The sequence below is a fragment of the Lycium barbarum genome, chromosome 6 (assembly GCF_019175385.1).
Source record: "Lycium barbarum isolate Lr01 chromosome 6, ASM1917538v2, whole genome shotgun sequence".
NCBI lineage: Eukaryota > Viridiplantae > Streptophyta > Magnoliopsida > Solanales > Solanaceae > Lycium > Lycium barbarum.
In genome coordinates, this window is record NC_083342.1 from 10,022,081 (window position 1) to 10,094,169 (window position 72,089).

Sequence of the window (72,089 nt, forward strand, 5' to 3'; positions counted from 1 at the left end):
GACTCCACGTTCCCACGTGGTGATATCATATGTCGGTTTATGAAATGCTCTCCCTACTTATCATGTTTTTACTTATGTTATATATATATATACAAATGCACTCATACTCATGTTCATGTCTAGGTTTTCAGTTTCAGTTCTTATCATGTTATTCCATGTCCCATGTTGTTTCTTTCGGTTGCTTTACATACCAGTACATTCAATGTGCTGACGTCCCCTTTTATTGCCCGGGGGCCTGCATTTCACGATGCAGGTACGGATTTACAGGACGACACTTCTGCTCATTAGGATTTGCACGTACCAGCTTATTGGTGAGCCCCATCTCATTCGGGGTTTAGACATTGTATTTCTTTATTTAGTGTTGAATCTAAAGGTATGCTGGGGCCTTGTCCCAGTAAGTATGTTTTCCAGTCAGACTCATGATAGAGGTTTCATAGACTAGACAAGTCAGTTATGTCATGTCGGACATTTGGAGTCGTATAGCCATTTTGGCTCACTCATGTTTAAACAAGTACTTTATTAAGTATTATGACTTACTACGTTTTATAAAGGCTCATCATGCATTCACGTTATATTCCGCTTATGTTATGTATCATGATGATTCAGCAGGCCATGTGGTTCGCTCGGTCACATGCAGTCAGGCACCGAGTGCCGTGTTACGTCCAGGCCATGGTTCGGGGCGTGACAAAATCTAACACTAAAAATATTCTGACTTGATACAAGTGAAATGATCATCAGTAGGGGTGGGCGTTAGGACCATCGGATTGGATATGAAATTTTCGGTTTTCGGATTGAAGAAATTACAATCCAAATCCAATCCAAATAATTTCGGATTGGATTGGATATTTTAAGTTCGGTTTCGGATTATTCAGTTTGAATATTTCGGATTTTCGGATTTGACTCTTGAGACTTAAGGAAAACTTATTATGAAAACGGAATTCATGTGTTAGTTTCACAGAGGTAAATCTAAATCTTAATTGCTCAGTAAAAAAAAGCCTTCCCGTTCAAATTAGGATTAACAAATCCAAGTCATGTCCAACATAATAAATTCATACCAAACAAAAGCATTCTGGAAAAGTGGAAATGAACAAAATAAAATCTATTGAAATGAACAAAATAAATTCTAAGTAGTCATCTGAAAAAATAACAACGAACTCTGCCGTGGTCACACTAACGTGAGACTTTTGAGACATGAGAAGTAAGAAAACTCTATATTATATTTGATTTAGTAGAGAATTGTATATTTGACTTAATAGTTTAATAGGTAGGGCCTTAGGTACTAATCCATTGGACCTTTAGAAACTAGACTTATTAGTACTGGGCACATATGATATAGGTAGGGCAAAATATAAGATATAAAAATTTCGGATTTTCGGATATCTAAAAATCCGTAGTACTAAATCCATATCCAATCCGAAATCCATAAATTTTAAAAATAAAATCCGAAATCCAATCCATAATCCAAATATCCAAACCAAATATTTAAAAAATTCGGATTTCGATTTGGATTTCGGGTTGGCCCAAACTGTGTCCACCCCTAATCATCAGGAGAGAAGGATCGACTGAAAACCTCTGTTATCCTTGCTTTGCGTGCAGCTTCTTTTTCCTTGCGGATTTTCTGTCTTCAAGTGCTTTCCTGTTGAAAATCTTCACAACTAGTTAGAATGCGCAGCATCATAAAATAACCCAACACCTGTATGCTTTTTCAGCAGATCTGTAGTAAATAAACAAGAATAGCCAGCGGGAATGAAAAGAACCCTTGAAGAAGGTAAAAACGTTGAAGAACCAGTGAATTTACTGCAAACAAATAAGAATAATAGTCAAATGCTTAGAGTTTAGTGTAAGTAAGCAGGAAGTACTATTGCTGGAAACATCAGAAGCCGTTGAAGAAGCTGGTGCTGTTTCAAATACGCGGATTTCATGTCCAAACTTTTCTTTTGCAGCTGCAAGCTTCACCTGAGTTTACCCAATAAAACAGAAAAGTTAGAATCCATACCCAAAAAGAGTATTTCCATGCTAAAGTAACAGACAAAGTCTTCCTTGGTTTTAGCTTTTGAGGGATTAACTGAAGAAGTAAAGCCGAAAGTACTTTTTTTTTTTTTTTGATAAGTTAAAGCCGAAAGTACTTATACAAGGTAAAGGGAACATGTAACTTTACTACCAAACGTTAAAACCGATTTTGGCAGCTTTTATATAGGATTTGCTTATTATTCTTACATTTACAGCTGCAAGTTTGATATACTATGTATATGTTTCAGTGTCGACAGTGCTTCTGTAAGTTCAATAATTTTAAAGAAGTGTTGATCCATGCTCTTCACCCTAAGCAGTGTATTATTTTATTTAAAATTCAAAATTGTTTTCCTACTACCTGAAAGGAAGCCTTGGATTAACGGTATTGTTGTCTCCATATGACCTATAGGCCACGGGTTCAAGCCGTGGAATCAAACAGATGGTAGGCCACCTACATTACCCTGCGTGAACACGGGATCCTTCATGCACCGGGCTACCCGTTTTTTCTTACTAGCTACAAATCAAGCTATTACAAATGTCTTAAAAGCAAGTACTTAAACGTTTTATTTCTGGGAGTTTTATGGCCTACACACATCTCTACCGTCTTTTGATTGCTAAGGAGTCAAATCACAAGCCGAGTATATGAGCCTTCTTTTTTGGAAGCTCGTGGACTCTCTTTGGGTGCTCTCAGTTATTGAAGCGTAAGAACATTTCCCACAATGAACCTATCTCCTTAATTCATTTGTTCTAATACTATGATTGCACGAGCCTTCAAGAAGAGGGAATAAAGCACCAGTAATTCAGGAAACCACTTCTTTACCGCACTTGAATTGTCAAAGTGCAATATTACTCATCCTCCCGGACAAAGACTTTCTACTCTTCCATTTAAGAAATTCTACTCAAAACTATGTTTTAGACCCTACCCCTGTTAGAAGTACCAATTGAAGATGTGCACGAGATTGTTGAAGATGTAAGGGTAATTCTTCCCGTTCTTTTTTCTTCAACAGTGGTGTTCGAGCCAGCTTGCGCACATCTCGACTATTTCACTAGGTACCTGCTACCTCTCATTAGCACATGTATCGGATAATTTGGCCCACTAAGGCTTAGGCAGCTCGAAAAAAATCACCTAGTTTTTTTGTCTCTGCTTGGATTTGAACCTAATACCTCATGATTCTCTAATAACCTCGTTGAGGCTACACTCTTGGGTCGCAACTTCCCCAGCTCCTCTAAAAGAAAACTTGGAATCATGAAATAGATATTTGCAACAAAACTATCAATTCGCAATTTAAATAAAATAAAGAAGTAACAATTCAGAATAGTGTGATAATTATTGTAAAGCTGAAGAATGAGACTAAATACATAAAAGCCAAAAGGAAGCATGAGATACAGATTACACAATAACGACACCTCACTCCCCAACTTAAGTTGTGGTCGGGTATATAAATCCTCATTGACCATGTTGCTCCGTTTAAGCTCATCTCAAGCCACTATTACAGAAAATAAAAATATAAATAGAAACACTAGGAGTTCTCTATATTTTCTAGTAGTATATAAATCTCTGACATGACTAGAAGACTCCTATAAAGCATAGCACCTAAAAGAAACGTACTAACATGACTAAAACACATTCCCAACTAATTGATATTTGCCTATATAGATCTTTTACTTCCATTATATCCTATTTTTCGCCAAGTTTGCATGGAACACAAGCATATAGGCCTTTCAAGATACAAATTAACAGGTGAAAATACATGAACCATCTTATATGCTAGACTCTTTCAGCAGACAAAATTTCAAACATAATTTTTTATATTCATCAACTAATATTTGATCTCCAAGATTAGTTTTCATATTATTATAAGCATATATTTCGAGCAAGCATATTGCTTATTACAGGGCTTCTTATTGCAACCCAATTAATCATTTCACTTAGAAGTCCTTCAATTATTTATCCCTCTCCTAACAATCACATTGTTTCAGTCCTTTTCTTCATAACCAGGATAGGGGATTTTTTTTTTTTTTTTAGCAAAGCCACCAGAAAGGTGGAAATTTATTGATAAAGAAAATATGTACATACCAATCCAAAAGTGATTGATCAAATAAATAAATAAAACAACAGAAAGGAAAATCGACAAGTGGAAAATGGAAATACAGATTTTAGTTTAAAACAGACTATTAACAACTATTAATTCAAGGGCCTTGCTATCACACCTTCAAAGTCTCACAGGTGGCATGTTTCAAATCAGTTGAATCACTCTTCAGGCCACTTAAATATAGTTGTGATCTTCTGTACAAACCAGCATCTGTATGGAAGCAAAAACCACTCTCAACTTTGTACCATTGTCAAAAGAGCATGAATCCTAGCCTGGACATGTGTAGCTTCCATATCAAGAAATGACACCTTAATATAGTTCCTGTATCTGTCCATGCTAGTTCATACAACATTTGAATATCACTCTTCTACATATCTTGCTCATCAGCCTGGTGATCCTTCAAAACCTGTACTTTTCTTTCAAAGTTCAAATTGTCCCTAGCTTAATCCTTTGCATGAAAACCAGGTCTCTATGATACTTGATCCATAATTAGTGCAGTCTGCTACTTAGATCATGAGTATCACACCATTTATACTAAGGAATGAGCATGCCAAGCACACTAATACCACCTTAATACAGATGCTGCAAATACTCACAATCAATTGGCAAACTGTACTTAGTAATAGCTACAGTTCTATTGTCAAAGACTAATCTGGTGCTTTGTCTTGAAGGGTTCTTATTCTCAACTTTGGAATTCCTCTATTCTCCATATTCAAAATCCTCTTAGCTTGACTTGACAATTCCTGAAAATTATGAAACTGAACTGAACCTGCAAAAACAAAAACCAAGTTAGTTAAAAAATCTGCAAGCCTATTTCCTTCTCTATGTATATGCTCCACAAATACTATTTGATCATCCATCATCCTCTTGATATCATCCACCAACATTGAAATTCTCCAAGGGATCTTCCATTCAGCATTTAAAATCTTCTTCATGGTCATGGAATCAGTCTCTATGATCAATGGAAAAGGCTGCTTTTCCACACAGTACCTCAGTCCCAGTCTAATAGCCTCAGCCTTAGCCACAATATTTGTTCCATCTGTCAAAGTTCTAGCAGCTGCATACACCAAATCTCCCTCTTCATTTCTGATACAAAAAGCAGCAGAACTTGGTCTTGGATTTCCTTTAGCAGCTCCATCAGTATTACACTTGTAAACTCCAAATGCAGGTTTCCTCCATTTAATAATTCTGCATATAACAGTAGGCTTATATCCTTCAAAGACCTAAACAATCTGATGCCATATAGTTGGAATATTCAGCCCAGGAAATTGAACTTTACATAACATATGAATGTTTATATTTATGTCATATAGCACTCTATTCAGATTCATAGTACCACCATAAAGCCTATTGTTTCTCCACTTCCATATTTGCCACACAATAAAAGCAGGCATTGCTTTGTATATGGTCTTCATTTTGAAATGGCATTTTTCATCCCACCAACTTCTTATGGCATGTTTGACCTGAACACAATTCATGCTTAATCCATCCCCCATATTAAAGTATCTTCATACCTTTGTAGCCAAATCTCCACACAGAAATAGATGGTTTATAGTTTCTATCTAAGCATTCTGACAGCAGCAACACTTTGAAACTAATGGAATGCCAATACTTGTCACGCCCGAACCATGGCCTGGACGTAACACGGCACTCGGTGCCTGATTGCACGTGACCGAGCGAACCACATGACTTGCTGAATCATCATGATACATAACATAAGCGGACTATAACGTGAATGCATGATGAGCCTTTATAAAACGTAGTAAGTCATAATACTTAATAAAAATACTTGTTTAAACATGAGTGCGGAAATAACATGAATGAGCCAAAATGGCTATACGACTCCAAATGTCTGACATGACATAACTGACTTGTCTAGTCTATGAAACCTCTATCATGAGTCTGACTGGAAAACATTCTTACTGGGACAAGGCTCCCAGCATACGTTATATGCATAACTAATCATAAAAAAAAGTTAACTAAACCCCGAATGAGATGGGGCTCACCAATAAGCTGATACTAATGCTATCCTACTGAGCAGGTGTGTCGTCCTGTATATCAGTACCTGCATCGTGAAATGCAGGCACCCGGGCAATAAAAAGGGGACGTCAGCACATTGATGTGGCGTGATTTTACGCCACAATCGATGCTTTTTAACTATAAGTTTTACTTGTTTTTAAGCAAGTCTATGTCATTTTACGTAGTTTTTGTCATGTTTCAGGTAATACGAGGTCCCTGGAGCCAAAGTGTGGAAAACAAGCAAAAATGTTGCAAAACTGGAAATAACTGGAGGTTCTGGAAATTACTGGCGAAATATTGTTCTGCGCGATCGCGCAGAGTACCCACGCGATCGCGCCCACGCGGGAATTGAAATCCACGCGTTCGCGCTGGAATGAAACGCGACCGCGCCTACGCGCGACATTAATTCCACGCGATCGCGCAGGATCGACGTGCGATCGCGATGAAGGGAGCAGGGGAGATTGACGTCATCTACGCGATCGCGCAGACACATGGCGCGATCGCGATGAAGGATTTTTCGGCATTTTCGACCAGAATTCGGATTTTGACGATGTCTTCCATTCCAGTTCATATAAATAGAAAACTAGGGCAAAATATTACAGATCTTTGGCAGCTCCCACAAGTTGGAGGCTAGGGTTCCTACAAAAATGTTCTCTCTTCTTTTTAATCCTTGTTGATGGAAATCTCTTGGTGACAATTAAGATTGATACTCTTGTTGTGCTTATTTATTCATTTGCATTGTTCTTAATCAAGTAAGTTTTTGCTATTTTAATTATTCTTGTTCATGAATGTTTTCAAGGGATTAGCTAACCTTTGAACTCGCCCATTTACTTTGTTTGAAACTCGGAAGAGGAAAAACGGAGTTGGGATAGGATAATTAACATGAATTTGGGGCGTTAACCCTCATCTAATGGAAGTTGACCTAGGAATAGGCAATACCACTTGTAGCCATATTCGGGTGTTCTTAATGCTCCTAATTGCTTGAGGGATCTTCAATTGGGTAGTCTAGTTAATCTTCGGAAGAAGTTAATTTAGAGTCATTATCCGAGGCTAAATAACATAAACTTGCTATTATTTACAATTCGTGAAATAGATTGGATCGTTACTTGAGAAGTAGTTTCCCTCCTTCCATTCTTGTTGCCATTGATCAATTTACTTGCTTTCTAGATTAGAATTTATATTTCCGTATTTTATCAAAACCTTATAAAAAACCACCATTGATGCGTTCGGGCATAGCTATTGTTAGTGATAATTCCTAATCTGCTTAAATCACCTACATATTGTTCTCTGTGGGATTCGACCCCGACTCATAGTTGGGTAAATTATATTTGCATACGACCGTGTCCATTCTAATTAATAGGGTGGATTTGGACGTTATCACACATTGAATGTACTGGTATGTAAAACAACTGAAAGAAATAACATGGGACATGGAATAACATGATAAGAACTGAAACTGAAAACATGAACATGAGCATATATATATATATATATATATATCATAAGTAAAACATGATAAGTAGGGAGAGCAATAACTTATAACCGATCCATGGTCTGGTGCTTGCGTCCCGCCAGCGGAACACTCAGTCCTTGCCAGGGAACATGAGATTTGATAAAATATGAAAGGATCCAGTCATTATGAGAGATCGTTCGGCACATGGGTGGAGTGATCCTCATCCTACGGTGGCTACATAGTTTCAGGCTATCTGAAGCCCTCCTCGGTAATTAATGCAACTCCCAAAACATGAACATGTAAAATAGTGGCACTTGTTGCCCATGGTATATCATGAATCAATACTTGCTTGTACATGATTTTCATGAATCATAACTTGCTTGTATACTTTCATAAGATAACTTGTCATAGTCTTGCAAAACATGTTTTTGGTTCATGAGTAATAACAATAGTTCGTAATCATATATATATATACTTGTCTTGAAAATATACTTGTAACTTGCTGGATGAAATCATAAAGTTTCATATAAACATAATGAGAACACATGAGGAAGAATTCATGATTCATGGATTAAGCTAGGATTCCTAATAACCGTAATGGAAGATTAGAAATACAATAACGAATATAGATACAAAATTCATGTACATAATTACATAAATACGGGCTACCAGTACGTCGGCCAACCCAATTATAAAAAGGGTCAAACCCCCCATTTTTCATCATAGAAATGTCCCAAAAATTGTAGAAAATTCAGCAGAAAAAGGGGTCCTAAATCCCACTTAAAATTGAGGATTTTGAATGAAATTTCAAGTTACGAAGTACTAATCGAAGTCCGGGCAACGTATAGTCACGAATATAATTTCGTTTGGAGTTAGAGGAGCATGGGAACAAGAAAACGTTAAAGATTTTGCTACTTTCATAAAAACAAGGTATGAATCTTCAAATCTCTCTTTTTATCAAGTTTGATTAAGGAATAATTGCAAGAATTAAGTTATAGTTGTTGTGTTGATGTTGTTGATTTATGGATTGAGGGTTGAAGAGAAATTTGGATGAAAATACATATATTTATCTTGTAGGATGTTGGGGATGTTATTATTGATGTTGTTAGTATTAATTTCAACTTCTTTACGGAAATAAAGATTTTTAAATAGTCGTATTACAAGTGGGTTAGTTAAGAAATTTAGGAAAACATCGTGTGGGATGTTTTAGGAAGTATATTGGTATGGAAATGATTGTATTGATGCTGATATTGTTATTGTTGTGTTGGTTGTTGAATTGAGAATTCGGGCTGGGCATATAAACAGGGGAGATGTTGCCCAAATTTCGACAGAATCTAAAAGGATTTTAATTAAAGTTTCTAGACGAGTGTATGATGATGATTCTGATGATATTATGAATGGTTATATATGTAGATTACGAGGCTATGAATAATTCTTGAGAGAGGTGCAAGACGGGAAGTAAGTTAGAAGTCGAGAATTTTCTTCCAGGTATGTTAAGGCTACTCCCCTTCTTTCTAAAGGCATGATCTTTCCGTTATAAATCTCTGTGTCGTATCCCTAATATCATTGTTCCCGCAAATGCTAGAAGCCTGTGAATTTCGTGATCCTTATGAGGTTATCGAATTTCCAAAAGCATGATTCTTTTCCTACCAAACTACGTATGGATTCCATAAAAAATTTCATTTCCAAGAATGTTAGGAATTTATGACTCTTAAAGTTTTATGATGGCAAAGATGAATAATTTCTTTTATGATGACCATGACGATGATTATGAGGGATTAATTTATCCAAGATCCCAAGGCATACAGATTTTATGTTATTATGAGATAATTTGTATTCACAGAGATTTCCATGAACATGAGCTTTATATTATTATGATGACTATCATAAGAACAATTTTATGTTCAAAGGTTCCAAGTTTATGATTTCAATGACGATATGAGAATATTGAGCTATCTTTTGACCTTTCTTAATTTTACTCATTGTGGTTGATCTCACCTTATAATAACTTTTCCTTCAAGGTGAGACAAAGCGACGATGATTATTCCATAACACAATCGGAGGTTACCGACCTTACGTCACTCCGATGTATTTATAGCTTTTACTTGGCTCTCATGCATGCTTTATATATATGTATGTATTTTCTCACACCGCGCCGCGCTATAGTCGGCCGGGCAGGCACGTAGATGTGCACACCACTGCAGTGGGCATGTTATGATATTGCCCCGGACACGGGAGGCCTGGACGCAGGCTAATGATGATATCACCGAGCCTTAATGGCCGGGCATGATATTATATATGACACCGCACCTTAATGGCCGGGCATGTTACTATATATATGTATAAAAATGTTTTTTTTTAAAGGTTAAGCATGCATGACATCCGCCCTACGAGGCACTCAGATGTACAGGTTACCTCTCTTATTCCTTGTTACTTTCATGTTTATGTTATGTTGTTATTCATGCCTTACATACTCAGTACATTATTCGTACTGACGTCCCTTCCGGTGGACGCTGCGTTTCATGCCACGCAGGTGTATACAGATGAATAAAGGATATTGCTAGATGATGTTCCAGCGGGATTGGCGAGCTCCATTTCTTTTCGGAGTGTTGCCGAGTCAGAGTATGTGCGTTATGGTATATTGATTTATGTTAGAGACTTTGCAGACAGAGTCACGTATATAGTATGTCATTCTTGTAAGCGGCTATTTAAGCCGATGTATCATTATGCATTATGTTACAAATTTCATATGATTACAGATTTTGCCTGATTTGATAAGGATGAAAAGAATGTTTTTGTTAACAGCTTTCACTATGCATTTCAGTTCATTACTTAAGGACTATGAGTATAACGAGATCCAGCGGGTTCGCTCGGCTCTAAGTAAGGGTCGGGTGTCCATCACGCCCTATCGGGATTGGGGTGTGATAGAAACGTGCGGCATGAATACATAAGGGACATGACATGAATACTAAAGGTATTTACCTTGAAGTCTATCTGCTTGCTCTTCAAACAAGTGAGGATATCTGGATTTCATGTCTTCTTCGGCTTCCCATGTAGCCTCTTCAACCTTCTGACTCCTCCACAAGACCATTACTGAGGTTACTTCCTTAGTTCTCAACTTGCGAACTTGACGATCAAGAATGGCTACGGGGATCTCCTCATAAGTCAACCCATCCGTAACTGTTATAGTATCAGCAGGAACAACCAACGATGGGTCTCCTACTCACTTTGTCAACATGGATACATGAAACACTGGGTGAACAGCAGCCAACTCTTGTGGCAACTAAAGTTCATAAGCTACTAGATTGACCTTTCGTGAAATTCTGTAAGGTCCAATATATCTGGGACTTAGCTTCCCTTTCTTGCCAAATCTCATAACACCTTTCATAGGTGAGACTTTAAGGAACACCCAATCATCAACTGAAAATTCTAAGTCCCTTCGCCTCACATCTGTATAAGACTTCTGGAGACTCTGAGCCGTTTTCAAACACTCCTGTATTAACTTGACTTTCTCCATAGCCTGATAAACCAAATCTTGTCCTAACAACTCTGCTTCACCAACTTCGAACCAACCAATTGGTGATCTGCACCTTCGCCCATACAGAGCTTCAAATGGTGTCATCCCAATACTAGCATGATAACTGTTATTATAAGAAAACTCAATGAGAGGCAAGTGATCATCCCAATTACCTTAGAAATCCAATATGGATGCTCTCAACATATCCTCCAGAGTCTGAATAGTATGCTCTGCCTGGCCATCTGTTTGTGGATGAAAAGATGTGTTGAGGTTCACCTTGGTACCCAATTCTTTCTGAAAGGATTTCTAGAAGTTTGTCGTGAATTGAGCACCACGATCTGAAATAAGGGACACTGGGGTACCATGCAATCTAACAATTTCATTAACATACAGCTTGGCATAATCTTCTGCTGAATCTGTGGTCTTGACTGGTAAAACATGCGCCGACTTAGTAAGCCGGTCAACAATCACCCAAATAGAGTCATGTCTCCTAGATGAACGAGGTAAACCTGATACAAAACCATATTGATCATTTCCCATTTTCAGACAGGAATATCAATATTCTGAGCCAAGCCACCAAGCCTCTGGTGTTCGGCTTTCACCTGCTGACAATTCGGGCACTTAGCTACAAAATCTGCCACATTCTTCTTCATATCGTTCCACCAGTAAATCTCCTTGAGATCATGATACATCTTAGTGGAACCTGGGTGAATGGAATACCTGGAAATGTGAGCTTCTGACATGATTCTCTGTCACGCCCCGAACCATGGCCTGGACGTAACACGGCACTCGGTGCCTGACTACATGTGACCGAGCGAACCACATGACTTGCTGAATCATCATGATGCATAACATAAGCGGAATATAATGTGAATACATGATGAGCCTTTATAAAACATAATAAGTCATAATACTTAATAAAGTACTTGTTTAAACATGAGTGAGCCAAAATGGCTATGCGACTTCGATTATCTGACATGACATAACTGTCTGTTCTAGTCTATGAAACCTCTATCATGAGTCTGACTGAAAAACATACTTACTGGGACAAGGCCCCCAGCATACCTTTAGATGCATAATTAATCATAAAATAAAAGTTGACTAAACCCCGAACGAGATGGGGCTTACCAATAAGCTGATACTAATGCTGTCCTACTGAGCAGATGTGTCGTCCTGTATATTAGTACCTGCATCGTGAAATGCAGGTCCCCGGGCAATAAAAAGGGGACGTCAGCACATTGAATGTACTGGTATGTAAAGCAACCGGAAGAAACAACATGGAACATGGAATAACATAGTAAGAACTGAAACTAAAAACTTGGACATGAACATGAGCATGAGCATGAGTACAAAATCATGAAATTTAAAACTGAAACTGAGTACTGGAAGCATGAGATAGTCTGTAGTAATCTGTAATAATCTGTAATAATCTGTAATACCGACATAAACCACCACGGGGAGGAGCGTGGAGTCTGATCTCTGCCCGATCAGCTAAGCCATCTCGTACCTTGCCGGGGCACGAGACATGAACATAACATGAATGGATCCAAATCCCTCAATGGGGAACATATGAAGGAATCGTCCTACTAGGCGGAGCGATTCTTATCCTACGTTGGCATACGTAGTTTCAGGCTATCTGAGCCTTCTCGGTATTATTACAACTCCCGAACATGAAAATAAGATAGTTGGCTAAGAAGCCCATGACTTTCGTGAATTAACTTGTACTTGTCTTGAAATCATGATTTCACGAAAGGACTTGTAAACATATTTTCATGAAATAACTTGTAAACTTGATCATGAGAAATACCATAATGCATAATCATACGTTTGTAGTTGACTTGAAAACATGCTTGTAATTTGTAAAATAACATTTTACAATTTCATATAAACATCATGAGAACACATGAGGAAGAATTCATGATTCATGGATTAAGCTAGGATTCCTAATGTCCGAAATGGAGGTTTAGGAACACAATAACGAACATATATACGGAATTCATGTACATACATACATACATAATTACGGGCTACCAATACATTGGGTTTAATGCCCTAGGAGTTGAACCTCATAGAATTTACTAAACAGATCATGGGGAAGAACATAGAAGTTCCCACATGTGGATGGAAGTTCTACATACCTTAACCTTCCGCTTTTGGGCGTATCACAATGTCCTTCACCCCCTTCAACTTCAATCTATAGCATACAAGTCATAGGGATTCTATATTAGCAACAATATCCATGTTTTGTTCATCTAAGCATTTTATCAAACACTTAGTGGGCATGAAGCTCTATAACCCCCATTAATGGTGTTTTCTTCACCAAATCCCCATTCTTTTACTTCTAACAATTTCTACAATCTCTATTAGGTGTAATTAACATCATTCTTCACCACCCATATGAATACAGCAATCCCAAACCAACAATCCAACAATTCTAGCATAGTCCATATAATTCTCTTCAACAAACCCAATTATTATACTCCCAAGAATTCATCAATTCATAACTATAATTGATTAGGGAGTAGAAATATTACCTTTTGGGTAGTCACCACGAAATCAACACCCCCAAGTCCGATCTTGGGCTTAAAATGACGACAACGACTTGTACTACACTTTTTCCTTCACGAGCTTTGGGATTCGGGGCCTTAAACTTGTTTGATTTTCTACTTTCTCTCTCTAATTTCCCTTCTCTCTCACTTCCTCTCTCTAAAATCTGAGTTTTGGAGGGAAAATGGGCTGTTAGGGTAATATTTTCTTTATATACCAAGGGGAAAATGGGTTGACCCAACTTGAAAACGGGTTGGGACCTATCTGTCTTAAAACGTCCATATCTCCTTATCCCGACGTCTCCTGTGAACCCACAACCTATGGTTGGACAGTGTTTTCAATTATCTACAACTTTCGTTCTTTGCGTTTTCCCAAATTCCCAAGTTATGATAGGGTTATGGCCTCCCGAAGTCAGGTGACCCGAAACGTATATACGGACCAAGATACGGTCACTGTTACGGTCCCGTAACACGAGATACGGACCGTAACTTGGTACCGTATCTTGGTGAAAATTTCCAGTGAGTTTCTGGAAATTTTCGGGACGTTACGGTCCACTGTTACGGACCGTAACACGAGATACGGCCCGTAACGTCACCGTTACGCTGGCAGTATTTCCGGCGAACAGGCTTCAGTAAAATGGGTATAACTCTTTGCACAGATGTCCGTGTGACCCCCGTAAGATACCGTTGGAAAGATATTGCAAAGGGATACAACTTTCATCAAGGAAGTTTTCTCAAATTCCCAACGGATTTTCATGAAATTTGACTGGAAGGCAGACGTATCAAAAACTTAGCCGATTCTATAGGATTTCAAGTGCCTTACTATTAGCCATATTGAGACGATCATATCTCCTTGCTCCGATCTCTGATTGGCTTGATCCTTATATCGTTAGAAAGGTATTTCTACATACTACAACTTCATTGATAGTACCTTCCAAAATTCCAAACCGATCAAGGAGTTATCGCTGCCCGAAATAGGTCTATCAACCATTTTCGCAAAACGTTCAAACCTTCCATGTTTCCACTAGAACTCTAATGATATGAGCTTAAACTCAGTCCCAAAATGTGGGGTGTTACAATATCTCCCCCTTGGGATCATTCGTCCTCGAATGATGGGTCATGGTTAAGAATATGGCTAGACATGGCTTGATTACATGAACGTGAAGGAAACATGTCATGAAACATGGAGACTGAACTAACATGACATGGTTACATGGAAACGTGAATACTGAGACATGAACATGGGCACTGGATAGCTGACATGAGCGTGGAACATGAGACATAGCATGACATGGGGCATGAAAACTGACATGACATAGTTTCTTGAAAACATCAGTGCCCAAACATGAGACATGAATAGCGAATACAAGAACTCGAACGTGAAACGTGAGGCAGGAATACATAAGGGACATTATAACTCTTCTCCAAATGTCATTAAGCCATCATTATGTCGATACTCGTAATCCTTGCCCGACACACAACATATACCTTTCTTTCCTTAACAACTTTCGTCTCCTACCTCAAATGTCTTTGAAATCTCATTTAGAATCATTAAATATTACTCCTTACTCATCAACATGTCGTATACGTCATACCCTTCGTGGGTCTATTCGCGGTATGCTAACGGAGAAATTTCCTAGGTGTAACATTCTCCCCCTCTGTTGGAACATACATCCTCAAATGATAACATTCGGGATTCTAAAAAAATTTCGCCAGAGTTTCCCCTGTAATATGGTACTACCAACCTGTCACAACAGCCCATAATATCATTGCCTCACAGGGCGACATCACAATAGTACTATACAGTGGCCACACACGACCAAAAGCATGAAAAGAAAGCTTACATACCTCATAATCTTGGTGCTTCATCATAAATCTCTTCTGTCTCACATTTGTGTAAAATTTCTAGAAATTCTGCGTCATTTTCAAACGCTTTTGTATCAACTTGACTTTCTCTATAACTTGGTAAGCCAAATCTGATCTTAACAACTCTGCTTCACCCACTTCGAATCACCCAATTGGTGATCTACACCTTTGCCTAAAAGGGTTTTCAACAGTGTTATCCCAATACTAGCATGGTAGTTATTTTTGTAAGTAAACTCAATAAGAGGCAGGTGGTCATCCCAATTACCATTGAAATCAAGGACACATGGTTACTGAACTGAATGAATACATGACTACTAAACTGCTGAGATACTAAATTGAATGTCTATTGAACTGACTGAAGACTGGCTGACTGAATACTGAGCTAACTGAATACTGGATTAGCTGAATACTGAGCTGGCATGAATACGTGAGTACTGGACTGATACCTGAGTACTAAGCTGACATAAATATCTGAGTATTGAACTAACATGAATATCATAACGTGGGATCTGAATAGCGTATCTGTCTGAACATTTGTCTGAGGATGAAAAGTTGTGCTAAGGTTCACCTTCGTACCGAAATCCTTTCTGAAAGGATTTTCAGAAGTTCGCTGTGACTGAGCACCAAAATCTGAAATAATGGACACTAGGGTCCCATACAATCCGGAAATTTCATTAACATATGACTTGGCATAATCTTCTTGTTCAATCTGTGGTCTTAACTGGCAAGAAGTGCGCTGACTTCGTAAGTCTGTCCACAATCACCGAAATTAAATCATACCTCCTAGCTGAACGAGGTAGACCTGATACAAAGCCCATATTGATCATTTCCCATTTCCATACAGGAATATCAGCATTCTGAGCCAAGCCACCAGGCCTCTGGTGTTCGGCTTTCACCTGTTGACAATTCGGGCACTTAGCTACAAAATATGCCACATCCTTCTTCATATCGTTCCACCAGTAAATATCCTTAATATCATGATACACCTTAGTGGAACCTGGGTAAATGGAATACCTAGAGTTGTGAGCTTCTAACATGATTCGCTCTCTAAGCCCATCAACATCTGGAACGCATAATCTGCCTCGATATCTCAAGGTACCATTATCTCCCTCCTGTTCAAAAGCTAAGACTTTCTATTCGTGAATCCCCTCTTTCATCTGCAGCAAGTAGGAATCACCAAACTACTTCTCTCTAACTTAAATGACCAAGCAGGAATGCCATGTTCTGGGCAATAACTCCACCCACTTCGGAGTCTGAAAGTCGAATTCCTAGCTTGGAGAAGTAGTGAAATTCTTTCACCTTAGTTCTCTTGTCTGCCTAAATCATGAGTTGTACTTCCCATACTTGATTTTTTTTTTTTTTTGAGATATTTCCTAAAATACTCATAGTACTGTTGTGTGCTAAGTCTTTCACTAGAACCTTAAAGATTAGAGTCTTGTGCAATGGCACTACCCTTTTGACATATAATTGGGCATGATCTTATAGCTTTTCTGTGATCGCCTAATCGATAGTGATTGAACTTGACACGATTCGTTCGACGATCATTCTACTCACTTCGGGTTTCCTCTAAGACGAGGCATATTCCTCATGGAGACTATCTCATTATGCCAACTTAACTGAACTGAGGTTCTTCATATCTCATACTAACCATTCAGGTCTTCAATTATCTCGCTGGACTTACTAGCGATTTATGCATCTCCCCCTTAGACCAAGGCTAACATTTTATACTTATAAATTCTTCTCTTCTGATGGGATTGCAATTAACATTTCTTATCTTCTGTAATTTCTTTGTATTCTACAACACTGACGAATTTTTTTTTTGACTCACATCTGAGCAATTTCTCATGGGGAAAAACTAAATTTACTTACATGAACGGGTTGCTACTGTATTCATAACTGGCATACTCCATCTTAACGACTTAACTCTGCTCACACTGTAAATATTAGGACAAACCCTTTTTGACAACTCTTAAAGGCAATTCTTCTGTAGTTTGCTCTTTTACGGCTTAGCTGATTTCTTCTTCCACTAATCACTCTACTCTGAACTTAACTTAAGCCCTTGGTTTCTAACACACATTCGGATGTATTCGAACTGTCACCCACTCAAGGTGTTCATCTGAATAGGAAATCAAATTATATTTGTCAAGGTCAGCCGTACTCGTAACTTAGTCAAATCTTATCATTACTGTTGACATGGCTTTTCCAGACATATTACGAACTTATACCGTATTCTCCTTCTATTTCTAGGAATATTTTGGCAGAGTTTCCTCTGTATTTCTTACTATCCCAAAACCTGCACGCAGGAAATACCAACAATGCCTCACAAGGCCAACATATATACATATATCATATCATATCGTAGCCACACAGGGCTCCCAATTTCGACAACAGTATAGAAATGATGAACTTACCTCATATGTCCAACTCAAACTGTACCTGTTACACTTTCCTGTTTATTTTCCATTCTCCTTTTTCAAGAACATCATTATCATTCAACATACCATTCATTCCACTACACCCCTTCTCGAGCAACTTACCTTTTATTCAACTTTCAATAGCACTTGAAGTCTCATTCGTTACCAGTAAGTACTGCACAATTGTACCCCTATGGGTAAACATCCTTACTTGGACCTTGAATTTTCTGTTCATCTCCTGCGCATTCGAAACTTACGTAATTCGAGAGGAAGAGAAGTTTCTTATTGCTCTAAGCTTCATGGCACGATCTAGAGTAGAAAGAAATGAGACAATCCTGAATGTCTTGGTGGTCAACTGTTTATATGTGTGGCGCGCACACACATATAAAAGTGACCCCACTAGACACGGTTTCATAGACTCCCTAAGACACTTGAACCTAGGCTCTGATACCAAGCTTTGTCACGCCCCGAACCATGGCCTGGACGTAACACGGCACTCGGTGCCTGACTACATGTGACCGAGCGAACCACATGACTTGCTGAATCATCATGATGCATAACATAAGCGGAATATAATGTGAATGCATGATGAGCCTTTATAAAACATAATAAGTCATAATACTTAATAAAGTACTTGTTTAAACATGAGTGAGCCAAAATGGTTATGCGACTTCGATTATCTGACATGACATAACTGTCTGTTCTAGTCTATGAAACCTCTATCATGAGTCTGACTGAAAAACATACTTACTGGGACAAGGCCCCCAGCATCCCTTTAGATGCATAATTAATCATAAAATAAAAGTTGACTAAACCCCGAACGAGATGGGGCTTACCAATAAGCTGATACGAATGCTGTCCTACTGAGCAGATGTGTCGTCCTGTATATTAGTACCTGCATCGTGAAATGCAGGTCCCCGGGCAATAAAAAGGGGACGTCAGCACATTGAATGTACTGGTATGTAAAGCAACCGGAAGAAACAACATGGAACATGGAATACCATAGTAAGAACTGAAACTAAAAACTTGGACATGAACATGAGCATGAGCATGAGTACAAAATCATGAAATTTAAAACTGAAACTGAGTACTGGAAGCATGAGATAGTCTGTAGTAATCTGTAATAATCTGTAATACCGACATAAACCACCACGGGGAGGAGCGTGGAGTCTGATCTCTGCCCGATCAGCTAAGCCATCTCGTACCTTGCCGGGGCACGAGACATGAACATAACATGAATGGATCCAAATCCCTCAATGGGGAACATATGAAGGAATCATCCTACTAGGCGGAGCGATTCTTATCCTACGTTGGCATACGTAGTTTCAGGCTATCTGAGCCTTCTCGGTATTATTACAACTCCCGAACATGAAAATAAGATAGTTGGCTAAGAAGCCCATGACTTTCGTGAATTAACTTGTACTTGTCTTGAAATCATGATTTCACGAAAGGACTTGTAAACATATTTTCATGAAATAACTTGTAAACTTGATCATGAGAAATACCATAATGCATAATCATACGTTTGTAGTTGACTTGAAAACATGCTTGTAATTTGTAAAATAACATTTTACAATTTCATATAAACATCATGAGAACACATGAGGAAGAATTCATGATTCATGGATTAAGCTAGGATTCCTAATGTCCGAAATGGAGGTTTAGGAACACAATAACGAACATATATACGGAATTCATGTACATACATACATACATAATTACGGGCTACCAATACATTGGGTTTAATGCCCTAGGAGTTGAACCTCATAGAATTTACTAAACGGATCATGGGGAAGAACATAGAAGTTCCCACATGTGGATGGAAGTTCTACATACCTTAACCTTCCGCTTTTGGGCGTATCACAATGTCCTTCACCCCCTTCAACTTCAATCTATAGCATACAAGTCATAGGGATTCTATATTAGCAACAATATCCATGTTTTGTTCATCTAAGCATTTTATCAAACACTTAGTGGGCATGAAGCTCTATAACCCCCATTAATGGTGTTTTCTTCACCAAATCCCCATTCTTTTACTTCTAACAATTTCTACAATCTCTATTAGGTGTAATTAACATCATTCTTCACCACCCATATGAATACAACAATCCCAAACCAACAATCCAACAATTCTAGCATAGTCCATATAATTCTCTTCAACAAACCCAATTATTATACTCCCAAGAATTCATCAATTCATAACTATAAGTGATTAGGGAGTAGAAATATTACCTTTTGGGTAGTCACCACGAAATCAACACCCCCAAGTCCGATCTTGGGCTTAAAATGACGACAACGACTTGTACTACACTTTTTCCTTCACGAGCTTTGGGATTCGGGGCCTTAAACTTGTTTGATTTTCTACTTTCTCTCTCTAATTTCCCTTCTCTCTCACTTCCTCTCTCTAAAATCTGAGTTTTGGAGGGAAAACGGGCTGTTAGGGTAATATTTTCTTTATATACCAAGGGGAAAATGGGTTGACCCAACTTGAAAACGGGTTGGGACCTATCTGTCTTAAAACGTCCATATCTCCTTATCCCGACGTCTCCTGTGAACCCACAACCTATGGTTGGACGGGTATTTCAATTATCTACAACTTTCGTTCTTTGCGTTTTCCCAAATTCCCAAGTTATGATAGGGTTATGGCCTCCCGAAGTCAGGTGACCCGAAACGTATATACGGACCAAGATATGGTCACTGTTACGGTCCCGTAACACGAGATACGGACCGTAACTTGGTACCGTATCTTGGTGAAACTTTCCAGTGAATTTCTGGAAATTTTCGGGACGTTACGGTCCACTGTTACGGACCGTAACACGAGATACGGCCCGTAACGTCACCGTTACGCTGGCAGTATTTCCGGCGAACAGGCTTCAGTAAAATGGGCATAACTCTTTGCACAGATGACCGTTGGACCCCCGTAAGATACCGTTGGAAAGTTATTTCAAAGGGATACAACTTTCATGAAGGAAGGTTTCTCAAATGCCCAACGGATGTTCATTAAATTTGACTGGAAGGCAGACGTATCAAAAACTTAGCCGATTCTATAGGATTTCAAGTGCCTTACTATTAGCCATATTGAGACGATCATATCTCCTTGCTCCGATCTCTGATTGGTTTGATCCTTATATCGTTAGAAAGGTATTTCTACATACTACAACTTCATTGATAGTACCTTCCAAAATTCCAAACCGATCAAGGAGTTATCGCTGCCCGAAATAGGTCTATCAACCATTTTCGCAAAACGTTCAAACCTTCCATGTTTCCACTAGAACTCTAATGATATGAGCTTAAACTCAGTCCCAAAATGCGGGGTGTTACATTCTCTCTCTGAGCCCATCGATATCTGGACACATAATCTACCTCGGTACCTCAAGGCACCATCATCTCCCCCTTGTTCGAAAGTCGTCGTCTTATGCTTATGAATCCCCTCTTTCAGCTGCAACAAGTAGGAATCATTAAACTGTTTCTTCTTGACTTCCACGACTAAAGAGGAAAGAGCCATATTCTGAACAACCACACCACCATCCTCGGAGTCCAAAAGTCGAAGTCTAAGATTGGCCAAACGGTGAACTTCCTCTGTCATAACTCTCTTATCTACGTCCACGTGGGATAGACTTCCCATGGAATGCCGACTAAGAGCATCAGCTACCACATTCGCTTTCCCCGGATGATAAAGAATATCCACATCGTAATCCTTAAGCAATTCGAGCCATCTCATTTGCCTAAGATTCAGCTCCCTTTGCTTGAAAATATACTGCAGGCTTTTATGATCTGTGAAAATATCAACATGCACTCCATACAAATAATGACGCCATATCTTAAGTGCAAAAACTACAGCTGCCAACTCTAGGTCATGAATCGGATAATTCTTTTCGTGAACCTTGAGCTGACGAGATGCATAAGCTACAACCTTGCCATGCTGCATTAAGACACATCCGAGACCAACTCCTGAAGCATCACAATAAACTACGAACCCTTCAGTTCCCTCTGGCAGCGTCAAAACTGGAGCAGAAGTCAATCTTTTCTTCAACTCTTCAAAGCTTCGCTCACAAGCATCTGACTATTGGAACTTAACTTTCTTCCGAGTCAACTTAGTCAACGGAGCAGAGATAGAAGAAAATCCTTCTACGAAGCGTCGATAATAGCCTGCCAGACCCAAGAAACTTCTTATATCAGAAACTGAGGTGGGTCTGGGCCAGCTCCTTACGGCATCAATCTTCTGAGAATCAACTTTAATACCTTCACCTGAGATCACATGGCCTAAAAATGCCACTGATTTAAGCCAAAACTCACACTTTGAGAATTTTGCAAAAAGTTCGCGATCTTTAAGAGCCTGCAACACTATTCTGAGATGTTTTGCATGATTAGCCTCATTACGGGAATACACCAAAATATCATCAATGAAGACAATGATGAACAAATCGAGATAAGGCTTGAAGACCCTGTTCATAAGATCCATGACAGCTGCTGGCGCATTTGTCAACCCAAATGACATAACAAGAAATTCAAAATGGCCATAACGGGTTCTGAAAGCGGTCTTCGGAATATCAACTTCCTTAACCTTTAACTGATGATAGCCTGATCTGAGGCCAATCTTGGAATAAAATTGGGCACCCTGCAGTTGGTCAAATAAGTCATCTATTCTAGGAAGAGGGTACCTATTTTTAATTGTGACCTTGTTCAGCTGACGGTAGTGTATACACATACGTAAGGAACCATCCTTCTTTCGGACAAATAAGACTGGCGCACCCCAAGGCGAAACGCTGGGCCTAATAAACCCCTTATCAAAAAGATCTTTTAACTGGGCTTTTAACTCTTTTAACTCTACTGGATCCATTCTGTACGGCAGAATAGATATCGGCTGAGTATCGGGAAGTAGATCAATTCCAAATTCAATCTCCCTGTCAGGACGGACTCCTGGAAGATCTTCTGAGAAAACCTCTGGGAATTCATTTACAACTGGGACAGATTGAAGAGTTGGGATTTGGGCATCTGAATCCTTGACTCGAACTAGGTGGTAGATTTAACCCTTGGAAATTATTTTTCTGTCTTTTAGATAAGAAATAAATCTACCCCTAGGTACTACTGAATTACCCTCCCATTCTATGACTGGCTCTTTAGGAAACTCGAATCTTACCACTTTAGTTCTACAACATACTGTGGCATAACATGAAGTTAACCAATCTGTACCCATGATCACATCAAAGTCTACCATTTCTAATTCCGCTAAATCAGCTATGGTTCTGCGGTGATAGACTAAAACTGGGCAACCCCTATAAATACGTCTAGTTATGACTGATTCCTGAATTGGGGTGGACACCTCAAAGGGTTCATACAATTTTTCAGGTTCAATACCAAATTTCTTAGCAACAAAAGGGGTTACATAAGATAGGGTGGATCCTGGGTCAATAAGGGCATATACTTCCAAAGTGAAAACTGTGAGTGTACCTGTGACAACATCTGCTCTAGCCTCTGTATCCTGACGACCTGTCAATACATACAAACTGTTCTGACCACCGCCTGTATTGCCAGACCTTGTCGTGCCACGCCCCTGCTGGGCCTGATTGTAACGAGGAGCTATTGAATTTATGGACTGCGTCACATTACCTCCGGTACCCTGTCTGGCTGATGGACAGTCCTTCTGAATGTGGCCCTTCTGGCCGCAACCATAGCACGCATTTGTACCCATACGACACTCACCCAAGTGTCTCTTGGTACACTTGCTACAAGCTGGAATAGTATAGACTGACTGACCCACACTAGCCTGAGAATGAGAACTCGATGGTCTAAAGTTCTGCTTCTTGTCATTTCTGAAATTAGGGACTGGGGCACTAGCTGCAGATGGAGCGGTCCTTCTGACCTGTTCTTAAAGAACCGTCTACCTCCTTCCTGACTAAAGTTACTTGAAGATTTAGCCCTCTTGTTGAATTCTTTATCCTTTTGTTTCTGCAGAGCTTCCTCTTCTTTCAGTCCAGCTTCATTACCTTGCACAAATGCCAAGATCTTAGAGATAGTCATCTTATCATTCTGAGCAGAAGTCTTGGCATCTCTATATAATTCAAGTTTCAACCCCAGTACAAATCTCCTAACCGTTGCCCTCATGTCAGGAACCATGTGAGGGGCATATCTGGACAACGAAATAAATTTGAGATAGTACTCTTGAAGGGTCAAGCTACCCTGCCTCAACCTCTCAAATTCCATAGCCTTTGCTTCCTGGACCTCGATAGGCATGAAGTCGCCAAGGAAAGCGTCAACGAACTCATCCCAAGTAGCAGAAGATGCATCCTCCCCTCGAGATTGTTCCCATGTCTCATACCAAATATGAGCAACATCTTGCAGCTGAAAAGCACCAAACTCTGCTGCCTCAGTCTCAGTGACATGCATAATACGAAACACTTTCTGTAGGCCAGAAATATAGTTCTGCGGATCCTCCTCAGCCTTAGTCCCTGTGAAAGTTGGAGGTTTCATTTGCAAAAATTCCTGAGTTCTTGAACTATTTGACCCACCACTAGCACTTAAGCTAGGGGCTGATTCTTGTCGCTGCGCCTGGTTGGCAACGATCTAAGTAAGCAGTTGGATGGCTCATCTCATATCCATATCCGAAGTGTTAGGAGGTGTAGCTGTAGGAGCAGTGGGGACTGTTGTTTGAGTCGGAACAGTCTCTTCGTTAGCTGCTTCAGCGGTAGCTCTTTGACTGGTGGCTGTGTTCCTCTTCTTGTACTTTCTCTTGTAAGGCATTTTCTGAAAATACGTACTTGCACGAATTAGAAAGAAATCCTAAGAGTAATGCTCTAACTACACGATCTAAAGTATGAAAGAAGTGAGACAAATCCAGAATGTCTTGGTGGTCAATTATTTATATGTATGGGGCCCTCACACATATAAAAGTGACCCCACTGGACACGGTTTCATAGACTCCCTAAAGACACTTGAACCTAGGCTCTGATACCAAGATTTGTCACACCTCGAACCATGGCCTGGACGTAACACGACACTCGGTGCCTGATTGCATGTGACTGAGCGAACCACATGGCTTGCTGAATCATCATGATACATAACATAAGCGAAATATAACGTGAATGCATGATGAGCCTTTATAAAACATAGTAAGTCATAATACTTAATAAAAAAACTTGTTTAAACATGAGTGTGGAAATAACATGAATGAGCCAAAATAGCTATACGACTCCAAATGTCTAACATGACATAACTGGCTTGTCTAGTCTATGACACCTCTATCATGAGTTTGACTGGAAAACATACTTACTAGGACAAGGCCCCCAGCATACCTTAGATGCATAACTAATCATAAACAAAAGTTAACTAAACCCCGAATGAGATGGGGCTCACCAATAAGCTGATACGAATGTTGTCCTACTGAGCAGGTGTGTCATCCTGTATATCAGTACCTGCATCGTGAAATGCAGGCCCTCGGGCAATAAAAAAGGGACGTCAGCACATTGAATGTACTGGTATGTAAAACAACTGAAAGAAATAACATGAGACATGGAATAACATGATAAGAACTGAAACTGAAAACCTGGACATGAACATGAGCATGAGTACATATATATATATATATATATATATATATATCATAAGTAAAACATGATAAGTAGGGAGAGCAATAACTTATAACCGATCCATGGTCTGGTGCTTGCGTCCCGCCAGCAGAACACTCAGTCCTTGCCAAGGAACATGAGATTTGATAAAATATGAAAGGATCCAGTCATTATGAGAGATCGTCCGGGACATGGGTGGAGTGATCCTCATCCTACGGTGGCTACATTGTTTCAGGCTATCTGAAGCCCTCCTCGGTAATTAATGCAACTCCCAAAACATGAACATGTAAAATAGTGGCACTTGCTGCCTATGGTATATCATGAATCATAACTTGCTTGTACATGATTTTCATGAATCATAACTTGCTTGTATACTTTCATAAGATAACTTGTCATAGTCTTGCAAAACATGTTTTTGGTTCATGAGTAATAACAATAGTTCGTAATCATATATATATATATATATATATATATACTTATCTTGAAAATATACTTGTAACTTGCTGGATGAAATCATAAAGTTTCATATAAACATAATGAGAACACATGAGGAAGAATTCATGATTCATGGATTAAGCTAGGATTCCTAATAACCATAATGGAAGATTAGAAATACAATAACGAATATAGATACAAAATTCATGTACATAATTACATAAATACGAGCTACCAATATGTTGGGTTTAATGCCCTAGGATTTGAACTTCATGGATTTAAAGAAACGGATCATGGGGAAGAACGTAGAGATTCCCACATGTGGATGGAAGTTCTACATACCTTGACTTCCTGCTTTTGAGCGTATCACAATGTCTTTCAATCCCTTCAACTTTAATCTATAGCAATACAGGTCATAGGGATTCTATATTAGCAACAATATCCATGCTTGATCATCTAAGCATTTTATCAAACACTTGGTGGGCATGAAGCTCCACAACCTTCATTAATGGTGTTTTCTTCACTCAATCCCCATTCTGTTACTTCTATCTGATTCTACAATCACAATTAGATGTAATTAACTTCATTCTTCATCACCCACATGAATACAACAATCCCAAGTCAACAATCCAAAAACCCTAGCATAGTTCATATAATTCTCTTTATCAAACCCATTTGCTATTCTCCGAAGAACTCATCAATCCACAACTATAATGTTTAGAGAGTAGAAACATTACCTTTTTGAAGTCCAATCCTCTTGAATTCGGGTTCTAGGGTTTCCACATCCAACAATAATGTTTCAACCACAACTCTATGGATTAGAATGGTTTACTCAAGTTAGAAAGGGATTAGGGACTTGGATTCAATCTAAAATCATGATAAAAACTTACCTTGGAAAGTCTTGAGGTTTGGGACTTGTTGTCTCTGAATTTGGGGTGAGTTTACGTGAATGGGGTGTGAAGAAATGAAGTGAAAAGCCTTAAATGAAGTTTTATAATTGCTGTCGGTGCCTTTTTACGCCAAATATTACGTCCCGTATAATTTGTACAGACTGTATATCATACCGTAAAACCATTCCAGTGATTTGGACATTCTGGACCAATTTTACGGCTGGAATATACGGCCCGTATAATTTTTACGGTCCGTATGTTCCACCGTATAATTTTTACGGTCCGTATGTTTCCACCGTAACTTGACAGAACACTGTTTAGTAAAATGAGCATAACTCTTTGTACAGATGTCTGTTTGAGACCCATAATATACCATTGGAAATCTATTTCAAAGCTATACAACTTTCAAGGAGGAAGTTTTCCCAAATTCCTAATTAATAAAGGGGTTATGGTCGTCGGAAGTAAGACCTTCTATAAACTCACTTGCAAACATGCCCTGTAGAGTGGTTTTCAACTTTGCTTTGCCCAAAGACTCTTCTCATGTCTTGATTGGGTTTCAAACACCATTTATACACTACTTAAATTGGGTTCATTATACCCCCATCTCATAAGACAAATCTTAGCCCGAATACACGAGGTGTTACAATACTTGCTACCACTTCATCAATTGGGACTTTAAATTTCCACAATCTCCACATAAAGAATGAAATTTTAAAAGGCACACCTTTGATCCACATATTCTGAAATGGCATTGTTACATTATCTTTTTGTCTCAATAACTGCCATGCACTACTTACTGTAAACCTGCCTGTACTTGTCATCATCCACCAAGGTCTGTCCTATTCATTTGATGCATATTTAATGTCAATTTTCTATATTATATGCTGCACAATATCTTCAGGAAATAGCTACATGAGTTTGTTGATATTCCATCCTCCATCTGACATAAGTTTAGAAACATCTTCAGCATGCTCATTGATTTGCCAACACTGGGGAACCACATAGCTAAGAGCACCTAGCTTGGTCAATTGTCAAACCAAATGTTTGAACGTCCAATCTTTGGCTCCCACCAAATTTCCTGTTCTATACTTTCCCTTGCTTTCAACATCATCTTCCAGACTTGTGACCCTCCCTTCCATTAAACCACCTGAGTAATTTGTTTTTTTACAGTATTTATTCCACATGAAATTAGCCCAAAGAGAACTAGTAGTTCTGAACTTCCACCAGAGTTTAGCACATAAAGCTTTGGATATGTCATAGACAGACCTGAAACCTAAACCTCCTTCATGTTTGGGAATGCACATGTTAAGCCAAGCTGCCCAGTTTCTGCATCTTCCTTCCTCCTTATTATTCCAAGAGAACCTGGCAAAGATCCTGTGTAGTTCCTTTATAACACATTTAGGAGGCCTTATAGCAGATAAAACATAAATCGGGATACTTTGAAGGACACTTGTAATCAACACTGCTTTTCTTCCATAAGACAGTAACTTGTCTTTCCAAGTTTGTAGCCTGTCTTTGACTTTATTCAATAATTCAGTATAATCCACTTTCCTTTTCCTGGCATGAGTAATTAGTACTTCAAGATATGTAAAAGGAAATTGTCCTCTCACAAATCCTGCTACTGTTGCAACCTACTGACTTAACTCATGTGATACTTTACTGAACATATAAAAAGAACTTTTCCTCTTGTTTATCAGCTGTCCAGATATTTTCTCATAATCCTGAAGAGTATCCGTGATCATCTGTAAAGATTGGTTATCTGCTGCAGAAAAAATAATTGTATCATCTGAATATGCCAGATGATTCAACTCAGCACTCCACTTTGGCATCCCATATCTAACAAAACTAAGCTGATCAAACAAAGAATTTAGTGTCCTTGAAAGAACTTCTGCAGCTATAATGAAAAGAGCAGGAAAGAGTGGATCCACTTGCTTGACATCCCTTGCAGAATGAAAGAAACCATGTGCCTGGCCATTTAGGAGAACGGAATACCAATTATTTGCCAACAGCCTCCATATAAGGTCAATGAGAAATTGAGAGAATCTCATCTTTCCCATCACTTTACAGAGGTACAACCATGAGACCCTATCATATTCTTTTGCCATATCCAACTTAATCACAACATTTGCTAGTTTTCCTCTCTTCCTTATATCAGTTACAATATCTTATGTCAACAGCACATTCTCAATTATATTCCTGCCCTTAACAAAACCAGATTGATTTGGAGAGATCACCCTTGTGAGTATCTTGTCTAGTCTGTCATGAACTACTTTTGATATGACCTTATTGATAAAGTTGCTAAGACTTATAGGTCTCATATCAGAAAATGCCTCAACAACATTCTTCTTTGGCAGCAAAACCAGATTAGTGTGAGTGATTGGCTTAGGAAGAGTCTGTTCTTCAAAGAAAGCTTTAACAACACTATATACATCAGCCTTGATCACCTCCCAACACTTCTGATGAAATATACCAGAAAATCCATCAGGGCCACAGGCACTGTCCCTATTTAATTTAAATACAACCTTCTATACTTCCTCCATAGTAGGTTGTTCAGCAAGTAATATATTATCCTCCTCTCTGATCAGCTTTGGAATATGATTAAACATTGGAGAATCTTCACTAACCTCCTCATGAGTAAATTGCTTATGGAAAAAGTTGACAGCTTCAGCAGCAACACTATCAGAATCCTCTAGCCAATTACCAGCTTGATCCTCCTAATCTGGATTCTTTTTCTTCTTCCTTTTACCAGACTATGGAAATATCTTGTTCTTATCACCTTCAGAGAAACAGTCCATCCTGGCTTTTTGCCTCCAGAATTCCTCCTCATAGTGAAGATACAGCTTAAGTCCTGCATGTGCCCTTTGCATGACCATTCTATTTTCTTCAGATGAATTTTCCTCAAACAACTGCTCTTTAATCTTAATTATTTCCTCTCTGATTACAAGTTGTTTAAAAATGTCCCCATGTACTTAAAGCAGTTTTCAGTTTCTTCATCTTGAACTTAAATGACAGAAATACATCATCAGTCAAACCTGTTTCCCATTGTTGCTTAACAAAATCAAGAAAAGTATCATGTTCCACCCAGAATTTGAGAAATCTGAATGGTTTGATAAACTTTTCCACTTGATCTCCACATGATACAATTAGTGGTGTATGGTCAGAACCAGTCGTTGACAAATGTTCCACTTCTAGGTGTCCAAACCAATTCTGAAATGTATCATTTATACAATCCTGTCCAATTTCTAAAAACTGCAGTCATTAGCAGCCCTACCATTCCACCAGGTGAAAGGACTCCCTTTGAAAGGCATCTCATGCAACTCACATGAATTCAGACAAAAAGCAAAATCTTCATATTCTTGTGGCAAAACTGGTAAACCTCTTATTTTTTTCTTCTTTATTCAGTATAACATTGAAATCTCCACCAACTAGCCAAGGAGATGTCATATTACTAGCCAAGAGGTATAAACTATCCAACAACTGCATTTTATCCACTTCTGAACATTTAGCATACACCATTGTAACCACCATATCTTTATTGAAATCTTGAAACTATATCTTTACAGTAATATATTGCTCAGTATCCAATAGCACCTCAACATCAACATTGTGTTGCACAAAGAACCAGATTTTTCCATTACAGTTGGAGTTAGCATAAGGCATTCCAAGTCTCTTTCTATATTTCTGAATTTGTCTCTGATGTTGAAAAGGTTCCATCAGAGCTACCAAAAAGAACTTGTGATGCTTATTTAACATTTGAACTCTATGAAATGCTTGTTGGGACTTCACTGATCTTATGTTCCAGAATAAAGATTTAACTATCATTTAATAGATTTCTTAAGGTTACTCGTTGTTGAACACCTCACTGTTTATGGAACATCAATATTTTGCTTTCTTCCTTTTCTTGGCCCTTTGCTTTGTGATTTTAGAGATAATCCTGTCTCTACACACATCTCCTAAAGATTCATAACAATAGCATCACCATCAGCATATTCCTTCTTATTGTTGGCCAAAATCAACTTATCATGTTCCTCCTGTAACTTGTGAGAGACTACATCATGTATAGCTTTGTTAGGTGATACCCTTATAGCAACATTCAGAGGCTGCATATCTCTAATATCAGGAATAGTGGCCAAAGCTAAATTCCTTTGTTCTGCATCAGCAACTTTCTCAGGATAATAGCCAACTAACTACAAGTTACAGTTAGAGCTATGTACCTCCTCATCAGAAATATCCTTCAGAATTAATGCCTGAGCAGACTCCTCCTGATCCATGGAACAAGTCATATCTTGTATCTTCTCAATAGAACCATCATTCAGATAAAAATCACCTGCTTGAGTACATTCAGACATCTGATTTTCCAAAAACAAATTAGAGGCCTCATTTCCATTATGAATCCTACTAATGTCAAGCCTTTGATGAGCATCTTCATCTGCATCCCTACCACCTATATTTTCAACTCCTAGTCGCTGAACATCTTCATCAACTCTTCCCTGCACCATTTCAGACTCTTGAACATCTTCAGATAATTCAGTATTCTCATGTTCTTGACAGTCATGAGACTTATTTGAACCATAAGCCTCTGTAATCTCCAGAGATTCTGCTTTTCCATCCAGCTGTGGACTATTAATCTCTTTTTGAACAGGATCATCATTAGGGTGCTGTTTTTTGGCAACCTTATCAGTTTCATTCTCATAAACTTCACCCTCTTCCAGAGACTTGGTTCCATTTGTAGCCTGATGTTTGTACAGAAAAAAGTTTGCAGCATGCACCTTATTATGCTCCTTCTTGTCATCTATACAGTCAGCTGCAACCCCTTGTTCTATAGGCACATCCTCTTCAGTGACATGCTCATCATGACTATTACTGATCCTACTAACATCAACATCCTCTACTCCTTGGTTCAATACCTCAAATTTGTTTGATACCTTAACTTCTTTATTTCCATCATCCCTCCCAGTTGGAATCACTTTGTTCTTGTACTGCCCTTTGTTTCCAGGGTAAGTTACCACAGTACCACTGGCTAATACCTTTGGTAAATATTGTTGCACTGGTTTTTTCCACCCCCTATTTCTTCTATATCTTTCTTGTTGGATCTACCCTTGTTTACTTGTTCCAGGCTCATTTACTACAACTGCAGCCTTTCCTTTGTTCTGAGACCCTTCTCCATTATCTGCCACCTCATTTTCCAACAGTTCTGGATGTAGCACCCAACATTCATCATTGGAATGACTTTGTAAAAAGCACTTTGTGCAATACTTTGGTAAGTAGTCATATTGAATATTAACTTTAATCGACCTGATTTCCTTTGTAACACCATCTTCAATGTCCATCCACACAGACTTAGGCAAATCTGCAAGCAAATCTACCTGCACTTTCACTCTTGCACAGTTTGGCCTGGTCTTATTGATAGTAGCAGCATCTAGCTGGGTTGGCTTGCCCACAGCAGAAGCCAATGTAAACAAAGATTCCTTGACAAAAAAGGTAGGAAGGAGGTTTGGAAACGAAATCCAAGACATAGCAACTGAAGTTTCCTTTTCCACACTGAACTTAGAATCATATATTAATGGTCTCATTTAGTAAGAACGACCATCTTTTGACTTCAACCAAAAGAAACTTTTTGATGATATATTAATAAAATCTTCCCTTAGATCACATCTTATCAAGACATGCCTATCTCTCAAAAAGCCTACACGACAGTTACCCTTTACTCTACACTGATGAGGTATAATAGATCGCAACTCTTCTAGTTCGGGCCATCCATACGAAAACTTACCAACAATGGCATATTGTAGGTTTTTAATCCTTTCCATTTGTAATACTCAGAAGAGGACCATCTTACGACGTGTTTACCATCTATAATCTCAACCATCTTCATAGGAATGGATTCACACGTTTGCATGGAATTTTTACCAGTTTCATGCATTAGGGTATGGCGATAATTCTGTGTTGTGGTCGTAGGGATTACTGTTTGTGACTGTTGAGCATTGCTGGACGAAGAGAAAGGAGGGAGGAAGAGAGGGAAGGGAAATCTTGAGGAGAGAAAGACTGACCAACCACCAGATGCGGCGGCTGGCCAGTGGCCGGAGTGGACATAGTACTGTTAGGGTTTCAAACTAGGGTTTGCATGGGAGGAGAGAGAAGAGAACGTTTCTTTTCTGAGTAATATTGATTTTTGGGTGATGAATTAACCAGGATAGGGGATGATTAGAGGAATGTAGTCTATTTCTTACCAGGTTTGACTCTTCGAAATCCTATTCATTTTCACCAATGAAACCACTGGAGATTTCTACATTGACAATACTTTCAAGCACTCAAACACTTATATACCTGGAACTCTAATGAAACCCTGGAAAGCATATAGCTAGGGTCCTGAAGATAATTAAATGTCGTATGGGTTGATTACAAATATAGAACAAAAGGAAAGTGCAACAATCTCTAGTCTGAATCTCACACACTTGTATGCTAGACATTTGCTCGATCCAATACTACAACAACAACATACCCACTGTAATTCCACGAGTGGGGTATGGGGAGGGTAGGACGTAGGCAAACCTTAACTTCACTTGTATGGGGTAGAGAAGTTGTTTCCCATAGACCCTCGACTCTATCTAGTACTAGAGAAACTAAAAGGTAATACAGTTTATTTGTGTGCAAACACAGAGAGCACCAAGACAATACAATTTTGCATCTACTGATCGCCTAGCTAAAATTCTCATTCAAACAATGGAATTTAACTAAAAGGTAATACGCCTCTCATTAGCAAAGCTAATTCTTCACCAATTCGCCTTTGCCTCTTTCCTTTCTTCAAATTACACTTACAACTTTATATTTTTATGGCTTACCTTTCCGAATTCGGGTTTTAAAAATTAGGGATATGGGCCATTTTTTTTGCGCGGATTGCCCTTCTTTTGGGGTGGTCTTTAAATTTTGCCCCTTATATCTGTGGTCTTTAAATTATGCCCCTCATATTGCTGGTCTTTAATTTTTGCCCTTCGCATTGCAACACTGAGCGTTCACGTAGAAATCATAAGGTTCTGAGTTCGAACCCCAGCTCAAGCATAAATTAAAAAAGAAAACTACAAGGCAAGGTTTGGATCGTGTGTATGCCGGACCCGGCATAAACTTATGAAGGAATTACCAAAGTTATGCGGACCCGGCATACTCATGCCTTATGGGCAGACTTGGCATAAGTATGCCGGGTCCGGCATAACTTTGGTAATTCCTTCATAAGTTTATGCCGGGTCCGGCATAACTTTGAGATCTCATGTCAACTTTTTACAGATTTTGTGACATCAAAATGCTCTATTAAAATTCAAGTGGTTTTTGTGTCAATGTGGCCTAAAGACTTTCTTTGCTACATTTCCTGTATTGGATATATTATAGTTGCTCTTGTTAATATATTATGGGGTAGTGTTAGAAAAAAGTAGTTGTCGTGATTTTGTTCCATTATATCTAAGCCTAGTTTTTCATGAGTATTAACACTATGATAATTGTTGACAGCATTTGCATGACGATGAATGGAAGAGGCCACGCACAAAGTTTTTACCATGAAGCCTTTTAGTTCTGTAATAATATTGGAAAGAGGACAATGAAATTCTTCCTAGGTACCCTCATCCGGTGGGGGCATACTTTTAATGGGCAAACTTTGATGTCGGACCCAGCATAAACTTGTGAAGGAATTACCAAAGTTATGCCGGACCCGGCATACTTATGCCAAGTCTGCCCATAAGGCATAAGTATGCCGGGACCGGCATAAGTTTGGTAATTCCTTAACAAGTTTATATCGTTGGGGGCATACTTTTAATGGGCAAACTTTTATGCCGGATCTGGCATAAACTTGTGAAGGAATTACCAAAGTTATGCCGGACCTGGCATACTTATGCCAAGTCTGCCCATAAGGCATAAGTATGCCGGGTCTAGCATAACTTTGATAATTCCTTCACAAGTGTATGTCGGTGGGGGCATAGCGAATTTAAACTCTGCCTTGCGAGTTTTTTTTTTAAATTTTGACTGTGTAGGGGTTTGAACCTGGAACCCATGGGGCTTAGCCGAAGGACAAAACTTAAAGATTTCAAATATGAGGGACAAAACTTAAAGACCACCCCAAAAGAAGGGCAATTCTGTGAATTGCCCGATATGGGATAACGGGAATTATATAGGTCCGGTCCAATTTCTTTGGTGTCAGATTGGGGTAAAAGTAGGGATTTTGCAGGAATAACCGGTCCAATTGATTATTTATTTTTTAACCCATATACATATATTATATTATGCATCCATCAAGTATTTTTAGTTTCAACTGTTCCGTGGATGACTATTGAAGTTAATTTCTCTAGAAAAGTAATGGTCTACAAATAGTTTTTGCGTTATTGCTTTAAAAATGTTCTTGTTTAAGAAATATATATATATAAATAATTTTGGTATTACATAACTTCAACAACAGAACATTACGCTTTCAAAAATTATGTTGGGTAGACATAATTTTAACACAATCTTCATTCGATATTTATTAAACTATCCACAAGTCTTGTTAAAGATTACATTGTTCACAAGTTATGTGATGGGTTGTAATTTTAATAAAATCCTCATTTTATCTATCTTGTTAAATTACTCGCAAATCTTGCTAGATAAATAAATTTTACAATGTTTTAAATTATTCACGAGTTTTCTCGTGCTTACGACACTTGATACTATATTTCTCATTCTTTTCTTGCCATATTGTTCTATCGCATTAGCAAATCTTCCTATATTGTTCTATCGCATTAGCAAATCTTCCTATATTGTTCAATTCGCTCATAAGTTCGTAGGATTGACAAGACCAACAACAACAATAATATATCGGACGTAATTACACAAGTATAGTTTAGGGAGAGTGGTGTGCACGCAACCTTATTTCCTATCTTGTGAAGGTAGAAAGGTTGTTTCCGGTAAATTCTAATAACGCATATGAAATCAGGTATGGAAAGGTAAAATAGTAGAGAAGATAATAATGGAGAAAGGAACCGCATCAATGATAAATAATATGATGAGCGGAGCAAAGAAAACAAGTAACAACAAAATTGAAGAATATAAGATAATATGAGGGTAATAATAATAATAATGATAAGGAAACCCGACAACGCTTGACTACCTACTAACTTTTTGCCTTAATCCCCGACCTCTATATCCTCGGTAAGCTACATGTGTGCCATCTCTTGTCTAACCATCTCTCCCCAATACATCTTCGTCTCTACTTCTACCTCTCCTCAGACCAATCATAGCCAACCTTTCACGGTTTCTTAGCGGGGCATCTATGCATCACCTATTCACATGTCCGAACCACCTCAGTCTTGCTTCCATCGTCTTGTCTACCACGAAGGTTAGTCCAACCCTGTCCATAATATCTTTGTTTCTAATCATATCTCTCCTAGCATGCCTCCACATTCATCTCAACATTCTCATTTCTGCCACTTTCATCTTTTGGATAAGCGAGGTCTTGACTAACCAACACTTCACTTCATACAACGTACGTATCTGCTCTAAATTGACTAGTTAAAAAATAATTATGGTTAACTTAATGATTGTCCACTCATCTGTTCCAATTGACTTGGAAATATTCCTAATAAGTTCTTGCATATAATAATTGAAATAAATAAATATATAAAGGCAATTGGTGTATGAGCCAAGATATTACTAGGCTAGAAGCAGGCTACAGTCCATGGACATGCCTGCTTTTAGCCGAGGGCATTTATGAAATTTTAAAATCTATCTGCTTTAAAGAAATTGTACTTCAATGTAATTGTGTGAGTACTATCTCTTGCTTAGACTTAAAACCCATTCTTTATTTAACGGATTTGTTGGCGCCGTATTCCTGAGAACATCTATGCCCTTCTGTTATCTCTTTATTCACCTATAATAAATGTAATATTGGAGTTGGGTCCCACTAATAGTCATTTCACACACTGCTTAGAGCAATTCCCCCTTCTTTTAAATTTTGTCTCTCATATTTGTAATCTTTAAATTTTGTCCTTCGATTAAAACTCATGGGTTTTAGGTTCGGACCCTCACTCAGTTAAAAATTTTTAAAAAAATCGCAAGACTGAGTTTAAATTTTGCTATGCCCTCACAGGCAAAATTTTAGTTATGTTTAACAAAAAGTCTGCCGATGTGGGTAGACTTTGCCTTGAGGCATATATATATATATATATTTTAACTTTTCAAGGTAAACTTTTAGTTATGTCTTAACTAAAAGTGTGTCCCATAAGATATAACTAAAAGCATGCCCCATAAAGCGAAACTTTTTCATAAGGAATAATTAAAGTTATGCCGGACCCGGCATAACTATAAGTTCCGCCTTATAAGGCAAAGTTTATGCCTTAAGGAAAAGTTCCGCCTTAGGGGCATACTTTTAGTTATGCCTTAACTAAAAGTCTGTCAAATAAGGCATAACTAAAAGTATGCCCCATAAGGCGGAACTTTTCCTTAAGACATAACTAAAAGTTTGTCTTATAAGACAAAGTCTATGTCTTAAGGAAACGTTATGCCTTATGGGGCATACTTTTAGTTATGCCTTAACTAAAAGTCTGCCCCATAAGGCATAACTAGGAAAAATCTTTTAGTTAAGGCTTAGCTAAAAGTCTGCCCATAACTATGTCGGATCCGGCATACACTTGTTAAGGAATAACCAAAGTTATGTCGGACCTGACATACTTATGTCAAGTCTGCCCATAAGGCATGAGTATGCCAAGTCTGCTCATAAGGCATGAGTATGCCGGGCCCGGTAAAACTTTAGTTATTCTTTAACAAGTGTATACCAGTTTCGGCATACACGCGATCCAAACCTTGCCGTGCGATTTTTTTTTTTAAAATTTATGCTTGAGCGGGGGTTCGAACCCAGAACCTCATGATTTCTGCGTGAAGCTCAGGGTTGCAACGCGAAGGATAAAAATTAAAGACCAGCAATATGGAGGGCAAAATTTAAAGACCATAAATATGAGGGACAAAATTTAAAGATCACCCCAAAAGAAGGGCAATTCGCGAAAAAAAATGCGCTGTTTACTACTTCAGCTAAAATCAATAGATTATCTCAATTACATTATTCCAACAAGAAATCTTGGCATATACTCTATTATTTTATTTATTTGAAAAGTAGGAAAACAAAACTAATTAAAATCAATATATGTTAATGTTAGTTTTATTATTGTTTTTAATTCTAAATGCACGCAGTATTTCAAAAGATTATTAAAAAAAAAAAACTGTGATCTTAAATATACGTAACAACTATTTGACTATCAGGCTTTTGAAACTTGTAATGTTAGATATGCCATAATATATTTGTTTGATAATGAAAATTTGTTATGAAGAATAATATTAAAACATAAATATTATATCTTGCTTAAGACCACTCTTAATACAATTTGTTGGGCCCGTGTTGGCACGGGATTTTGCATCTAGTTTGATTATAGAAATTTGAGATCTCACTCCTTTGTCATCTGGTGCCCCAAACACATTGTAACTTATTAATATGTTTCTTTGTGATGTAACAACGTTGCCTCCTTTATTGGATATTCAATTTTGTACAGATTTTTATATATATATAAAAATTATCGTGTAAAAAATATTTACACAATTAAATTATTTATAAAATAATTTTATACTTTTATAGTTACTAATTGATTTGTTATAATGGGTTGAGTTTGATTGCTATTTACTAAGTATGTAAAGAGACATTTATTATCATATTTCAACCCAAAAGACATGTATAAGTAATCCTTCAAAAATAAATAGCATAAAAATTTATTTATACATTTCATAAATATTAATTATTTTAATTGGTTTCTTTTATCACATTAGGGGAGAAAGAGGGTGTACAAAGAAAGAAGAATACTACGCTATTGATGAGTATGGACCCTTCGCTTTAATAGTGGAAGATAGAAAGCTGGCCAATTGAGCTAGTCTTCTATCTCAATTTAGCAAGGAGTCACAATAAAAATTGCAAGAATAACAAAATTTAATAAGTTTGACTCAAATCATAAATTTGTAGTAAGAAATCATTTAATATATATATAAGTAACTCATTCAAACTACATAAATAAAAAATTATAGTTCGGAACTCATAAATTTAAAAGGCAGAATATATAGATAGACACTTCAATCTGACCTCTACTATTAGTTGAACACACTAACTTACAGAATGAACATTTAGACACCTTTAAAATTTATGTGTTACGTCAGCATCGATGTCCACGAGACACAGTGAAAAGGAGTTGACTCTCTATTTGTTTATTATTTCAATGGTTGTTCAAAGAAAACGAAAAATAAAAAAAAAAAAAAAAAAAAAAGGGCCACCAAAAATTATATCCTTCGGTTATTATGACTAGGGGTGTACATGGATCGGGTTGGTTCGAATTTTTTAAACACCAAACCAAACCAATTGCGTCGAGTTTTTAAATTTATACACCAAAACCAAACCAATAAAATTCGGGTTTTTCAACCTCGGGTTTTGTCGGGTTATTCGGTTTTCTCGGGTTTTTTCGGGGTTTTTTTCGGAATAGTCTTGATACAAAACATATAACTTTTACTTCAAATATTTCTTTAGTCCTAGTAAGGTACAACTATATAATTAAGATGTTTCTTAAGAAAATAACACAAAATGTGATAAGAGTGATGACATTGTATAAAAATATTTAACAAAAGCTAATAAAATCGGTTAAAATAAATATTGCTAATTAACAAGCCATAAAGAAAATGACCATAATCTAAAAATATTAAATCATGCTAAAATAAGTACGACAAATAAGTATTAATTACATGACAGAGAAAAAAAACTTAAGTTATATATTTTCACCCTCTAAATCAATTATGCAAACTAAAGAATAGATATCCAACATTATTGTCATTCCTAGTGGTAAATTGAATTTCTTTTGTTAGCATTAGTGTTGAGTTGGTTTTCGTTTGAATTTTATTTGAGTTACTAATATCCATAGGATATAAAACTTATTGACGTTCAAAATTCTAAGTTCAAGCTTGAATAATATGATAATAAATAAAAAACTACGAAAAGATTTAAGAAATATTCATAAATTACATTACAAATAAATATTTTTATGTATAAAATATTTTAAAAATTGAATACATGTAATGTCGGGTTGGTTTGGTTCGATTTGACTTTTTTTTAGATAAAACCAAACCAAACCAATTGTGGTCGGGTTTCTTTTTTCAACACCAAACCAAGTCAAACCAAACCACTAGTCGGGTTTTTTACTTGGTTTGACTCGATTTTTCGATTTGGTGTGGTTTGTCAGTTTACTTTGTACACCCCTAATTATGACTATTGATTACCAAAGAGATAGAATTATAATCTTTAAGCAATAAAATAAAGTTGGTTAACGGTAGTAAAAGGAATGGGTCTTTTGGTCTCATAATTAAATTTGAGATTAAATTTATATCATATTTGGTTTGATGGAACAAATTTGTACTAGAATAAATTATACTGTCAACCGAGCACAATACTAATTTAATCCAAACTTAATCCCGAACATACCATTTACTTCATCAAATTTGAGATTATTTTATTTCTCACCTCTCAAGTGGGATAAATTAGTCCAAAAATTATAATCTCAATACTATAATGCTGAGATAATTTAGGGCGGGAACCAAATGAGCCGTTATTGTTATGCGGCCATTTGTGTAATTTAGCCCCTTAAATCTCACGCCCAAAATGGCCATTTGTGTACTAAAGGTGTATATCAAGGCTATTGAGCTGATATTTGGTGAAATTGATGTTTTCGAAACTTTGTCAAATTTGGAGTTTTTATTCAAAAGAGGTAAAATTGTTTGTTAAAAAGTAATTTTATTTGTATATTTGATATTGCCTTCATCCATATTTACTTATCACCTTTCGGATTTCGAGATTCAAGTAAGTTTTTTTTTGCTATAATTTTTTCATATATCTTTTTATATATTTTAAATTGTCAATTATTACAGCTTCCACACCTCTCAAGGTAGGGGTAAGGTCTGCGTACACTCTCCCCTCCCCAGACCCCACCGTGTGAAATTATACTGAGTATGTTATTGTTAGTATTGTTGAATTGTCAATTATTGTGTACTCTAAACAAGGAATTAGCGCTGGACAACAAAAATTCCATGCTAATCCCATTTAGCTACGAAATAGCTACAGATTATAAGAAAATTCAATTAACTAGGAGCTATTTAGCGATGTGTTAGCTGAGGATTACCAATAAATTCTGTAGCTAATTCCATGTTTTCTAGTAGAGATTTTTATCGTAATTTCCAAATATGTAAATTTACTTAAAAATTTTAAAAGATTTCATGTCCGAATTCACAGTCAAATTTAAACTGTTTGACTCTCGAAATCCAAACTGTGTCACATAAAGTGAGATAGAGGGAGTAGCATTGTATCATAGAAACATGATATTTATATATAATTTTTTGGTATTCCTATGCTATTATTTTGAATTTTGGTGTTTAGTTTTAGGTTGTTTTTAGTTAGTTCTTACTTTTTTGTCTTCATAACCCTGGTGTCTATACTAACTGGCACGTACTTCAATTAATTTAGTGTTTTCGCCCCTGTTGGGTTTTGAACTTGAGACCTCATGTTTTCAAACGCACTTCATTGATCACTAGGCTATATCCTTCACTGATTTTAGTTAGTTATTATGTTAGTTTTAGATTGGTTTCATTTCTAGCGGTAGCTATAGAAAAAACTGTTAATTTTTTTTTTGTTTGGAAGTTGTTAACATTACCACTGTCTAATCTATACTTCAAAGTAAATGATTAGTAGTGACTCCCACTTTATTTGGATTATTTTGGAGTATCTCTTAAAGTGAAATTTCCTCCTCCGACATGTTTCAGACTCGCTAAACAAATATCATTTGCTCATAATATATATTTATCTCTGATGTACAGCCGAAATCCAAGGCCAATATGAAGTCTAATGTGTATATACACTACACCAATAGAGACTTTTAGCAGCAATATATTTACCTTTTAGCGGCAATACTTATTACCACAAAAACATTTACCGGCTATTGATTAAATGCCATTAAATTCAGGATCGCTAAAGCCTTTACTGGCATTTACGTTGAATTCCGGTAAAGGTCCATTTTATTGCCACTAAAAATAATTAGTTTTAGCGGCATTTATTTAATGGCATTTACTATTGCCAGTAAAGCTGCCTTGAAAAAGTGATATCAAACATGTTATGCAGCTTTCGTTATCTACTTATAAGTACTGGAAAATGCTAAATATTTTCTTTGAATGACAATCACTTTGAATAGAAACCAAGCCATTTTCTTTTTTATATTAACCGTGCATTTTATTTCAATCTCCAAAAGGCTATAATAGCTGGTTTTGAGGGGGTTGAGCGCAACACATCCTTCATAGGCTAATTTGAAGGCTAGCACTACCACCCTTACACAAGAACTGAGATGAGGTAAATGCAAGAGGGACAAGAATATGTATGAATATCCATATCCTAAACATTGAATTATGTAGCCTATAGAAAGAGAGTGATACAAGGAATTAAGGTGGATCAAGGACCAATTCTTTTTCTTCCTTCTAGATAGATATCTTTATAGCCGGTAGCCCCATCTGTCCATGGCCATACTGCATAGTTGAAATATCATCTGGAACCAGAGATGCTAGTTTGTCCGCCACTTGGTTTATTTCCCTAAAGTAGTGCTTAATGTTGAAGTGGTCTGTTGGAGAAGCTCTTTCAGCTTTTGGATTTCCTTGAAAATTCTCAGCAGATGCTTTTAGAATTAATGATGCTGTCCACTATCAGTTTCGAATCACTTTCAGCCATGATATTGCTGTGACCATTATCCAGACACCATGACATTCCAAAGAGCATAGCTGGTGCTTCTGCGCAGTTACTTGTTCTGTTACCCAGGACAAGGGAGAATGCCATAATAGAAGCCAAGCCAGGAAATTATGTTAACCTCAAGAAAGAGCAAACCTTGTTTCCAAGATATCACATTAAAAAAAGTGTCTTGAAAATCAGAGATTTTGTGTAAAACTTGTGTCCTAATTATAGCAAATCATGTAAACAAATATAGACAAAGGAGTGATCCATGATATAACAAAGTTTCTCAGCTCCTTTTCAAGCTTGAAATAGGCATCTCCGGGTCTCAAATTTCCAATGATCTGGCATATGTTGATCACTTAAAACATTCGAAGTTCACAGCTTTGAAACAGGTAAAGCCTGCAATAATCAACCATTTTGTACTTAGCAAAATCCCTCAAGCATATTGGCACAAATTTGCAGCTCTTTTGAATTCCACACACAAGTTAATTACCTAAAGCTTTTGAATTCGCAATGCACGGGCATGCAGAAGGGGAAGGTAAAATTCTCATTTAAGAATGCTTTGGATTACCCCAAATTGGGTAGCCTTTAACTTTTCCCTGTAACATCAACAAACATATGCAACATTCAGAATCCAAAACAAAAAAATGTTGTTATGTTCACTGGGAAGCAGCATTGCAGAACATTGCTTCTTAAGTTATACGGTTAAGCACTGATAAATCCTTAATATGTTCAAGATTACCTTAGAAGCAGAAGCTATGAGGGTACCACAACGGCGTTCTTCATGTCTTCAAGACTGGGTTTCATGAAGGGCTCATCCTAATACAACATGATAGTTAGAAAAGTTTGAGCATATTACACAAAAATGCTTGCTGGTAACACAATCAGATTCGCCTTTTACATTTTCATATACTTTGGGTATCAAAAATGTTTACTAATAGATTCATAATATGCCAGGGCAGATTCATCGTTTGACTTGAATGTTGGCAACACTACCAGATAATCTTGCAATTCTTTCATTCATGATATTCTTTTGGAAATTTTCTTCTGTGTTCTGCAAAAATCAAATGACAATCAACAAAAGAGTTGTCTAACTCGTTTACGTTCTGTATGGTGACCAATTTCTAGAACATGATTCACTAGAAAAGAAAAAAAGTACAGAGGAAATATCTTACCTTAAACACTTGACGCACCTCCACTACTAATTTGAGACTGTATGAGAATCATGTCAAATGAATGCTAACAACACACTGTGATTAGATATGAATCAATTTGTTCTTGAAAGTGGTGAAATTTTATTAGCAATGTATACAAATAATACAGACTGTAAGCAGAACATTTCCAAAGAAACAAAATATAATAGCTCATACTTCCTCTTCATGGACGGCTATACCAGCCCTCTGGTATGCTAGTGAGAAATTCCGTAGATGACATCTCCGCCTCTAGGAAAAGTTCCACTTATCTTCTTTGTATGAGTGCAGTCGACATCTGCAACGGCTGGCAAACATGATTCCACTAAATATTCAATCTGAAATAAAAGAAAATGCCTGAATATTAGCCAGAATATTTATATAGTAGCAAATAGCTAAAAATGATTTTGAGTTATGAACTATATTATCATTCGTTTCTTGTTATTATCCAGCGTATAAGATGATGAAAATATGACATAACAATTAATTTCTTGAAATGGTAATTTTTGCCAATTTGAAATGGGATGCATCCAAGAAAAAGCTGGTCAAACAAATGAATATTGGAGGGTGCTTTCTAAAAGATGGAAACTTTGCTGAAGGAGCATGTAGGTCTTTTTATCCCTTGAGGAAATTGTACAATACGAAGATTTAGGACAAGAATTACACTATTCTGGATGTACAGAAGCTGATGTGACTGATCTATATCTATTCACCAGGTCTTTAAGGCAGTGGTACCACAAATATATACAGATAAAGAAAATAACACATCATATGGAACTGCCCAAAACTTAGGTTGACCCATTGAACCTCAAAAACGAACCATATGCCCAAATCCTGCAAATCAATTCCAATTATCTACCAAAAACGGATCCAACTTTCCTTTTAAAACATCTCTCTAGCACCCTACTTGGCGTTAGTAAACGAATACAACTTTATACAAGATCTAAACTTGTAAAGGCTTGCACGCCACACACATCTCCCTAAACGTGACTGTTATTAACCAAGCATTTCAGCTACTTATCCACTTACTTTATGAATTCTTACAGTGAAGTATTCAACTTTATAAATTCATTACAACAGTCTTAAAAGTAATTTGACATGGCCCGCAAGCTCCATTACTAAATCTTAATATGTCTGATAACTAAATGTCCCCCTGCACCTAAGCAAGAAACGGCTAAAAACTGCCTCCACCAAATTCATGTGACAAACTTTCTAGTTTTAGATGTCCCAAATATGTTTGACATAGTTTTACACTATTATAATTAATTTCACATTGTTCAGGAATTCACTTCACTTAAAAAACCAAAACTAAAGCATGATATGTAACGCTCATATTATCGCAGTAACTTGAATATTTTATTCTATACAAACAGTATAATCACAGGACAATTTGAAAAGCAGATACAGATGGGTTAAGTAGAAAAACAAATCTAAATTGTGTGTCCTTGTATTATAAAACATGAAAAGGAATATTTTAAATTGACTATGAGATGGTTAAGATATATTTCAAGGAAAAACTTCCTACCTTGGTACTTTGCGACTTCTTCTCCATTGTAGAAGAGTTTGAATGTAGGGTATGAATGGATATCAACTGTGTTACATACTGGCTTATCTGTACCACAATCAACTTGTCCCACCTCTATCTCGTCCTCCCCTTCCATCACTTTCCCTATATCATCCCAAAGTGTTCCCAGGTTCTTGCTGAAAAGAGTTTCAGAATTAGCAAAACAGAAGAACGTTGTGAGGAAAATATAGCAATGAACGTATCAATAACTAAAATTGTGATATCATATGAATTGACATAAGAGGTAAAAGTTAAAATAATAATCATACTCTCCATTAATTATCTCACGCACTTAATGATATAACGACTTTTATTGGCAATATGCCTGAAATTGCAGTGAAGAGGCAGGCCACATCTACAAGTTTCTCTTTTTTTGACAATGTTAACATTCTATATATCCACAGGTATACTAAACCATAAAAGTATAGTCCCCCAACCAAACTATTACGGATTATAGCAAAAAAGCGCCTTCCTATATTACCAGTTACATATTATCCAAAACATCAAAGATATCTTCTGTTTCAACTAGACATTCCTGCTTACACCAAAAATAGTAGAGAGCTAAACAATTCATCTTCAGCTTCTGTATGTCACTATGTTTATCTTCAAAGCATCTCTGACTTCTCTCTCTCCATACAGTCCACCATATACATGCAGGGACAACCCTCCATCTCTCCTTCTGATTTGACAAAAGACCCTCTCTGTCCCAACTGCTAAGGGCCCCCTTTGTATTACCTGCATCACCCATCTGATTCCCCTCAGGTTAATGAAGATCTTCCAGATTTGGTATGTCCATTTGCAATGTAAAAAGAGATGGTTGGCTGTCTCTGATTATTCCCCACATAAATAACATCTAGAACATAGATCAAAACCCATTCTTCTCAGAGCATCAAGGCACCTTTAGCAATTTAAATTTGGAAACTCAAGAGAATCCTTCATGGATCAAGTGGGATATAGAATTCAGATTTTTGTAATAAGAGTCCAACATAGCAGGCTGCCCTTATTATGTTTTATAAAGTCCAACATGCAAACACTTTTATATAAAGACTAGAAGCTTATTTTCATCTACCAGCCATAATTTACATGTTCCCCCAACTGCACTGATGGATTTCTCAAGGGGTGATAGTTTTACATGGTCTAAGTTGAAGGGGTTTTTATCTGCGATAATAATAATAATAATAATGTTAAACTACCCACAAAAACAGCAAAGAGGATCTGTACAGTAATCCTTCTGGAAATTATTAGACAAATTCTACCCATGTCGTGATTTGATAGGTTCTCAGGTTCTGAAAGGAAAGAGGCTTCTGTGTGTAACTAGTTCTTTTATAAATATGAGTTCCCCATGCTCAAAAGTATAAGTAAAAGAAAGGGATTTGGCGGTCACCAAGGTAAATACCAACTAGAAAATCATTTTAGTCTGGTGATCCATTTCAAAAAGAATGAGGTCAAACCGCACAATTTTCAGTCTCAAACCAGGCAGTGATTCCTTTTTACTTTTTTAAGGTAAGATTTACATATTTCCTTATATAAAGGATAAATAAAAAGAGAGAGAGACATACATATTTACTGAAATGGTAATAATTGGGGGTAATACATACGTATTTAAAAACTACACAAGTAATGTAAGTGACAACTTTTTATAATTGAAAATATCTATGAAAAAAAAACGTAGTCGAAGAAGAAATCCTGTGACTCCTAAAGCAGGAAGTATCGCATTAAAAACCAGATGGAGTACGTAAGGGCAGCGCGGTGATTAAACAACTTAATCAACCATGCTAATTTCATTGTGATATTTAGAGTATCTATCTCTCCTACTAATAGACGATAAGGCTTTCCGTACTTGCATAGTGTTGGTTTAGACACCCAAATTGTTGAAATCTTCCTAAATTGTCCTCACATTGTAGAAACAAGAAAGTAATTAATGGACAGAACTGCAAAATTGAGCTGAGCATTAAAACTGTGTTATTTGAATTGAATGGATTGCTCAAGTTGATAGCTATATGCTAAACCAGCTCACATGGTAATTACAAACTACCCACATCCCAGTAGCCTGCAATAAAACCCGCTGATACGCCCAAATTACACCTTTGAGATCAGGAGTAAGCGGTCGTTGTCAAATATAGAACCCAACAAGGTTGGGGTCGAATCCCACAGAGAATACAATAAAGAAATATACTCGATAAGTGTAACACCCGACTGTTAGTCTATATTTCAAAGGGAAATGAAATATAATAAAAGTTTGATTGTTGTTTGTTCATTAAAAACTGAGAATGTTTATAAGATGTAACCAATTGGTAAATGGGACTAAGGTTGTGGTTTCAATGGAAAGTAATGCGATTAGGTATCAATTCAACTTATTTATATGCCTAGGTGCATTAACCCAAGGGTCACGCGATTCTTGCCAAAAGTTTTCCAACCAAATTAGCAAATTTCATCCTAGGCTTTTCCAAGCCCTAGAATGTTTTATAAGAGAACACCCATGTAGCCTCAACTAGCTTTCCTATTCCTAGCTCAAGCTATTAAATTGATTTAATGACCCACATTGTTGCTATTAACTCTTTTCCTAACCTCTACTTTCTTTTCCAAGCAAAGTAATGGTATTAAGGCACAAGTAATGTTGTACACCATCACAAGACATTGATGCTTGAAGAGTTAATAGAAAACACCATTAACATATAAATGTAGTATGAATATGAAACTCAATCACATAATTAACACATTGGATCCCACAACCTTAGCTGAAACATTAGCTACTGATATTCATTAAAAGTAAATCAATCAAGTAAAATGTATTCATAAATCTTACAAAAGTGTTGGATGGAGAAGATGACAAAGCCAAAAGAAATCTCTTAAATGCTTCACCAACCAACAATAAATTAACTCCACAAGAGTCTATACTAAAAACTGCAGAATGTTCCAATCCAAAACCCTAGCAATCTATTTATAGCATGTCCAAAACGGGAACAATTTCCAGACAAAAATACCCCTGTGCATAGGGTGCGAATCGCACATCGTGTCGCGTGTTCAACCCGCGAGTCGCAGGTTTCACCTTATTATCGCAGGTGTCGCATCTTCAGTTATTTGTTGAGCAGCATCCGCGACACCATATGCGAATCGCATGTTCCACCTGCGACTCGCAGTTGGTGTTGCATGTGGTGTCACATGTGGTGTCTTCTCTGTCAGCAGATGCGACATCACCTGCGACTCCCAGGCATGACCTGCGATTCGCAGGTGATGCCCCGGTTCAGTTCAGCTGGATTTTTGCCCACTTTGCTTCAAGTAGCTTCCGACACATGTTATTCTACAAATTGACACAAAAACACGAGAAACGACATCAAAAGTACTTGGGGATTTACAAAAGACTAAGTAATTGGCGTCGAATGAGCCGTAATTTTACGACTCATCAACACCCCCAAACTTATACTTTTGCTTGTCCTCAAGCATTTAAAACAGAACTACCATATATGCCAATTGCTAGGTACTACAATGATGATCATGATCAGTCAAAACATAATTGTTCAAAATACAAGTTCCCCTCCCTCTTGTTGCGAGACATGGTGCCTTTCCTCAATAGGCGGGCATTAACCAACTGATGCACTTGATGTGTGACGATCCCCCTTGGGTCCCACTACTCAAGGTATTGTCTATGCCAGGGTACAGCCAGTCCGCACAGGGGCTCGCCCCATTATCCCTCTTCACGCTGCAGCGCTATGGGGTATCGAACCCGGAACCTCTGGCTCATTTACATTCCCCAAAGGGAATCGCCTCTTACCAATTGAGCTGTAGCTCAATTGGTAAGAGGCGATTCCCTTTGGGGAATGTAAAGGAGCCAGAGGTTCCGGGTTCGATACCCCATAGCGCTGCAGCGTGAAGAGGGATAATGGGGCGAGCCCCTGTGCGGACTGGCTGTACCCTGGCATAGACAATACCTTGAGTAGTGGGACCCAAAGGGGATCGTCACAAAAAAAGCTCAATTGGTGAAAGGTGATTCCCTTTGGGGAATGTAAAGGAGCCAGAGGTTCCGCGTTCGACCCCCCGTAGCGCTGCAGCGTGATGAGGGTTGGGGCGAAGGCCTTGGGCGGACGGGCAGTACCCTGGCATAGACAATACCTTGAGTAGTGGGACCCAAAGGGGATCGTCACATGATGACACAATGTTATTCTATCTTTAAAAGAAATGGCTTCAAATGAGGCGTCAAGAAGTAATTCTTTCATTGAGCCTAGTAATCCACATGCCCTCACAATAAGACTAAAGAAAGTCCCATACACACATATTCACGAATAGCACTTGGGACAAAAGACGAATAAGGAGAGAACCACTCACACTCAGAAAAGAAAATATACAAGTACAAAAATATGTGGTGCCATAAGCTTGCCCTTTAAATATTTCTCCACTAATATATACACACTTTGTTCAAAATCGATTAGGACTTGCGGGTCATAGTTAAGGTTCAAGGTTAAGGTAGGGTGAAATTTGGGTAAGAGTGACTTGACGTCTCCCTAAGAATTTTCGAATACGCTTCCTTCACCAAATCCGTTCCTTCTTCAGCATTTACGCATTATCCGCCAATTCGTGCCTCCTATTGCCAATATCGTTATTTCTTCTCTAGTTTCCCATTTATTTCTTACGTCACAACCATTATTCACACCATGGCGTTTTCTGCTAAACATACAATTTATATGTAAATGTACACACCTTTCTCTACACAAATATCTACATATACATTTTTTTATTTTTATTTTTATTTTTTTATTTTTAGCTACCACCCCCAAACTTAAGCGCTTAGCCAATTGTAGTGTATTCCATTTTCTTAGGGAGATAGGGTGCAAAAAGGTGGGTAAACAAGGGCAAAGGGAATGGGGCCTGTCACAAGGTTGTAATGAAAGAAACGAAAAGCAAAGTTACGGCTCAAAAATGGGTTAACTAGGATATCAATGCAATGGGTAGGAGTTTTTAGGTTTAGTGGCGGTCCAAAGAGAGCCTAATATCCTTTTTCAAACAAGTGTAGTTTAGTATTTCGCCTTGAGATGCTTTCCGGGCAAGTTCTAGATCACAATTTTGCACAAGACTAGGACAATAACCTTTCACACACATGGCACATGGATTACTTTGCTATCTTCTAACTACTTCTCAACCCATCATTCTAGGCTTGCAAAACATTCAAAACATTTGTGTGTCACCAAATGATTCATGTTAGTGTTGCTCCTCCCCTCTGAGTACATATGCAAGAATTTTGAGGGAGGGGTGTTATCAAAATACGATGGAAAAATGAAACAAGAAAAATTATAAACCGATCAACCATCACTATTATACTTGGCAATGACAAACTACAAGTGCAAAAACATAAACATGAGCTATCCTAAAACAATAATAATAATAATAATAATAATAATAATAATAATAATAATAATAATAATAATAATAATAATAATAATAAAACATATGCAGCATGAGCTGTCCCACCCCCAACAAAAGGAACATGCAGTGTCCTCAATGCATCAAATGTAGTACAAGGGATGAGTAACTCACGAAGGACGCATCAGGCGTCCGGTGGTGTCTGATCAGCAGGGAGGACCTCCAACGGGGGTACTATCAAAGGAAGCGGTGCAGTATCACCCTCCTGCCCGGGTGTCAATATCTCAGGCCCCACAGACGGGGGTAATGGTGTGTCAGCTGGAGGAGCGGTGGATGAACTGGCCTCACCCACCCTCGGGGGTCGGGAAGCCTCCCTGGATTTCCTGCTTGCCTCTAGGGACTGCTGCATGGCCACATATGTGTCAATCTCATCCTCAGCGATACCAGCAGCCCGGGAAGAAGTACGTGCCTCCGCAACAGCTGGGTCAACCTCCAGCTCCTCATCAAACTCTTCATCACTTTCGTCCTCCTCTTCTTCCTCTTTTTACTCAGTGTCTTCTGCCTCTTCAGTTGGTTCCTCCACCCTTTTTCCCGAAGGAATGGCAGGCGTTGTGGGCCCAGTGGAGAATAAGGAGGCACCGGAAGGTAGAATGGGTGCACTGAGCTCAATGTCGGGCACTTTCAATACTCGAATGTCCTCCTTGACCTTAGCTAGGTCCGCCCGAATGGCCGGAAGGCCGCCCACACTGCCCCCCTCAATCTGCTCCAACCAACGATCAATGTGGCGAACATGCTCCTTAATTTTGTCCTGCTCTTTCCGAATATCTATGATCGCCTGAGTGTAGGGTGCCATGGCTGCCTCAATTGCCTCTTTCACAAAATTGGGAAGCCTCCCAACCAACCAATTAACTTTAGCATCTGCTGCCCGGAGCACTCGCATACCCTCGGTAGACACTCCACGAGCTGCCGTGGTGGATGGCGGAACCGTGTCAGTGGGAACTGTAGTGGAAGAACTGGGAAGGTCAGACCTCGGTGCTCGAGGGGCAGTGCTGGGAGCTGTCTCCTCATCATCGGTGGCCAAGTCTTCGGGCTCAAGAATATGTGGCCAAGTCTCCTCATCTACTGTTTTATTGATTAAATTAGATCTAAATTTACTAATTGCTACTTAATTATATCTAATATTTAACTAAGTTGAGATAAATCAATGTTTCAATTAAAGTCAACCATAGTGTTGACAAACTCTACTTTGTTTTTGTTTTTTTAAATTGATAAAATTGAATCAATAGTTTTCAACTTGTTTTACATAATCTTATATAATACTTAGCTAAATTAAATCAATACTATATTTCAATTAAAGTTAACCATAGTGTTGAACACTTGTTACATCCACTATTTTCTTAAGTCATTGAATTAAATTAAAACTTGCTAATTATTACTCAATTATATCTAATCTTAGCTAAATTGCAATAATTTAATGTTTTACTTAAAGTCAGCTAGCTATGGCAGCAATGCCTACGCCCTCATACCTCCGTGTAGAGCGAGAAGAGAATGTTAGGTTTTAGATTAGATTATGTTCTAGTTGATTCTTTTTTTCCTCCCAACCATAGTGTTGACTACTTGTTACATACATTTTTCTAAATTGACGAAATTAAATCAACACTTAGCAATTTTGTTTTTACTCAATCCTCATCTAATCTTAGTTAATTTGCACTAATTCAATTTTGAATCGTCCCATAAAACAAAACAGGCAAAAATATCAATTTCCGAAAAAAAAAATCATAATAATAAAAAAAGGAAATCTATACCCTTCTGTTATATTGAAAACCATCAGTCTTATTAGCCGGTACGAAATTAGTGAGAAGGATCTGATCACCACCACGATTATTATAAGAAGGAAGAAAAAATTCCTTAGCCAATGGATTGAGCTTGAATTTTTTCAATATGTCAACAATATGTTGCATATGATAATTATCTGATTTATCCAATGAAGATATTTTTGGAGTCGTATTTAATAAAAAATAGGCACGTTCTCAGCCGTAAAATGGCATATCAATGCAAGTGTTATTTTTATGAACGTGTTTTTGTGTATATTCGAAAATATAATATTACCGTTCAAAACCAAAAAATATAAATCTCAATTTGTTGATGCAAAACAAAATAGGCATGCAAATACATACTTGGAATAGGTGTATTGCACGTTTTTTCCTGTTGAATGTTATTGGGAAGAAAAGAGTGTAATTATGGTCTCAAAGAAAGAAAGAGTAAAATTTCAATTATTTTGACATTTCCCTCAAGCTTTTTAGGAAGGGTATCAATGGAATAGAAAAAAGAGGAATTTACTCGTACACTCTCAAAGGCCATGTGGAATTACATTAATATCCCTAAAAAAGCTGAGTTGTGCCAAATATATTTTTCCATCGTAATTATCCCTATATAATATACCAGTTGCATGAAGCCCGTGCTAGGCCTGCACTCAACGCATGATACAAAAATAGATAAATTTAATTAAATATACACTTATGTCGCATTTTAATTTCTATTGCATAATTAATTTAATCTAGTGACACATTTATCATGTCTTGTTGGTAAGTCTTCATAATTATTAAAGTTTCTCAGTCATATAATTGAATAATTTAAAAAAAAAATTATTTATGAGGAAGGAAGTTTGGAAGGAGAATTAGCAAATAAAAAGGGACACAAGATTCGATATTCACTAAAGAAGCAAAACTTCGGAGGTTTAATACAAATATAAGGTGTGTTCGGTATGAAGGAAAAAATATTTCAAAAAATATTTTTCATTTTTTCATGTTTGGTTGGTCAAAATTTTGAAAAATATTTTTTTAGGAAAATAAGTTCCTTAAAATGAGGAAAATGACTTCTCGAGTAAAAGTAGAAAAATCAAGTTTCACAAATGGCTTCCACATTCATTGTGTCCTCTGCACCTTCTAATACACCTAATTTTCACATACCATCGTAGCTCCCATCCCCACCAACCACCACCCCACACCCCCACACCAACCTCCACCTTTAGTGGCGGACCCAGAAATTTGTACAACGAGTTCAATTGAAAAAAACAACAGACGACAGTACGAATGATGTTGAGCAAGACAAGTAAAATTTATGTGCAACAATTTTTTCCTTATTTTCATAACTCAACTCAGCATGAAGCCATTTTAAAGTTGTCTTTCCTATGAAAAACGATTAAAAAAAAATTAAAAAATACATAAGACCTTTTTTGTTTTTTTTTTTTTAGAAAGCCAACAAAAAATTATTTTTTTTCAACCAAAACTCTATTTAACTTAATGTAAATAATTGTATTTTATCTATTTAATTTTATAAGTTTTACTTCAACAAAAATAAACAACTTTTTAAACCTTAGAAGAATCTTTTTGTCCAATTTAAAATCTAACTAAACTCTAAGAAACTTAACTCTCTAAAATCTATCTTGTTTATAATTGGAAAAGTTGTAATTCAGAAAATTAAGAAAATGTAAATAGTTTTCCTAAATTACACATGCATATTTTAACTAAACTGATAGGAGCACAAAATAATAAAGAAAAATAGCAACAAACTAAATTGGAAATCAACCCAAATATACAATTCCATCACAAAATAAACTAAAAAAGAACCAAACCTACAAAATATAGAAATAAATCACTTAGGTTTTACCTTTTCTTAAAGAAGTAAAATGGACATCAGCATCAATCGTATTAAATGTGATTGTGACTAAGGAAACAAGTAGAATATCTGCAATTACAATTTACAAAGTAGATAGAAAGAAAAGCGAGAGAAGTAGAAAGGAGGACCCTTGCGTGCAAATTAGAAATAACCAACAAAACATATACAAATGTACAGACACAGACAGGCTCGAACACTTGACCTTCAAGTGCTTTTGAACCCACTTACCATCTCGGCACAGAAATAGCTTTGTTGGACTGGGTTCAACAAATATTAATAAAACATACATTTTGTTTTAAGTCAAATTTCCAATGTACATACCATATAAATTCTTGATGAAGTGGGTTCAATTGATCCCACTTGATACTACATGGGTCCGCTCCTATCCAGTGGCGGATTCAGGATTTTCATTCAGGGTGTTCGGAAAAAAGAAGAAGTTAAATATACACTGTAATTTTTTGCTGAGGGTGTTCAAAAGTTAATATATGCACATAAATACAAAAACTTTACCCTATATATACACTGTAATTTTTTGCCGAGGGTGTTCGGGTGAACACCCTCACTTGACCGTGGATCCGCCCCTGCTCCTATCCACTTCCCATAATACTTGTTATACAAATGTTTTTAGCATAATATTTTTTGCTTACATACAGAAGACAAAATAAGTAAGAAACACATGTATTTCTCTCTTTTCTTCATACCAAACGCACACAAAGAGAAGAATATGGCGCACTAATTAGTAAGGCCTAATAAATATTTTGATTGGAAATGAAATAGTGGCTCCAAAGTTGGATGAATTTTATCAAAATAAACTGTATAATACTCCCTCCGGTTCAAAATAAGTGTTCACTTAGCCTTTCCTTAAGAAAACACTAACTCCTATACGAAAACACTAACTCCTAGAGAAAAAAAGTATTTTGACTAAATACCCTTAATTAACGACTCTTGCATATTTATTGCCTTGAGTAAATAATGGCAAATCTAAAAAAAATCCCTTATTTTTACCCTAAATCCCTAATCCTTTCTCTTTCCTTCCTCTTTCTCTTCACAGCCGCCCTTCTCCCTCATTCTCTCTCCTCTCCTCACACCCCCTCCACTCACCGCTGTCCTAACCCGTCCCTGCCACCTCCACTCACTGCTTTCCCCCCACGTCTCTGCCATCTCCACTTCCCTTGTTCCCCACGCCGCTCCTCTCTCTCATACGCTCCTCTTCATCCTCATTCTATAAATAAAGAAGAATTACTCAGTTAAAAGGGGGGATTTTTGACGACTCTAAACATTTTTCCTATCTTTTTACTACTCTAAATCAGGAATTTCTTCGAATTCTATTCGGTTTCAGTTCTTTGGCAGCCACTTTAACCATTCCTGATTATTTTACATTTTTCAATCACTATACTTGGAAACACCCATTTGAAAATTAAGTCGTTTTACTCTTTCGGCTTGTTACTTTAAGATCGAGTGTTGATCCGAGACCCTAGAACCAGTTCGCTGCACTCGAAGAAGTCGAAGAGTCTTACTTTAAGACTCGACGTCACCTCGCGAAGGCTTGAAATGCGCATCCACATCCTCCTTTATATGTCTCGCTCTTCCTCGAAACTCGTCCGAACGAGACTAACAATCTGAGCAGGGAACGATAAATATTTAGCTGTGTTTTTCTTTTAGCTATCTATTCATAACATTACACTTGCTAACCTTCGGTTGCTAACTTAGAATACTGATTTGTTGTTATCTTTTTTTGTGGCTGGTTTGAAGTTTGAAACCTTTTGGAGTTAAGATCTTTGACCTGGACAACTAGAAAATATCTAGTTATTAATTAAGTTGTTGTCACATAGGATCATCACTCATAGTCTACAAGTTATTTACTTATTCTATCGCGTGGAACACAATATCAGATAAGGGATTTTTAAAGCTATATCTAATTTGGATAGGAATGGTTAATTCTAAAATGATCTATGTTAAAAGCATCACTTCTGTTTGCCCAGGTTTATCAAACGCACACTGTTTTCGTACGACAAAAAGGGTCGTAAGCTTGAAAGTATGAAACTTCCCTCAAGTCTAAATGCATTCTAATACTTTTGTCTAAAACGTGTCTTTCTTTAAGTTTTGATATAAATTGGATTTGGCCAGACCCACTATTTTTTACGTTCCAATGTCCAGTGTCATTCTATCCATTTCTTAACAAAGTTTGATCGCTATTTTAAACTAGTTGGATATTAACAAATTCGTTTTGATATAGCCCTTAAATTAACACAAGTCCTATTTTAAATAGCATTCTTACAGGTCTATTTATAACTTTAGCCACATTCATAAAGCTACTTTCTTTTCTATAATACTATATTTACACTTAGCCTAACTAATTGCAAATCCGGTCGGTTAACCATTGTTAATGGGTCTTAAAGGATGCCTAATACCTTCCCTTTAGACTAATTGAACCCTTACCTAGAATCTTAAGTTTCGCAGACTTTTAAAACAGAGCTAACTTTAAAATAACTTTAATAAATTTAGGTGTCCTAATTCACCATAAATAATTAGGTGGCGACTCCTTAAAATAAACAAAAATAGGAATCACCAATATGTCGTACTTCTAATTTAACCCGGTTAAAAAGGGGTATGACAGCTTGGCGACTCCGCTGGGGAGACTTAGGTTCTAACCATAACGGACTTAGATTTAATTAGGCTTTATGTGCTAACTTAGTTACTTTATTTGCTTAAATTATTTTCACATGCTATAAACTGTTTACATGCTATTAATTGTTTGTTTGATATAAACTGTTTAAGTGTTACTGCTTTGATAAATTGTCATTCCATTTCACTTTCCTCCACATCTGGAAATTCATACTATCACACGTACACGCGAGGTGTGCTTTGTGTTATACCCCATTTTTAACCGGGTTAAATTAGAAGTACAACATATTGGTGATTGCTATTTTTTGTTTATTTTAAGGAGTCGCCACCTAATTATTTATGGTGAATTAGGACACCTAAAATTTATTAAAGTTGTTTTAAAGTTAACCCCGTTTTAAAAAGTCTGCGAAACTTAAGATTCTAGGTAAGGGTTCAATTAGTCTAAAGGGAAGGTATTAGGCATCCTTTAAGACCCATTAACAATGGTTAACCGACCGGACTTACAATTAATTAGGCTAAGTATAAATATCATAGAAAAGAAAATAGTTTCGTAAATATGGCTAAGGTTATAGACATGTAAGAATGCTATTAAAAATAAGACTTGTAGGAAATAGTAATAATTTGTATAAAAGAGTACTTCTAATGCTATTTTGAAAACACGACTTATAAATGTTATTAAGGCTTTAAACGAAAGTGTAATAGTGTTGTTTAAAATAATACTTGTAGAAAACATAATAATTTGCGTAAAAGAAGATTCTAAATGTTAAATGAGACTCAAAAACATTGCTAAGGCTTTAAATGAAAAATATAGTAATGTTATTCGAAAAATAAGATTTGTAGAAAGTAGGGTAATTTACCTATGAATAATAGCCTTTTAAAAGATGATTTGACAAATGTGATGTTTAGATAAAATGATGTTATATGAATATGGTGGCATAGGAATACCTAGACTTATATTCTTAAATATGATGAAAAGGCCATAAGTTTCTTTCTATTTTTTTTATCACTCTTTGATTTAACCAATTTCGGCTAAAAAATATGTACAATTGGATGAAGCTTAAGAGAATGTTTAGAGAATATGCTTAAGTTTATATATGCGTATTAGTGATGTTTTGAAATTTCTAATACAGTAAGAATGAAAACATGATCTTAATTCAAAATATGTGTTTGTGGCTTCGCCCTTGAAAATGGCATTAATATAGATAAATATTATAGGTACTATAAATAATTTAATATGAAAGAAGGAAATGAAACTAAGGAATTAATTATTGTTTCTTCCTACCCATTTTGCTAAAATCAAACTCACTAACTCCGCTAAGGTTCACCTAATCTAAGCAAATAAAAACAAGCAAAGTGTTAGTCATATAGTACAAATTAAATCCACGAAGTAAAATAAAATAGAGGAGTGAAATGATTTAAATGAGTTTAGCCCATTTAGGACTGCTGTTGTTCACTGCTACTGTTATGGGCCTCGGCCCAGCAGATTTTAGTATGTCGCTGCGGATTGTCTGCTACTGTATGGAGGGTGACTCGAGAGGAGTTGTGTTGAGCCTTTGGCCCAACGCCAAAATGCGGGAGAAGATGACGAGTCGCTTGGACTCATATGCAAGATATCATGCATAAAAAAAATGAAAAGAAAAGGATTAGTATATAATTCAAAGAATTTTAAATAAGAAGGAGTCAGACAAGATGTTCTATTCCTTGAAAATGTAATAACTTGCTTCAAGATTCGCAAATAGGTAAAAAAAATGACAAGAGTCGAATTCCTAATTATCAGAATGAAATAGTTCAGTCTAATTCTAGTGAAGGGGAAATAGAACCAGCAACTCTCACATAAATCATGTTTTAAATACGAAAAGGACCAAGTATCCAATTCAAAACAAAACTAAACTAAGACTTTTATACTGAACTTGGACAGAATTGAAAAGCAAAGCTGCGAGATGAACTAAGCCAATTCATGCTTGTATTTTAAAATCTCTTAAACCAAATGACGGGAAAAGAACAACAAACAAGGGAAGATGCAACAGCAAAGCAGTCAAGCAAGTAAACCAGTTACACAACGTACTAAGAAAAAGATTATGCACAACAGCGATAGCGAACAGAGGTTTACAGAATGCGAGTGCATTCATGAATCATATAATGGCACATAGAAGCACACAACAACAGTCAAGTATACGTTAGGCATATCATCCCCTTAAATTCTCAGATGGCTCAAATAAATTTAAATGAAAGGAAGTATAGCACAATTGCCTTAGGGTTCTCCAACATATTACTGTTTTTTCTCATGGCTAATTCATGCAAAGACACCTTTATTCATTAGAATCCCAAAGCTCACAAGATAATGAACTAACGACAAAGACAATTTGAGATATTACAGTGCATAGATTTGTCAAGATTCAGTTGGCTCATGCACATTTAAACCAACACACAAAAACTCATATTTTCAAATGAAAGAGTAGCACATGAAGAACATTATTCTTAATCATTTCAAACACGCTCTATACAGTTTCGGAATAAACACAGCCTAGATCAAAACAAATCCCATCAAGTTGGATATATGATCCTTCATGCTTAAACAAAGAACTAGAATTTCAAACAAGAAGAAACAGTGACACTTGATACAGGCATTCCACAAAAGGAGCATAACATTCAGCAGACAGACAACCAAATTTGCACACTGGATTCAACATTTAACAGGGAAGGAACTAGTAAAGACTTAGTCTCCTCAATCAAACAAAACCAAACACCCAGTATAGGACCTTTTACTTAAATAGAACAGACATGGCACAGGATGGACAGAAGGCAGACAAGTTCAATTATTCAGATGTGATACAAGAACAGACATCAAGTCTTAGCTGGGTTCAAAATGATACCAAGAAATGCATAGGTAAATGCAAAACCTGCACCTGCTATAAATCAAAAGGTATGGCAAAGGACAGGAAACCAGTTATACTTTTGACAGGCAAAGACTTTAAATAATCTTAGTGATCAGATGATTCATTCCAATGAATTTAAGATTCAGATCCACATCTCGGTTAAATTTTGCTCTTTCTTTAAAGTCCAGCAACCGAAACGACAAGTCACAACAATGAGCTTATCCAACACAGCAACAATCCTGCTTAGACAACATGATATAGGCAATGCAAGCAAAGCTAATAATACTACATAGATGAAATGATTCCTGGGATGTATGCAAACTAGTATGCAGCTTATCATGGAAAAGGTTCAACACACCACAAATTTTAAACTTCTTGAGGCCAAACAAGAGAGAACCGATCTAGAACTTTATTAACTCATAAAGGGAAAACATCTAATAAACCATATTTGTTATAGACTCAAAGAGAAGCTTTTCCTGTAAAGTTAGGGAGCGAATTTGTTAACGACTGATCCATTTGAGGACAATCACTCAAGAGCTGCAAACTTGATTCAAAATGGGACCAAAACAGAACCAAATACCCAAGCAGATAACAAGCTATGTTAAATCAGCATATTCTTCACAAATGGGTTAGAAAACGACCGCATCTGAACTCTGCTATAGACTACTCAATTAACCTAGGATGCGTGTTTAACACAGGCTGATTACATAATGCTTAGAGACATATTTTAAGCTAAACAGGCTAAACTAACCATTAACAATGCTTAACATAATAGGCTACAACACATAAAGTATACAAGAATAATTTCAAAAATACTCTACACGGTTTAATAAACTAAATTAACCCAGCATATTGACACATACTTAATTACTAAACAAACACAACCATTTTAATTATGTTAGCATATAAACATATTTCACCGAATCACAAACTGAACTTAACACAGAACCATTAATACATCTTACGATCTGAACAAATGACAAGAGAAAAAGAAAATAGCACTGACCTTTTGTTGGTGCAGTGAAGTGGGTCTCGAGGTCTCGAATCTACTCTCGTTATGAACCGATTCAAAACTCGACTCGAAAATAAGAATGGTTCTGTTTAAAATTCTTTTGTCGAACAACGACGAAGGTTAATCGAATCGTCGAAACTTAACCTTTCATCACAAATTCGTATTTGAACAGAAATGTTTTTCTGATTTGAAGAGTTCCAAACCAGATAAAAAAAAAAGAATTCCAGACTTTTTGATCCGAAAATCTTGGCAGAAAACCAAAGTGTTTTTAGAGTGAAAGCTTTATTTGGCTTTTTGCTCCGAAAATCCCTCTCCTTTCGATCTTTCCCGATCTCCTCCAAACCTGAATAATCCCCCGTTCTCCCCCCTTCTAAAGAAATGCTCTGTCCTCCTTTTTATAGGGAAATTTGAGGTGAGTGGAGGAGCGGGGTGCGGCGGTGATGATGAAAAAGGGAAAGAGAGGAGCGGGGGGAGCGTAGGGAGAGGAGAAAGAGTGAAGAGAAAGGGAAAGAGGGAAAGGAAAAGGAAAGAGGCGGCTGAAGAGTTTAAGGGTGAAAAAAAATGGAATGAAGCGGACCGGGTCCGGTATTGAATGGGTAATGGGCTGGTCTATTGGGTATTTTAGTTGGTGGGCTGGACCGGGTAAGGGAATTATTTGGGCTGATTATTTGATCTGAATCTGGCCCATTTTCCCTCCTTTAATTCAAATTATTTTTGGGTTTTTTTAATTTAGTAACTAGTACAATATATGCTATATGGATACAATTAATAATTAATATGTAGAAAAAATAAGGATTTAACAAAGTGCTGTCTTTTACTTAATTTAACGAGTCCAAACCCGAAAAAAAATGAAACGATGACGAACCATTCAAAATTTGTGATAAAGTAATACTCGTAATGTTAAAAATAACAGTAGCGATATTAATAGCAGTAGAAATAAAAATAAAAATAGTGAAAATAAAGTATTTAGCTTGTCAGTTAATTTTAGAACCCCGAGTAAATAAAATTAAAATAAAGGAGGGACAAAATTGAGTGTCAACAGATGCCCCTCTTCGACCGGAGACGATGTAAGAGTCTCCGGGCGAAGAAGTTGACGTAGTAGCCAATTTTGTTCCGACCAACAAATACGAACTCGGAAGAACTTGAGAAAATATGAGTTAGGAGAATTGATGGAAAATATTATAGGGGTAGAAGGAATTTAGGATGTTGGGAAGCGAAGATTGACGGATTATTGAGAGGTGTTAATGATTTTAAAGGATGTTGGATGAGATGTCATTTGTATCCTCGCGGGTCGAAGACAGATGACGACAGTGTTTGAGAATGGACCATATGTTTATAGCCTCCTAATTATAAATGTGGTGCACAACATACCTATAAGTAGGAATCTACTAGACACGATGTAAATTCTCAAAACAAATGCCCCAGTGTTGAGTTATGGGGACACTGGGATATAGAAAAGGATACGAGATTTATGAAAAGTGTTGATTGAGTATAGTCTTGGTGGTATATGAAAGAAATTTTTTGGATAACCTACATATCACATGTTTGTGGACGTAGGGGGAATCGAGTTCGAGAGTAGATTCGTGACCTTTGCTTGGGAGTTTGATATTCCTCTTTAGCATGTTTGCCCCAGTTCGCTGCGTAAGATAAAGTTCCACGTTGTGTTGCGTCTCCGCAGGTTGTACTTTCTGCCAAAACTGAAATTCATATCAAAATTAGTAGTGAAGTTGGAAGTGTAAAATTATAAAGAGTGTAAAATGATAGTAAATATGAGTGTGGGAATGAAGATGAAGCCGTGTGGCTTTTGATGAGGCAGTGTGGCCAAATGTTGTCTCTAGTTGTCTTTAGGGACTTGAATGAATGCGGGATGTGTATGCCGGGGATGTAATAATATCTCCAGTTTTATTTGGAGATTTTAATGATAGTAATGAGGCCTCCGGCTGTCTCCCTGGACTTGATGATAAATGATGTCTTTGGAATTTAAGGTAAAGTCATTAAAGTAGGTAAGGTAGATGATATAGTAAAGTAATAAAGTAAAGATTAAAGTAGGTGTATAGCCGTTTGGCTTATGCGGGTGAGGCTGTGTAGCCATGTGATGTCTCCGGTTGTTATCGGGACTCGATGATATGATATCTCCGGTTGTCTTCGGAGATTTGATGAAGATTCCCGTAAAGTCCGGGGTAAAGTCGTAAAGTGGATGATGTCTTCGGTTGTCTTCGAAGATTTAATGATAATTCCTGCAAAGTTCAGGGTAAAATCGTTAGAGTTAGTAAAGTGAATGATAAAGTAGAGAGTAAAGTCATAGTGTATCCGTCTGGCTTATGCATATGAGACTGTATAGCCGAATGATGCCCCCGGTTGTCTTCGGAGACTCGATGCCAATCCTGTAAAATTCAAGATAAAAATGTGAATTCTTATTTTAGGGTGGAAGGACCCAATGTGTCATATTTTAGGGTGGACGAACCCGATGTATCCTATTTTAGGGTGGACAAACCCATGTATGTCTCCGGTTGTTTTCGAGGACATGATGCATATGCCGTGTGAGGCATTTAAAGAAATGATATCCTATTAAAGGCGGACGAGCCTAAAATGTCCTATTCAAGGCGGACGAGCCTACAGTGTCCTATTAAAGGCGGACTAGCCTAAAGTGTCCTATTAAAGGCGGACGAGCCTAAATGCTGTGCGTTTGCGAACAATGATGTTGTCCCTTTGCAGGGCATTTGAAGGTAATAATGCAATGCCGGTGCGGTGCCTTTGCAGTGCGGTCATTTGAAAGCAATAGTGCATATGCAGTGCGGTGCCTTTGAAGAAATGATGTCCTATTAAAGGCGGACGAGCCTAAGATGTCCGATTCAAGGCGGACGAGCCTAAAGTGTCCTATTAAAGGCAGACGAGCCTAAAATGTCCTATTAAAGGCGGACGAGCCTAAAGTGTATAGTTATCCTCGGAGTGTGATATTGATTTCTACAAAACTTAAAGTAAAGTCATTAAAGTATTTAAAATAAATAATAAAACGGAGAGTAAAGTAAGAGTCAGTTCGCTCGGCTAATGATATTGATGGTATCGTGACAGGCCAAATTAAGGACACGTAATCCTGATTTAATTCGCCTTCAATCTCGTCAACCTACAAAAACAGATATATAAAGTCATAAAATTATCGTGATAAAAATAAAATAAATTAAAAGATAAAGTTGGAAGTAAAGCCGTATGGCTTTTGAGGCGAGGCCATAATGAGCCAAATGATGCTTTTTGGCCTTGATTGATAGACTTGACTGTTGATCTCGCGATTTTAGGTTCCTGCACTCAAAGAATAATTCTTAGTTTGGGAGGGGGAAGTTGATTCGTGTTTGACTCGAAGCTTGACGTTGTTGGCGCTCCATTCGTCTTGTTTGTTTGGATCTTGCGATCTCCGTTCAAGCCTCGGTAGATGAACAGTAGTGAATCAATTGAAAGAAAGTATTTCATTTTCAGGGTAGGTATGTAAGTATATGTATGAGGAAATATAACTATATATAAATTGTGAAATATATATATGTAAATGTATGTATGTAGGGAAAGATATATATATATATATATATAAATATATGTATGTAAGTTGTAAAATATTTCTACCAACTTCAAATTGTGACATTTCTGAACAATTGAAAGGCCATTTGTCTAAAGTACTTCGTGTCTCATAGTCTTAATATTATCAATGTCTAACACTGCTCTTGTCTAATCTTTCAAAATATGCCCCAGTTTTGTCCTCGTGGGGGTATACTAAACTTATGTTGTGGTGTGACCGAACCTTATATAGGTTGCCTACGTATCCTGCCAAGGAATAAGGTCAGAACGTAGTTCGTAAGGTTCATAAAAAATGGTTTGAAATTTTCTCATAAAGGGATCGGAACCGATGTGGATTGCCTACGTATCCCACCAAGGGAATCAGGTCAGCGTAGTTCTGTTATGTAAATGATAAAGGTTTGTTGGATTTCTACCTAAATGTGACTGACCTGCATGTTGATAGTCTACGAATCCCACCGAGGGAATTAAGCCATGTGTTGTTCTCCTTGTATAAGGATTTTTGAATTTTTTGTTATAATGCAACCGAACCCTATGTGGGCTACCTACGTATCCTACCACGGGAATCAGGTCGGAACGTAGTTCGTACCGTGTTTAAAGGAAAGGTTGCAAACTATGTAGTCTGATCTAATATTGTCTTTCAATGTTTTGTTGACTGATAGCTTTCATGCTTGTGTCATTGTCTATCGGCTATATCCATTTCTTCCAAGTGGAATCCTGTATTTTCCTCTAGTTTTCTTTGTTACTCTCTCGAGATGTACGTTATTCGTTCGTTCATTTTATGTCACAATCATAGAGTTGGCAGTTTTGATAAATAAAGTAGAAATAACAGTAATAGACAATTGAGGCAACTCAGAAATGCATTCATAGGTTTTAAAACTTCTAAAATATGAAGCAAAACAAACAAAGTTTTGGGCAAACATCAATTTTTAAAATCGTGCTGTTTCAAAAGTTCACTATGGTTCAATCTACCAAGACTCTTGGCGAGCCAAGGACGGAGTACAAGTCAAAGTCTTCAGAGTCTCTCCTGATTCGGCACCTCGCATGGTCGGTGTCTTGGTGTTGTGAGTAGTTTTTGCAGCAATGTCTGTTGGTGTTTGTCTTTGGACTGTTCCCACGGGAGCAGCAAAAGTTGATGACATCCCCTTTTCCGTTTTTCCGACTGGTATAATGGTTCTTTTCAAATCCTTATATTCCTCGATAATTGTCATGTTCACGTTGGCATTTTCGTGAGTAGGTAGAGGATTGTTATCTACGTTGGGCCGAACTCCAGTGAGCTGGATTGCTCCTTCCTTGATCAGGGCTTCAATTTTTTTTTTGAGTCCATAGCAATCCTCAGTGGCGTGCCAAGCAACTCCAGAATGATATGCACAACGCTTGGAGCCATCAAACCATTTTGGAATAGGGTCGGGAATTTTTCCTTCGATAGGTTGTACCACGCCAGCCGCTTTCAGTCTTTCAAATAATTAAGCCAAGGGTTCAGCGAACCGAGTGTAATTTCGGGTATTTTTCATGTCATGGTTTGGACGAGCTTTATGTGTAGTATGTGGTCGATTTTGGTAAGTGGGAGTTTGAACAGATTGGTATGAATGTGGGTTTTGATAGTGAGGTGCTCGGGATTGGTAGTAATTTGCTTGAGTATTATAGACAGGGTAAAAGATTAGTGGAGCTTGGTAGGGTTCAGTGTAGCGGTAAGGGTAGAAAGGTTGTTATGGATGGTTAAAGTAGGTAAAGGCTTGGCTCGGCTTATGCCCTTGGATTTTCATGACTGCAGCTACATCTTTTTTCTTCTTTTTAGTGCGAGGCGGGTTTGGTGCGACATTCCTAGGTTCAGGAGGTGGACTTTGGAGTGTAACAGATAAGTTGGTCAAGTCTCTAACCCGATTTAGTTCTCCACGTAGATCCTCGATCTCTTGAGTCAGGCGGGCGATATGTTCATCATGTTGAATAGTAGTTCTATGTTCGGAAGTGTCACGACCCAGCTAGGGGTCGCGACGGGTACCCGGGGCTAACCACCGAGCACCGCTCGTTCTATGACTTATCCTACTAATTTAGTGCTCTTTTAATCAATTTATATTCAAATCATAAAGAAATCATCTTTTGTTTGAAACATAAATACTTTTGTAAACATAAGCCTTTAGGATATCAAAATAATATGCACGTATATGCATATAAATTTCTACATAATGGCAACCTTGGGAGACCACATAACCCACACTGCGTATCTACGAGTCTCTACTGGAGTACTAGACATATACATATATACACAAAAGCATAGCCCGACTGGCACCTCCGAGATAGTGGAGTGCTCCTGTAAATCTGCTGATAGCTCCTATAGGTCTGCGCCGTCTCTCTGTCTACCTGTGGGCATGAACACAACGTCCAAAGAAAACTGACGTCTGTACGAATATTGTACTGAGTATGTAAGGCATAACAATGAAAATACGTCAATGAGATAAAGGAAACATCAATAAGGAGCAACTGTATATGACTGTCACGTATAGAAGAAATAGCACATGCTGACTTACTTCATATCATATATTGCTGCGGAACGTGCAACCCGATCCATGTATCATCATATATAAATATATTGCCGCGGAACGAACGGCCCGATCCATATGTCATCATACATTAATATATTGCCGTGGAACGAACGGCCCGATCCATATATAGTATAGTATGTTAGTGCCGAGGAACGTACGGCCCGATCCATATATATTATAGTATATTAGTGCCAAGGAACGTACGGCCTGATCCATCACCCATATATCCCGCGTCCGGGCACCCCGCGCCCGGGATGAAATCATGATATGCCAGCTGTACAGGTGGCTATGCGTCTATAGCTCCTCACCTTTCCCCACTTCCCCTGAAAACATTTTCATATCATATATATATATACATACATAATGTACATAGCATGCAGGAGAACCCAAGGAAAAGCTATAACTCCATCGGAGTGACGTAAGGTCGAACACCTCCGATTATATTATGGATTAATCATGATCGTCATGTCTCGCCTTGAAGGGACAATTATCATAAGGCGAGACTATCAACGAAAGCTAATATAAAAGAACAGAAAGTACGGTCACAATCTTGTAAGAAGTCACTCCGTATACTTTTGGAAATCTTAAAGGAAATATAGTCGTCATCCATGAATAAAATTGAGAAATCAAGAAATAGCTCAATATTCTTATATCGTCTTTGAAATCATAACTTGGAATCTTTAAACATGAAATCGTTCTCATCGTAGTCATCATAGGAAAATATTCTCATCTTTGACATCATCGTTGTCATTGCAAAACGTGTCCGTCATTATGATCATAAAAGCTTACAAAATCATAAACCTTTGTTTTGGAAAGATACGGACATTTTGGGACACATTTACGGGTTATCAAGAGAGGAATCATGCGTTGGAATCATAAACGTTTAGCTTTGGAAAATGAGGAGGCTATGGAAGCATTCATGAAGTCGTAACATAGGAATCATGCCTTTGAAGGAAAGGGACGAGCCTTAACATACCTTTGTCGTTAACTATGCTATCGTTCTCTTGATTTCCTTTGATGTCACGTCTCCACCTTCAAGAGAGAATTCGCACCATCGTTAGTCAATCGATGAGAAGAACGCGCTACTAGTTCTAGGGAAAATTGGGCAGCGTTCCCTTTGTCCCTTCTACATTTCCCATGATTCATTTCAACTACCAAACATTCCTAACAACACTCACAACATCGTAACAACAATCGTCATTTATTTGCATTTACCACATTCCACTATATTTCTCCAATCTCTCCACATTTATGGGTTTTAGCTCATCATCACACTTTCTCATACATCACACCTATTTCATGGTTTACATGTCATTTATAACGTATTCATACTTGTAACACACTAACATTCATGATTCAATTCAAACCTTCACCCAACAATGTCACTATTCACCTTTCATGACCCATTTCCTACACTCTTCTTCAATCCAAGAATTTTAACTTATCAACACTTTAATCATCATGAGAAAGTCGTGAAACTTACCTTAGATAGTGATTGAACAAGTCTTGAGTGGAGTTCCCCTTCTAGCACCAAAACCCTACCTCACCTTCCTTAGGATTTTCTTGAAGAAGATAAATCTTACTTGAGTTTCATACACTTTGATTCCTGAATTTGATGTTGTAAATCTTGGTTTCCTTTGATTTTTTTGTGGATGAGATGTTAGAGAGAGTTCTAGAGGTTTTTAGGACCAAAAATGAGTTAGAAACGAAGTTGGGTCTATATATAATGGTCCAGAAAATTCTGGACCGACACAACATGCGGCACGCTTTGCGAGACGCAAAGCATGCCTGTGAGCCGCATGTTGGGTCGCAAAACGTGCCAGCCAAACAACTCTCACTGGCACACTTTGCGGTCGAAGTGCGGAACCGCATGTCGAACTTGCGAGCCGCATGTCTAACTTGCGGAGCCGCATGTTGTGCCGCAAGGTGCGCCAAGCTGTCCTCGTAGAATGGTCATAACCTTTGATCCCGATAGGCTGTGAGGGCCCACGACCTATGGTTAGAAATCTCTTTTAATTGTCTACAACTTTCATTCTTTGGTGGTTTTCCCAAATTCCAACTTTATAATGGCGTTTTGGCCCCTCCAAACCAGATCATTACGAAGATGTTTCCTTAACTCGCTCTTTTGGATGGCCTATGCTCATGTTTGGCTTATGGGTTCTTCTTGAAACTTACTTGGCACTTCATTACCAATATAAGGGACATTATAATTCTTTTCTAAAATGTCATTAAAACATCATTAGTTCGATACTCGTAATAGTTCCTCGTCGGTCAGTTCACTGTGCACGAACGAAAATTTTCCGAGGTGTAACAGGAAGTCTCAGGGGGATCACTAGAGATCACGATGTTTTCCGAACCAGTTGCAATAGATGCGGCCAGATCAGACATAATAATTTCCTTTCCTTGAACGACCCAACTATGTTGAGGTAACGATAACGTCTTTGACCTTATAAGGATTGTCGGCCATCGAGTGTCCACACGAATCAACTTTTTGGGAATAAAATAAAAGAAACATAAAGTGTAAATGATGTTAGTCTCATTAACATATCTAGGTAAAGTCATGATCACGTAAAGTCAAGTAAGTCATGTAGCAAATAATTCATAAAGTTGTCAAACAAATGTAAACGAGTATATCAAACAATAACGCGTCCTAATATGCATGTGACCTCTTTGTGCCAGAGGTAGGCCTAACGTTTGTTTGAAGGGTAAAGTGTGCCATAATAAGTCATCCCATTGCTTTTGATTAATTAAACAAATTCTATTTCTCCAAAATAAAGTACAAAAAATAATATAATATTTATTATATGTCAAATGAGTACAATATAAAATGTTTTCTAATCTAAGTAAAGTAAATATGACATCTAGCTCCATTTTGTGATGCCCTTGGTCTTCGTCATTTGTTGATCACGGACGTACTTTAATGTGAAGTCCATACCTGTCATAGAAACGTTAGTCGTTCCCTCCCCCCTAAAGTTTAATTAGTTAAAGCAAATAGTCCATATTTAGGCACAGTTATCCTTCAAACATGCACATAAAGTATGATTAGTGTCACTTGGGGTTGTGAACCCGCTTGGATGTTTGGGTAAAGTCAACTAATGGGTTTAATACACCAAGGGTATTAAACCTCCTAGGTCATGAAAGGTATGCTCCTAATAAAAGGTGTTGGTTTAGCTCTATCTTAGGCTGACTAAGAGTTGTTTTCCTATGACACAAGGCTCCCCCAAGCGGACAACTTGGGAGTGGAAGGTCCGTGGCTGTCGACTGCACCGCCGATCGACTAAATCCACAAGATCAATCCAACTAAGGGTGATTTAGTAGTGTACGGCCGCGAACCGCGAAACCGCTTTAAGTGTGTGAATATGTGTGAGTTTTCCAGGAGTGGAAGAAATATGAACGGAATGACAGTTTTATCAAAGCAAATAACACATAAACAGTTTATATCAAACATACAGTTTATATCAAACACACAATTAATAGCATGTAAAAAACAGTTAACAAATAAATAAAGTAATTAAAATAAGCACACAAAACCTATTTGAACTAAGTCCGTTATGGTTAGAACCTAAGTATTCCCCAGCGGAGTCGCCAAGCTGTTATAACCCATTTTTAACCGGGTTAAATTAAAAGTACAACATATTGGTGATTGCTATTTTTTGTTTATTTTAAGGAGTCGCCACCTAATTATTTATGGTGAATTAGGACACCTAAAATTTATTAAAGTTGTTTTAAAGTTAACTCCGTTTTAAAAAGTCTGCGAAACTTAAGATTCTAGGTAAGGGTTCAATTAGTCTAAAGGGAAGGTATTAAGCATCCTTTAAGACTCATTAACAATGATTAACCGACCGGACTTACAATTAATTAGGCTAAGTATAAATATCATAGAAAAGAAAATAGTTTCGTAAATACGGCTAAGGTTATAGACATGTAAGAATGCTATTAAAAATAAGACTTGTAGGAAATAGTAATAATTTGTATAAAAGAGTACTTCTAATGCTATTTTTAAAACACGACTTATAAATGTTATTAAGGCTTTAAACGAAAGTGTAATAGTGTTGTTTAAAATAATACTTGTAGAAAACATAATAATTTGCGTAAAAGAAGATTCTAAATGTTAAATGAGACTCAAAAACATTGCTAAGGCTTTAAATGAAAAATATAGTAATGTTATTCGAAAAATAAGATTTGTAGAAAGTAGGGTAATTTACCTATGAATAATAGCCTTTTAAAAGATGATTTGACAAATGTGATGTTTAGATAAAATGATGTTATATGAATATGGTGGCATAGGAATACCTAGACTTATATTCTTAAATATGATGAAAAGGCCATAAGTTTCTTTCTATTTTTTTATCACTCTTTGATTTAACCAATTTCGGCTAAAAAATATGTACAATTGGATGAAGCTTAAGAGAATGTTTAGAGAATATGCTTAAGTTTATATATGCGTATTAGTGATGTTTTGAAATTTCTAATACAGTAAGAATGAAAACATGATCTTAATTCAAAATATGTGTTTGTGGCTTCGCCCTTGAAAATGGCATTAATATAGATAAATATTATAGGTACTATAAATAATTTAATATGAAAGAAGGAAATGAAACTAAGGAATTAATTATTGTTTCTTCCTACCCATTTTGCTAAAATCAAACCCACTAACTCCGCTAAGGTTCACCTAATCTAAGCAAATAAAAACAAGCAAAGTGTTAGTCATATAGTACAAATTAAATCCACGAAGTAAAATAAAATAGAGGAGTGAAATGATTTAAATGAGTTTAGCCCATTTAGGACTGCTGCTGTTCACTGCTACTGTTATGGGCCTCGGCCCAGCAGATTTTAGTATGTCGCTGCGGATTGACTGCTACTGTATGGAGGGTGACTCGAGAGGAGTTGTGTTGAGCCTTTGGCCCAACGCCAAAATGCGGGAGAAGATGACGAGTCGCTTGGACTCATATGCGAGATATCATGCAAAAAAAAAATGAAAAGAAACGATTAGTATATAATTCAAAGAATTTTAAATAAGAAGGAGTCAGACAAGATGTTCTATTCCTTGAAAATGTAATAACTTGTTTCAAGAT

At 37.2% G+C, this 72,089-nt stretch overlaps 1 protein-coding gene, 1 long non-coding RNA gene and 1 pseudogene across 4 annotated transcripts in view; 1 reads left to right on the plus strand and 2 right to left on the minus strand.

Moving 5' to 3' along the window:
* LOC132643771 (plant UBX domain-containing protein 1-like) overlaps positions 1–4,438 on the minus strand; it is a 7,667-nt pseudogene extending 3,229 nt beyond the window's left edge.
* Positions 4,439–42,129: 37,691 nt separating this feature from the next.
* LOC132599537 (uncharacterized) lies at positions 42,130–44,394 on the minus strand. Its single transcript, XR_009566865.1, has 4 exons — positions 43,786–44,394; positions 43,353–43,664; positions 43,104–43,209; positions 42,130–43,009 (listed from the first exon to the last, which is right to left on the minus strand). It is a non-coding gene; the product is annotated as an uncharacterized LOC132599537 (long non-coding RNA).
* A 25,568-nt stretch (positions 44,395–69,962) lies between these two features.
* Positions 69,963–72,089, plus strand: part of LOC132600738 (uncharacterized) — a 9,645-nt gene continuing 7,518 nt past the window's right edge. For all 3 annotated transcript variants that reach the window (XR_009567299.1, XR_009567298.1, XM_060314087.1), the window contains exon 1: positions 69,963–72,089. This exon is cut by the window's right edge. The gene's annotated coding sequence lies outside the window, so the exon portion shown is untranslated.